Here is a 72,089-nt window from a genome sequence, read left to right on the forward strand (position 1 = left end):
ATGGAAATATTTGCATCTTATCTGTGTCTTGAACCTACTCCTTCTTTTGGCTTACAAATACTGATCAAATACTGACCAAATACTGACTACAGTTGTGTTCAAAATTATTCAACCCCCAATGCTGTAAAGGGTTTTAGGGAATTTAGTGTACATTTGTAATTGTGTTCAGAATGAAATCTTACAAGGACTATTTAAAGAACCAAATGCAACAAAAATGACATCAATTGTTTTTGTAATACAGTATTAAGAACAGAGGTTCATTCAAGTGTTTTCGATCAGGTATTGAAAACACCTGTGGATGTCAAGGAGCAGCAATCAAGCATAATAAGCACCAATTAGGCAGATTTAAAAGGACTGTGATACTCAGCTCCTTCTAGACATTTACTGGAGTGTTTACAAACATGGTGAAGTCAAGAGAAAGGTCCAGGAAGACAAGAGAAGAGGTGATTTCTCTTCACAGGAAGGGCAATGGCTATAAGAAGATTGCAAAGATGTTAAACATACCAAGAGACACCATAGAAAGCATCATTCGCAAATTCAAGGCAAAGGGCACTGTTGAAACGCTACCTGGTCGTGGCAGAAAGTAGATGCTGACTTCGACTGCTGTGCGCTACCTGAAGCGCAAAGTGGAGAAAAGTGCCCGTGTGACTGCTGAGAAACTGAAAAAAAAAGATTTGTCAGATGTGGGTACTGAATTTTCAGCTCAGACAATAAGGCGCAAACTGCGTAATGAAGGCCTCCATGCCAGAACTCCCAGGTGCACCCCCTTGCTGTCTCCAAAGAATAAGAAGAGTCGACTGCAGTATGCCAAAAGTCATGTGGACAAACCACAAAGGTTTTGGGATAGTGTTCTGTGGACTGATGAAACAAAATTAGAACTGTTTGGGCCCATGGATCAACGCTATGTTTGGAGGAGGAAGAACAAGGCCTATGAAGAAAAGAACACCTTGCCTACTGTGAAGCATGGCGGGGGGTCAATCATGCTTTGGGGCTGTTTTGCTTCTACAGGTACAGGGAAGCTTCAGCGTGTGCAAGGTACCATGAATTCTCTTCTGTACCAGGAGATATTGGATGAAAATGTGATGCAGTCCGTCACAAACCTGAGGCTTGGGAGACGTTGGACCTTTCAACAGGACAATGATCCCAAGCATACCTCCAAGTCCACTAGAGCATGGTTGCAGATTAAAGGCTGGAACATTTTGAAGTGGCCATCGCAGTCACCAGACTTAAATCCAATTGAGAACCTCTGGTGGGACTTAAAGAAAGCAGTTGCAGCTTGCAAGCCTAAGAATGTGACTGAACTGGAGGCTTTTGCCCATGAAGAATGGGGGAAGATACCCGTAGATCACTGCAAGACACTTGTGTCAAGCTATGCTTCACGTTTAAAAGCTGTTATAACTGGAAAAGGATGTTGTACTAAGTACTAAGATTGAATGTCACTTGGGGGTTGAATAAAACTGATAATGATGTGAGCACAGAAAAGACATTTGTGGTTATTTCATTATAAATGTTATGTTTGTCTGACTTACAAGTGCCTCTTTGATTTAATTGTAAACAAGATGACTGAAATGATCAAAATCAATGTCAAACTGGCCAAAACACTCAATTTCAGTGGGGGTTGAATAATTTTGAACACAACTGTATGTGAAAGAGGCCCTACAAATGCTCGAAATACAGTTTTTTTTTTTTTTCTGTTGTTCTGACGGATGTGAAGAACAGAAAAATAAACGGTGATGTCAGTACAAACAAAAGGGGACAATAGTGACCCCATAGAGTGGGGATTAGTGACAACAGCAGTGGCAGTAACAAGGACAATAGTGGCCCCATAACAGAGTAGGGATAAGGTCCAATAGCAGTGGCAGTAACACAGGCAATAGTTTCCCCATAACAGAGTGGGGATGAGGGCCAACAGCAGTGGCAGTAACACTGACAATAGTGGCCCCATGTCAGAGTGGAATAGGCAGAGTGGGCAGCAGCAGTGATAGTGACAATAGTTGCCCCATGACAAAGTGGAGAGGGGGGGCAGCAGCAGTGGCATACAGCACAAGATGGTGGTAGATCACAGAAGTAGCAGAAGCCAAAAACAGCAGTGTGATAGCAAGGCCCTGTGGCATGCATATACTTTAAAAAATTTAACATGCCATATCAGTAGGCCAAGAAGCTCCATTGTAGGAATGGCAGTAGAGGCATCACGTGGGTGGCAGCATCAGATTGGTCGCAGCAGGACGGGCCAATTTTTCAGAATGTTCTGGTGTGGCAGCATACTAGAGTATGATCATTAGTGGCAGAATGATCTATTCTGTTGTATCAGGCACCAGCATCTGTAAATCCTGGATGATGCACGCCAGATTCATTTTTATGCAGGTTACTCAACATTTTGAGAGGAAAGGTGAGCCCCCCCCCCCCGCTGCACTGAACACTTGCTATGATGCCACACTACAGGCTGGACAGGAAAGCATGTCCATGGCAAACTCGGTGAGTTGTGGCCACACTTCATGTTTGCATGCCCAGTAGTCTAGGGGATCTTGGATCATGGGTGACAGAGTGCAGTCCAAGTATGCCACCACCTGCTGGTTGAGGTTCTACTGTACGTCCTGCTGCTGGGTGATTTCTTCAGTAAACAGCTGAAGAAAACTGTTCATCATAGAATCCAGATTAAAGTTGCTACATATGGAGCTGGTGCTGCACCTGCCCCTCACCCACCAGTCATGGCAGTAGAGGGTGAGTGCAGAGGGTTACCTGGTCATGATGTGAAAGAAGTTAAGTAGTTAATGAACATAAATTGTGCTAATTGTACTTAATTATCAAGTATTCTCCATTTTTAGAAGTTATGCTTAAATGTCTTGGGCTAATATAACATCTATGAAGAGCATGTATTTAGAGCTGTATTTAGAAATATAATTCCTTGTTGCTTTATAACATTTATTAGGAACTTAGAAACAGCAAATAGGGAACTACTCAGACACTGAGACATTATGAAATAGTGGAGGGGGCACCCGGACGTAAAATTATATATATATATATATATATATATATATATATGTATTTATTTATTTATATATAAATGAGTTTCTGTCTGTCTGTTCTTTATGCGTGATCAAACGACTAGACCGATCTTCACCAAATTTGGCACACAAGTACATCAGGTGTCTGGGAAGGTTTTAGACCATTCCTGAGATATTCCCAAAAAATGACCCACATTAGCCAATACAAGCCTGCAAGTCTTTCTCTTCAAATCCCAACTGCCATAAACACAGTTTTACTCCAGGTTTCCTTAACAACCCAGCCATTTTTCTTTACTGCTTAAAGGGGCGGGCACTGTGGAGGTCACTGTTTTTAAAGGGGCAGGCACAGTGGAGGTCACTGTTATTAAAGGGGCGGACACTGTGGAGATCACTGTTATTAAATGGGTGGGTACTGTGGAGATCACTGTTATTAAAGGGTCGGGCGCTATGAAGGTCCCTGTTAAAGGTGCGGGCACTGTGAAAGTCACAGTTAAAGGGGCGGTCACTGTGAAAGTCATTGTTAAAGGGGCGGTCACTGTGAAAGTCAGTGCTAAAGGGGCGGTCACTGTAAAAGCCACTGTTAAAAGGGCAGTTACTGCTAAAGGGGCAGTCACTGTGAAAGTTACTGTTAAAGGGGCAGTCATTGTGAAAGTCACTGTTAAAGGGGCGGTCACTGTGAAAGTCACTGTTAATCCCAAATCCCGGAGGGAAATCAAAAACATCTATTATCCCTGGGCTAGTTGATGATGTAGTATTGAAGGACAGGGTGGGCAAAGAACTGTCCCTGATATTTCCCTACAGGGGGGTGCTATTTTGGCCCTGATAGCCTAACCACAGAGCACCCGCCCTAATAAGAGCGACCTCGTCCGGAACCTTACCCTATATAAAAATGGCCCTAGTAAGCCCCTAGCCCCTAACTTCCAGGTGATCACTATATAGATCTATCTATGTTTTTTTGACTCATTATAAAAGTATATTATAAGTATATCGCACCCCTCTGTGTATCACACCTATCAATAGCACACCTATACCAGTCCTTAAAAAGACCTTAGTGGCCCTATTAGCTAGCGCTTGGTGTCCCTAACAGTCTGTCCCTGCTCCACACAGCAACCTCTCCCTACACTGGCAAAAGACTGAATGTAAAATAGCAGCCAGATCAGGTTTATTCATAAGGTAGGGAGTTTGTCCATGTGCTGAAATGTCTCAAATGGCTGTCCTGTACCACCTGATGGACGTGTCATGGGTCAAAGTTCTTCACAATGTAAAAGAATATGTCGGGCGCGAATATCGCCATATGTTCGCATGTTCGCCGAATCGCAAACATGCAAAGTTCGCCGCGAAACGACCGCCGGGCGAACCGCAAGGCCATCTCTATTGTGCAGGAACCATTTGAAACATGACAGAATGTCTGTGGATTTACTCCACTTGTATCCCCATTTTGTCTTAGTGCCCTTGAAAATACTCTACGTGGGTTTTTCTTTACAAAGACCAATGGTCTTTCTCTCTGGAGAGTCACAAATTGAGAGCTGCTAAACTAGACAAAAAATTACTGTCCTTTTCACTTTGCATTACATGTTAGGCTTTGTTCACACCTGTGTTGGAAAATCCTTTGCAGATTATGGCAGATTTGTAGCATCTAGCTTTATTCTTCCCATCAAAACAATAGAAACCATGATGGACCCACACAGACCCCACTACAAGTAAGGCTGGGTTCACACGGGCGTCATGTTCTGGCTCAGGATGCATCCTGGGTGCATTGCGAAAACCCGAGCGAGTAGGTACGCAATTTCAGTCAGTTTTGACTGCGATTGCGTTCCGTTGTTCAGTTTTTATCACGCGGGTGCAATGCGTTTTGCACGCGCGTGATAAAAAACTGAATGTGGTACCCAGACCCGAACTTCTTCACTGAAGTTCAGGTTTGGATTCAAAGTTGTGTAGATGTAATTTTTTCCCCTTATAACATGGTTATAAGGGGAAATAATAGCATTCTATAAAATACAGAATGCTTAGTAGAAGATCAATTGAGGGTTAAAAAAATAATTAACTTACCTCCTCCGAATGATCGCATAGCTGCCGGTCTCCTGTTCTTTCTTCAGGACCTGTCAAAGGACCTGTTGTGACGTCACTGAGATCATGGATCATGTGATGTATCATGTGATGAGCACAGTGATGTCACCACAGGTCCTTTGACAGGTCCTGAAGAAAGAACCAGAGACCGGCAGCTATGCGATCAATTGGAGGAGGTGAGTTAATTATTTATTTATTTTTAACCCTCAATTGACCTTCTACTAAGCATTCTGTATTAAAGAATGCTATTATTTTCCCTTATAACCATGCGTGAAAATTGCACCGCATCCGCACTTGTTTGCGGATGCTTGCGATTTTCACGCAGCCCCATTCACTTCTATGGGGCCTGAGTTGCGTGAAAAACGCACAATATAGAGCTTGCTGCGATTTTCACGCAACGCACAAGTGATGCGTGAAAATTACTGCTCATGTACACAGCCCCATAGAAGTGAATGGGTCCGGATTCAGTGCGGGTGCAATGCGTTGACCTCACGCATTGCAACCGCGCTGAAATCTCGCCCGTGTGAACCCAGCCTAAATGTGCATCAGACTTTGATGGTATCTGACATATGATGGATCCAGCGCTGCGTTGTGGTTTACTTATGTTGTTATACTGTGTGTTATGATACAACTATACAACTTGTAATTCATTGCCCAATGCATTTGTGCATGTGTTCCACATTTGACAGTACAGCAATACATTTCTGAGAATTGCTCCACATCTCCACACTTTATATGTGAGCTATGGATGGATGACTAATATTATTTCATCCCCTAAATGTTTATAAATCCTGTTTTCACTGAGGAAATGATCCAAGAAGATTCTCTCTGCTGCTGCCAAAACGTTATCCACTGAAAGACAATTACCAACATACTCAGGACTCTGCAGCTTGTGACAGATGGAGTAAAAAAAGATGTCTTTTTTCTGGAGATCTTTAGGGCCTCAACAATTCAGCTGTACAAGATGGATAGTGTAGTGACTTACCATATGGAAGTGCATATCATCAAGGAGGTGACATCTAATTTTTTACGACGCAACATTAGAGTTCGACATGAGGAAAATGGAGAGCTGTTTGTACTCTTTGGTTTATGTGCTATGTGTACTTGAATGCCGTGGGCTTCTATGACCAGTTTTAAAGACAGGCAGGGACACAACAAAGTCACTTCAATAAAGTTTATTGCTTGTTCCTGCCAACTTACAGTTCAGCCATATCGCAGCCGGCACAAGTAATCAGTTCATGTCATCCACAATGAAGTCATGCAGACTCGGGGCTCCTTTAGAAGCGTCCACAAGGTAGTGTTTGCTTGACACGCGCCTTGCAGGGTGTGATCTGCAGCCTCTCACACAACAGACACACCCTGCCTCATGCTGCTGACTTTTAAACACAATCGTGGTCATGATCAACGTACAAAACCCGGAGTGGGCCGTGGGGGGTAAGCACCCACCCAGCTCTTTGCTTACTCCCAGTAAAAGCCAGGCCTGGATTATCTTAAATCAGCTATCAGCTATGCTAGTTAAAAAAGAGCGTTCACTATCTATTCTAGTGGACGCACAAGCTAACGGCTTTTACTCCAACAAGGCCGAGTACCTTGGTGTCACGTCGTAGGTGCACCACAGCAAACCTCGATATGCATCTCCTTAATAGGTTTCTTGCACCATTCTCTGAGATACATACCGTCCTTCATATATGAGGCCCGTCACTGCCTCACAGTATATAAGGCTGTATTACATTATTTAGTTTTTGTGAAATGTGTAAAACAATTATTCACTAGTTGCGTAAAATGGGATATAATCAGTATTTATTTGGAAAGTTAAATGGATGCTTGTGGTGCACATTCGGCATATAACAAAAATCTATCCATAGGCTATAATGTGCACGTAAACAAAAATGGTGTCCTCTAGGCATATGTTCAGGAGGTATGCTTCAGCTTGTAGGAGGGGCTAATACTTACGAGTGTGGCCCATGACCATTACATGGTACCCCACTTGAGGATGGTGCAGCCAAAAATTTGGCATGGTTAATCTTGAACAACAGTAACACCCCAATAACAAGAACGGTTTGCTGGAATTACAGAGCTGTATAATGGCAATTTGGGTGCCCAGTCAGTGCAGCAAGGTGTAATAGGATTGTTCCTATTACCCAGGCTGTAACCTCCCCTACTGAACCCTGTTCAACATAAATGCTGTGGAATGATTCCTCCCTATCCTTTCCCTACACCTTGAATAATCTTTCCCTGCACTTGTAAATTGTTTTTTTTAGCACAATGAAGTCTTTCCTAGCACTGTCCTTAGCGCCTGTGAACGTCTCTCCCTGGGATAAGTACACTGGAAAAATGGCAGGATCGAAGATGGCTGAGGCTATTTATAGGGCTGTGACATCACAGGGGTGGCTGGTTGCTTATTGGCTGCATGAATGGCATTATGGGTGATCCCGCCTTCCCAGAGTTCCTTGCGCCATGTCCTCACATGTGCAGCAGCCATTTTAGGAAAAAACATGATTCGTTACCACGAAGCGTGAGGAAATTCGGATTCGGTGCGAATCGAATTTATCCTGAAATTCGGATCAAATTCCACTTCATCAGCTTCGATTCACTCATCTCTAGCCCTGGGTGTCTGCTGTTTAAAACTGCACTTGCAAGCGGGCACCATCTTTAACCCTTTCAAGACCAAGCTATTTTTCACCTTCGTGACCAGACTTAATTTTGCTAATCTGACATGTGTCACTTTATGTGGTGATAACTTTGTTATGCTTTTATTTATCCAATCCATTCTGAGATTGTTTTCTCGTGACATCTCGTACTTGAGTGGCATCTGCATTTTCTAACATGGAATTTGCTAAAATAGATTTTAAGGGCCATAACTTTTACAAATTTTTGTTGACTGAGCCATTTAGGGGCCAATTTTTTGCTTTTTATTTAATTTTTTATGAGGTGAAGTGGGCTAATATTGCAATTCTTCCAGTGTTTTTATGGGGTTCTCTATGTGGTGTACTTGATAAGACGATTGTATTCTGTGGGTTGATACGGTTCTTGTGATACCAAATTTATATTGTTTTATTCATTTTCTACTACTTTTATATCAGAAAAAAACTAAGAACTGAAAAAATAATAAGCTTTATTAAATACTCAATCAGTGAATCATAAAATGCCATAAATACAAGGAAAAGTAGGGAGCACAGACGCCATCCCAGCTCTACAGTGTCCACATAAAAAAATCACAATTGAATTAAACATTAATGAAGTTACATGTGAGTCCACAGTATAAGATCTGGCTAAACTGTTCAGATGATATGGGTAGTAACCAGAGGATAATCCGCACACATACAGCCCGTGCACCAGGCGATGGTGTGATCTGACCGGACCTGTATCCTATATGTCTAATATTAAGCCAAATCAAAAAAATGGAAGGTGGAAATAAAGGAGGAGGACTCACCAAAATAGTCGGGGTAATGCCATCCCAGACATCCAGGTCGCATCTATTTTGGCGAGTCCTCCTTTATTTCCACCTTCCATTTTTTTTATTTGGCTTACTATTAGACATATAGGATACAGGTCCGGTCAGATCACACCATCGCCTGGTGCACGGGCTGTATGTGTGTGCGGATTATCCTGTAGAGCTAAGATGGCGTCTGTGCTCCCTACTTTTCCTTGTTTTTATGGCATTTTATGATTCACTGATTGAGTATTTAATAAAGCTTATTATTTTTTCACCATTGGATGTCTAAGAGCTTTCAGTTCTTAGTTTTTTTCTTGTATGTATAAAGCTTGTCCAGTTACATTGGGACACTAGGGAGTCTTTTTCTATGTAGCCGCACCACCGTGTGTATATATATCAGGCTAATTGACACCCTTGGTTGTGTTTCTGTTTTTTATTTTTTACTTTTATATCATAAAATCACTTTTTATTAAACATTTTTCTTTTTTTGCATCACCAAATCGAAGATCCATAACTTTTAGATTTTTCCATCAATATAGCTGTGTGAGAGCTTTGCAAAATGGACTGTAATTTTTATTGGTACAATTTTGGGGTCTATATCGCTTTTCGAGCACTTTTAATTCAATTTTTTAGGAGGTGAAGCGGGCAAAATTGCATTTTCTGTCAGTGTTCTTTATTTTAATTTTTTATGGGGTTCTCCACCTGGTATATTTGATATGGTAATTTTATTCTGTGGGTTGATACGGTTATAGCGACACCAAATTTGTATAGTTTTTTTCATGTTCTACCAGTTTTATATCATAAAAACACTTCACAAAAAATTATTATTTTTTGCATCACCAAAATCTAAGACCCATAACTGTTTTATTTTTCCGTCAACATTGTTGTATGAGGGCTTATTTTTAGCGGGATGGGCTATAGTTTTTATTGGTATCATTTTTGGGATGCATATGACTTTTTGATCACTTTTTATTAAATATTTTGGGAGGTGAGGCAAAAAAATTGCAATTCAGCCATTGTTTTATTTTTTTGAGTGTTCACCATGCAGGATTGGTACCATGATCATTTTATAGATCAGGTCATTACGGACACGGCGATACCAATATTGTGTAGTTTATTTTAAAAAAAAATAATTTTTAATCTTTTATAAATTAGCTGATGTGGGAAAAGGCAATTTATTTTATTTTTAATTTCCTTTTTTATTTTTAACTTTTTTTTTATTTTCACACCTTTTTTTTAAATCAACTCCCACTTAGATCTTGAACATCCAGTGGTGCAGATGGCTGTACTGTACAGGGTGGGCCATTTATATGGATACACCTTAATAAAATGGGAATGGTTGGTGATATTAACTTCCTGTTTGTGGCACATTAGTATATGTGAGGGGGGAAACTTTTCAAGATGGGTGGTGACCATGGCGGCCATTTTGAAGTCGGCTATTTTGAATCCAACTTTTGTTTTTTCAATAGGAAGAGGGTCATGTGACACATCAAATTTATTGAGAATTTCACAAGAAAAACAATGGTGTGCTTGGTTTTAACATAACTTTATTCTTTCAGGAGTTATTTACAAGTTTCTAACCACTTATAAAATGTGTTCAATGTGCTGCCCATTGTGTTGGATTGTCAATGCAACCCTCTTCTCCCACTCTTCACACACTGATAGCAACACCGCAGGAGAAATGCTAGCACAGGCTTCCAGTATCCGTAGTTTCAGGTGCTGCACATCTCGTATCTTCACAGCATAGACAATTGCCTTCAGATGACCCCAAAGATAAGGGGGTCAGATCGGGAGACCTTGGGGGCATTTCAACTGGCCCACGAAGACCAATCCACTTTCCAGGAAACTGTTCATCTAGGAATGCTCGGACCTGAAACCCATAATGTGGTGGTGCACCATCTTGCTGGAAAAACTCAGGGAACGTGCCAGCTTCAGTGCATAAAGAGGGAAACACATCATCATGTAGCAATTTTGCATATCCAGTGGCCTTGAGGTTTCCATTGATGAAGAATGGCCCCACTATCTTTGTACCCCATATACCACACCATACCATTTTTTTTACAACAGTCTTGGAGGGATCTATCCAATGTGGGTAGTTTGTTTGTTGACTTCACCATTCACATAAAAGTTTGCCTCATCACTGAACAAAATCTTCTGCATAAACTGAGGGTCCTGTTCCAATTTTTGTTTTGCCCATTCTGAAAATTCAGTGCGCCGATCTGGGTCATCCTCGTTGAGATGCTGCAGTAGCTGGAGTTTGTAAGGGTGCCATTTGTGAGTAGCTAATATCCGCCGAAGGGATGTTCGACTAATGCAACTCTCCAGTGACATGCGGCGAGTTCTACGCTGTGGGCTCTTGCTAAATGAAGCTAGGACAGCCACTGATGTTTCTTCATTAGAGACAAATTTCATGCGTCCACATTTTGGCAAATCCAACACTGAACCAGTTTCACGGAACTTAGCAAGCAGTTTGCAAACTGTAGCATGGGAGATGGGTGGTCTCGTAGGGTGTCTTGCATTAAAATCTGCTGCAATGACCCGGTTACTACGTTCACCAGACATCAACACAATTTCTATCCGCTCCTCACGTGTTAACCTCGGCGACATGTCAATGGCTGTAAACAAAGAGAAACTTCTAAATAACTCATGAAAGAATAATGTTACGTTAAAACCAAGCACACCATTGTTTTTCGTGTGAAATTCCCAATAAGTTTGATGTGTCACATGACCCTCTTCCTATTTAAAAAACAAAAGTTGGATTCAAAATGACCGACTTCAAAATGGCCGCCATGGTCACCACCCATCTTGAAAAGTTTCCCCCCTCACATTTACTAATGTTCCACAAACAGGAAGTTAATATCACCAACCATTCCCATTTTATTAAGGTGTATCCATATAAATGGCCCACCCTGTACTTTGAAATGCTCTTGCATTGCAAAGTATACTATCAGTTTTAGGTCTCATGCACACAAATGTTGTTTTGGTCCGCATCCGAGCCGCAGTTTTTGCGGCTTGGAAGCGGACCCATTCACTTCAATGGGGCCGCAAAAGATGGTGACAGCAATCCGTGGTAAAAAAAAAAATAACCTGTCCTATTCTTGTCAGTTTTGCGGACAAGAATAGGCAGTTATATTAATGGCTGTCCGTGCCGGTCCGCTAATTGCAATTTGCGGACCGCAAAACACACAACGGTCGTGTGCATGTAGCCTTACTCTGATGGATGGCAACACTGGATACCTTTGCAAAGCCCAATGGTTGAGAGAGGGAACCCCCTTCCTCTATTAACCCCATGGATGCCGCTTACAGCAGCATCTAAGGGGTTGCAGCAGAGTGTTAGCATACAGCTGACACTCACTGCTGATGGTGGCGGCTCAGGAATAGCCACCGCCATCAGATACAGCAGGGGGGACCACACAAGGGGGCAAAGATGAGGGCTGGAGAGGGGACACAGATGGGCAGTGGACATGGATGGGGGCACACAGCAGTCAGTGCCTGATTTCAAATTTGGAGGCAGGGCGCACAGAGGAGGGGTACAGATCGGGACAGGGTGCACAGATGGGGCACACAGCAGTCAGTGCCTGATTATAGGATCTGATCTGCTGAGTACAGATCAAAGCCTGAAACCGGCACTTTTACACTGCGGCGATCCAATTGGTTAGTCTGCAGAGACTACCCAATCGGAGCGATCGCCGGCAAGAGACCACTCTAATTGGTCCCTTGCCAGCATTACCAGACTCTGCCCTGTCCCTGACAGCGGCAGTGCAGGGGCAGAAGCTTTAATCCAAGCGTTTTGCAGTGGATTAAAGAGCTGCCATAACATTTATATACGTGCTATCTGCACGGGGTATGTGCAGATAGGACGTACTGTATATAGCCGTATGGCAGTCATGAAGGGGTCAAACTCCTGCCCAGCACCGTACATGTACAGCGCTAGGTGGGAAGGGGGTTTCAATGGCAAGATGGGACTAAGTGATAAACCCTGGTGGCGGGGCTTACAGAAACAGCCAAGTAGGCCATAGCTCCCATTGTAGTGATTGGGAGCTATGCAAAAACCGTAGCAGAACAACATATGCTGCTTCTGTAACAATGGAACAACGAGAGTTACGGAAACAGTGTAGCGCCATCTCACCCTTTTAATATATAAAGACTGTAAGCTAATCATGTGCCCTCACTGCATATTATTTTGTATTTTTACTATATCTACCTTTGTATTCAGAAGCATTTCCGTGACCACTTTATTTTACATAATCGTGACTCTATATAAAAACATGTGCAGCTTATTGTTCAGCATTAACCTCATACCAACTCTTAGACAGGAGATTTTGTACTTGTACTTTGCAGAGTTTGCTATGAATATTGGTCAATGGTCATTAACACTCACTAGCCAACTTTTACCAGCCATTATTGAAATGTAAAAAATAATGTCAGACATAATTATATATAGTTAGGTGCCTAATATGTCAACCTGATTTCTTGAAAGCCCTCTTGAAAGTGGAGTTCTTTCATAGTGCTATCGACATGCTAACTTCTGCCCTTCAGTAAGACAAGAGACAAATATTAATGTTATTTGAAGCCTTTGAGAAGAACAAGGGCTGAAGAGGAAAATGGAATTCTGAATATACTGAACAGGGTGTATACATATAAAAAAAAATCTATGTATTCACTAATTTTTGCATTTAATTCTGCTACTTAAGAACTTACAATGCTGGGGATATGAGAGGCGGACACTCAGGAAGGGGCAAGGAGAAGGCTGCAGAGGGTCCTAGGTGCTGTGAGAACTACACTGGAATGTCCTGCTTTAAGGGGTTGTCCAACACTTTAGAAGCGATGGCCTATCCTTCGGACTGCCATCACTTATTTGTAGGAATCCAGCACCCTACCCCGCCGATCAGATCACTACACAGCTCCATCTGTAGCGCACTGAATGGAATGGAGCTGATTACTAGTGTTGGGCACGAATATTCGAACCACGAATTTTAATCACTAATATCGCCACTTTGAGAATTCGTGAAGATTTAGAATATAGTGCTATATATATATATATATATATATATATATATATATATTCGTATTAGCGAATACTCTAGATATTTTTTTCATCAGTAACCTCCCTCCTTGCTCGTGGGCCAATGAGAAGGCTGCAATGTCTTTGTCTGAGCTTAGCAACATCCCTAGCAACCAATAGGAAAGTTGCCATTTTCTGCAGTTTTTTGCAGATCTGAGAGAGACAGCAGTGTCATGGCAGTGTTCTGTGCTTTCCTGTGTCATTACATTAGATAGTTAGTTAGGTAATGTATATAATACAGATAGTTAGTGGGAGATAGTCAGTGAAGGCTAGATAATGATAAAGTATAGCTGATAGGTTCTGCTGTCCATAAATACAGTACATACATGCTACAGACATAGTGCTGTGAAGTTCACAATACTTAGTGCACCAATCAGTAATATGTAGTCAGACCTTCTAAAATGTGAAGTTGCACGTATTGCAAAAAAAATATGCGCATCATTAATTGCCGATTTGCGCAATCGCGAATATATTGGAGTGCTCTATCTTTATATAAAGCTATTGTAATGTTCTGCCGTGCCAACCATTTTCTCCAGTCTCTGGAAACTTCTAGCAGCTTGAAAAATGTAGCAACAGTGACCCACGCCTGTATTGCGCGTCCAATACGCGCATATTACATTGCCGATTTCGCAATCAAGAAAATAATCCCAAATTCTCGAATTCACGAATATATGACAAATATTCGCCCAGATATTCACAAAATATTGCAAATTTGAATATTGCCCCTGCCGCTCATCACTACTGATTACTGCAGCATTGCTCTCTTTCACTGCACAATGGACAGCTGTATAGTTCCAGTGTCAGATTCTGGTGCCAGATCTACTTCAGAACAGCTGATTGGTGCAGGGTGTTGGACCCCCACTGATAAAATAGTAATGGCCCATCCAGAAGATAGACCATTACTTGCAAAGGGTTGTTGTATACTAAATTTGCAGTATACATCAAAGGTAAAATTAAGGTGTTTGTTCAATGGATGCTCCGGTTGTATGCCAAAGCTATACCTGTACATTGTTTTGGGGGGGGGATGCCTCGATAGTGAATAATCACCAGACTGTGCTATTCCATGCATGCGACAATAATGTATACCAGCAGAGGTAGACCAAAAGGACACTTTTTGGCCTTCTTTGGTTGAATAGGGACGTATGAATACATTTGATGCATGTGCCGCAGGCTGGGTGGGAGACGTGAGGAGAGAGCATGAGACACTGGTAGTTGTGTGAGGACGATGGCATTACTCACAGTGGTGGCTGTCTTGCTCCAGTGTTCACTTGGGCCATGCACAGTGAGGATGGGGGGGCTGAGGGCAACATTTTCTCCTAGGCACACCCCGGTAGGGTTCTCCTGTCTGTTGAAAGGTAGGGTGCCCACAATATTAGTAGTAGTTAGGTGCAAGGCAGAAAGAATGGAAAGAGGTATTCTGTACTAAAAATTCTGGTAATCTTCCATAAAATGGAGGCACAATGCTTGAGCAGATACAAACATAGCTGAGGCTGAATTAATGGGTTAAACCATGAGCTCCCTGCCGAGATGTACTTTCAAATATTCTGTTCTATACTTCTTAATTCAGCCAAGGGGTGCACTACAAGTACATTAATCCGTCTGCATTTCCTACAATGGTGCAGACTCTTCCTCAAGCAGCAGTGAAGAAAAGTCTGGAAACCTAAACGCTATACCTGAATGAATACTGCAAATCTGGGTATGACCAGGGGCCTTGATCTTTAGACCTGGCCAAGTGGTGTGAAGTCTGTAGCCTTGTGTGTCACCTTCGCAGATTTACATTCAGATACTCTCTTTATAAGGTTGTTCAACCCTCATAAGGATGCTGATTTTCACTCAATCTGTGGGATATTACCTTGTCTCTTCCATGGATCCCCAAAGGCTGACTGCTACTGCTACAGGACTGCATAAGCAATTTAGCTGTTCACACTTCCTTCGGGCTCATTCACACGGCCGTTGTTCGCCCATTACGTGCATTGGGGGATGCACTTTGCGGTCCCCAATGCATGGGCACCATCCGTGCAGCTGCTGCAATGGATCCAGACCCATTCAACTTGAATGGTCCTTGATCCGTCTGCACTGCAAAAAAATAATTGAAACCCCCTTGGAAGCACTCCGTAGTGCTTCCGAGGGGTTCCGTGCCTCTGTTCCGCACGACCTTCCGGATTGCGGACCGAATCAAGTGAATTGGTCCGCATCCATGATGCGGGGTGAAAACGGCCGGGGCCCGTATATATTGCAGACGCGCTGTTTGCATGAGCCCTCAGACCGACTTAACTCCACAGGAAAGAGCCAAGACCCTTGGTTATGGCCTGACCCTTTCTGGATACTATCTACAAGGGAGAAACCCTATCATTCTGCCTTCAGGTTTATAAATAGCAGAAAAAACGGTTTGCAATGAAACAAAGCTACAAAACATCAGACATCTTAAACATTACTCATCTAACACTGTCTTTGGTCAATTAGCTGTAGCCCACTGGGTCACTATACATGTGCTGAGATTTTTCCTGGCAAACACAGTATGAATTTAGCCAAAAGTTAGCAGAGAACATTTTAGCATGGTTGTACCAACATTACAATGGTGACCCCAAAGCTTAATCTGTATAGTAATGTGTTCATCCACCTTCTGAGCTAGATGTACATGGCCACACATGGTCATTTCCATTCTTCAACTGCCACCAGCTGGGTCTACTAGGAGAAACAATGTTAGTTATAGGGAGATACTTGCACGAACAAGGATACGCCCCCTGAACTGCCAGCTTGGAGAAAATCTAGTAGATGACATTCGAACTCTAGATCCATGTGAGGTATATGGGTGAGGTACATTCTTTTCATTTTTTCATTAATCATGGCATAATATATTTTAAAAAGCAAAAACAAACACAATGCAACAGCACTCTGCAAACACAAATACCAAAATATATAAAATAGTGCCATACTCACTATAGAAAATGCACTAATGCTAATGCTATGCTCAGTATATAAATGTGAGATCCTTGGCAAACACATTTTGTACAAAATCATTTGTGATCTCTTTTGGACAGGAACCTGTGGGAGAGACAGGTTAGTTAGGAGTGCATGACCAATGGAGCCACATTTTCAGCCATGGTGACACTCCTCCTGTGCATAGGGATATGCTGACTAACCCCACCTCCATTTTTTTAGAACCATTTAGGTGTGGCCTGTTGGAGTCTAAGGCTACTTTCACACTAGCGTTCGGAGCGGATCCGTCTGATGTTTCATCAGACGGATCCGCTCCGATAATGCAGACGTTCGCATCCGTTCAGAACGGATCCGTCTGCATTAAAACTTAGAAAATTTTCTAAGTGTGAAAGTAGCCTGAGCGGATCCGTTCAGACTTTACATTGAAAGTCAATGGGGAACGGATCCGCTTGAAGATTGAGCCACATTGTGTCATCTTCAAGCGGATCCGTCCCCATTGACTTACATTGTAAGTGTGGACGGATCCGCTCGCCTCCGCACGGCCAGGCGGACACCCGAACGCTGCAAGCAGCGTTCAGCTGTCTGCCTGGCCGTGCGGAGGCGAGCGGAGCGGAGGCTGAACGCCGCCAGACTGATGCAGTCTGAGCGGATCCGCATCCATTCAGACTGCATCAGGGCTGGACGGAAGCGTTCTGCTCCGCTCGTGAGCCCCTTCAAACGGAGCTCACGAGCGGACAGCAGAACGCTAGTGTGAAAGTAGCCTAAGAGGAAGAACAGTCTACAAGCTCCTGATAGAAATATGGTCCTGTGTATAACAATATTCACTATTCCCAGTCCAATTGTTTTAGTTTTTTATTTTAAAATTGTAACAGAATACATAAACTTTTATAATATGACCAAAGTCCCATTATGATCCGTGCCAGCTCTGTATGAATGCACTAGAAGTATACAAATATGAATCAATACACCCTACATAGTAAAATGAATAAACAGGTGCACATAGTCATATTTAAAGGTAAATATAGAGTATATAGAGTTAGGTTTCCATGCCTATTGAGGTCGACTTGCTGTTGGTGGATGGGCTCAGATATTTTTTGATCAAAATATATTTGCTAAGAACCTCTGATTGTACATTAGATGGGGTTTCATTTTGTATATAGATCATCGCAATGTGTATAACTGAGTCTGTTGTCCCTGCTCATAACAATTGTAGCAGTCACAGTGTGTATGTGTTGTTTCCTCTGTCTTTGAATTTAGATGCCCCTGTATGGCATAGCAAATAGTGGCAATAAAGAGAGAAAGGCGCTCATAGGGTGAATATGTCAAGTGAACCTTAGATCCACAGATAGTGAGAAATGGTTTGGTTGAACCAGATTGGGCGCAACCACAATGAAGACCAAATAGAGATGGTTAATGGTTGGTGCAGCCTAAACTTGTCCAATTGCCTTGGGCGGGAGCCACACCACCGATCAGATAGACAGTAGGAGTAGAAAAACGCCAGACCATAGAAGCCAAGCGTGTGGACAACAAGGGGCGCACTTTCACAACCGGTTAAAAGACAAAACTCAATTTATTGTATGGCGACGCATTTCGTGGTACCACTGACCCCCTTTATCAAGTCTGGAATAAAGTCAGCTGAGTAGCTGACACGGCACGTGGAGGACGCTGACTATAACTATAACTCCAGTATGGCATAGAGATAGGTATAGGGTTAGGTTCCCATCTGTATTGAGGACTCCTTGCTGTGTTGGATGCGCACAGAATTACTTTTTTGATCAAAATATATTTCCTAGCACTTCATGTTTAACTGTATTTTAGATGTGGTATTAGTTTATATATAGATCATATCGCCTACAAATTAAATCTCAGTCCTAAGTAATATCAAATAAGTAACCAGTAGTAGCATATACTACCAAAACATCTTTAATAAACAAAGGCTATCACTGGTGTAAAGCGAATCAAATTATCAGAAGTGGACTTTGACCCAAATTCAGGAAAATTTGATTCACCACGAAGCTAAATTTTCTCACGCTGTGTGGTAACTAAACGATTTTTCCTAAAATGGTGGCTGAAAGTAAAAAACATTGTACTCACCTAATCCACTTGATCACAGAGAGGCCGTCAGATCCTGTCTTGATTGAAGAAAACCTGACAAAGGACCTGTGGCGCGCGTGATGACCTCACTGGTATAAAGCGAATCAAAGTATCTGAAGTGGACTTTGATCCGAATTCAGAAAAATTAGATTCGTGGCTTCACCATGAAGCAAAATTTCCTCGCTATTCATGGTAACTAATCTATTTTTCCTAAAATGTTGGCTCAAAGTAAAAAACATTATACTCAGCTAATCCACTCGATCTTGGAGAGGCCGTCAGCTCCTGTCTTGATTGAGGAAAACCCAACAAAGAACCTGTGGCGAGCGTGATGACCTCAACATTTGATCACGCTGGGCGCACGTGGTGATGGCATCAGTGAGGGTTATGTGATCCCCCATGCCATGAGTTACATCCTCTTTCTCTACATTGATACACAGTCTATTTGATTCACCTTCCCACCCTTTGTGCCGTCCTCCCTACTTCATATTTACAGCCTTCGTGATTTACTTTCCATGAAATCCTGGATTATTTTTACTTATGTTATGTATTTGTTTGCAGGGCATGCGCGAGAATTGGCCTGTTTTCTTCAATCAAGATGGCCGCCAAGGCCTCTTAGTGATCAAATGGATGAGGTGAGTATGTATTGTTTTGTTTTTTACCGCCATTTCAGGAAAAATTGATTTGTTACCACAAAGCACCAAGAAATATGGATTCATGGCGAATCAAGTTTATCCTGAAATTCGGATTGAATTCCACTTCATTAACTTTGTTTTGCTCAAAGTTTATTATTATTATTTTATTAATTTGTTTTTTACTATGGAACCCTGTTAGTAATTAACACATATGTCCTAGTGTATACGTTAAATGGAAGCCAAAATGTGAACATAGACTAACATGAGAGGCTGGGGGGGGGGGGGGGGGGTATTCATTTCTTATGTAAGTTTTTTGAAATGTATTGAATTTAATGAGATGGTGCAGCAGGAAACAACAAGATGCCTATCCTGTAGCATCCTGTTACCAGAGACTTACAGTATATGGTACAATAAAACACATCTGTTGGCATCCTGTTTTTCACCTATAAATTATGTCTGTCCATCTACAAATTATGAACAAATTACCAGGAGTTTGCAATAAAGTTCTAGTTGTGTCTTACCAGTAAGTGTGTGTGTCCCTGCACAGTCTGACACTGTCCGATTAGTTCTACCAGTGTCAGACTGTGCAGCGGTGCATCGCCAATGAGGCGAGGTGAGGCGATTGCCTCATGCAGCACCAGGTAGGGACAAGTGGGGGGCAGCAGATTGGCCATGGGCAATCCACAATGGAAGCGATTATCTCTGCATATTCAACGGTATCGCTCTTCTCAGGACAGTGATACAGTTGAATCCTGCAGCGGGGCATGGGAGCGATATATCCCTGCCCTGCCATTCCCTCTAATAGGCTTTAGTCCTAGTGCATGTAGCCTATCAGAGGCTGGTGTTGTCATCATCATCATTATCATGCTGCCTGAGCCGAGCTGCAAACAACTTAAGGCACAGACTGGAAGAGGTCTGTATCCTGCACTCCATTGCTGATAGTAGAATGGAGGTAAGTATTTGAGTTTATTATTTCTATTTGGCAGCATGCTGTTGCACCACAATGCTACTGGGCCATTATTTTGTAACTGTGGGAAGCACTATGGGTCATTGGGGGCTCTAAAAAGGGGTATTTTTGTACTGGCTCACATTATAAGGGGGTCACTATGGTGATATTTGTTCTATTGGAGGCACTAAAAGGGGGTAATTTTTTGTGCTGGCATACGTTAGAAGTGGGCATTTATTGTACTGGCACATATTATAGGGAAGTAGTTCTGTACTGTCACACATTATAGGGGATATTTTTTGTACAGACACACATTATAGGGGGAATTACTAGTGGGGTCATTATAGCGGGATTTATTTCTACTGGGGGACTACAAGGATCATGGTTACTAGTATGGGCACTATGGAGGCATTATTACTTCTGAGGCAAAATGAGGGGCATTATTACTATTAGGGGCACAGTTACCACATAGTGCACTCCGGCAGAGAATTATTACTATTGGTGGGACTTTTGGGAGGACTGCTACAGTTAGGGGCACTCTGGCACAGTATCAGCTTAGCACAATTATTTTTTGGAGGACACTGTTTATGGCATTATAAGTGTCAGTAGCAGTATTTTCTGTGTGCAGCTATTTTTTATGACATTATGTGCCAATAATTATTGAAGGGGGCACTAGCTGCATGGTACTAGTGTTTTCAGGGGACCGTTTCTGCCGTATAGTATTGGGGAGCACAGCGGGCACAGTATTAGAGGTGGCAGGATGGGGTGTTCAGGAGGTGGGGAGGAGGATAGAAAAGTAGGAAACTAAGATGTCTGTTTGCCACAGTCTGCAGACAAAAGGTGGCTGAAAGAAATAATCATGGTGGTCTGCTCTGAATGGAGAAGATAAGGAAAGAGAACATCTACATCAGAGGAGACATCACTGGATGTAAGAGATATGTGGCCCTGTATTACCCTGTATATTTAGTAGCTCTGCATGTAATGTTTTCCAAGTATGCCTTTAACAGTAGGGCTGGAGGGAAGGGGTTAGGTTCAGAATTTGGCGTTTGAGGGGGGGTGCCGGTTTAGTTTTATTCTGTTCTATTCGGTTCTGTCTGTTTTTAGAAGAACAGAAAAATAACAATAAAATGGGTCCTGTTGTCCATCAGGCCTCTATCACACGGTCAGTATTTTGTATCAGGATTTGATTATGATTTGGAAGCCAAAGGCAGGAGTGTGCCCAAAACACAGAAGGCATGCAAATATTTCCATCAAATGTTATCTCTGTTTTGGACCCACTCCTGTTTTTGCCTTACCAATTCTGATAAAATACTGATGCAAAAAACTGGCCGTGTGATAGAGTCCATTAAATTCCTGCTTGCAGGACTTCTTTTCCATCTGAATAAAACCAATTTTAGAGGCAAATGGCCAAAACTCATGAAAATGAGGCCCCAATCACATGGACAGTATTTTGCATCAGGATTTGATCATGATTAGGAAAAGAAAAACAGGATTGCGTCCAAAACAAAGAAGACATGTTATCTCTGTTTTGGACCCACTCCTCTTTTTTGGGCGTTTCCAATACTGATCAATTATTGATCAAATACTGACTGTGTGAAGGCAGATGCTCAAAAGACAGGATCTATTTTTTTGGGGTTGTTCTTCTGACGGATCAGAGGAGGGGAAAAATGAACATTGACGTCAACACAACTTTACTGCGGACAACATCTCCACTCTGTTATGCTGCCACTGTTTGTATCAGCACGTAACAGAACAGGTTCTCTAGCAATCTATGTGGAATCAGCAGATGGTGTAAAAGGAGACCGCTCTTTCACTCTATAGTAGAATATTGGGCTACTGCACAGTTAAGTACATTATACCTGACGTAAAATTGACCTGTAAGGCTGAGATCACACTACAGTTATTGACCCGTAACTGACCAAGTAAGTGAAGTGTGAACTGTGCCTAAGAGTGACACCTTTCATCTGTCTGTCATACTGATGCACAGTAAGTGTTTCACCACCACAATGGACTAGCTATGCATATTTCTGCGATGCACAGTGAGGTACACCGAGATACACTCTCCCTGTAGGCCAGGAAACAGCTGAATTATAAAGCGCTTTGTGACAAAATAATTCGGGTCAAATAAAATTTGGGGGAAAAATTTGATGAAGCATCCAAATTGAATTTTTTAAAACTTCGTTCATCTCTACTCTACTATAATACATCTCCCCCAAAGACTGTAACCAAGTAATTTGTCTTCATTGTAGATATAAAACCTATTTATATTTTTCCATTGTATTCATAGAATTTTCCACAATGTTTCTTCTTATTCTACCTTGAGTTATTGTAAATCTTAACAGTCAGTGAATTAAAAAGTGGAAATTCTTCATAGTGACAGATTTTAAAAATATCTGTGACTATATATAACTGCATACGACCTTTTCTTCAACATTGATGTTAACCTCAAATGAACTTGTATTTCCTAGCACAAGACATAAGTATAGAGAAAACGTTGTACAAGATGTACTTGCAACCTTGCTATGAATATTAGCCATTAACACTCACTAACCATTATTGAAGTGCAAATAATAATGTCAGGCATCATTATATATAGTTATGCGTCTAATGTGTCAACTTCTTTTTCTTTCTTGATGGTGATGTTCTTTTTTGCATAGTGCTGTCAACACATTAACTTTTGGCCTTCGGTAAGACAGGAGGCAAAGATGTTCAATGTCGGAGTACTCAATAGATTGTTATGGAATATAATGGACACTTGTTTGTCACTTACAATATGGTGTCTGTCCGAGAGACAACCCCCAGTATGCATTCGATGATTGAAACTATTTGCTGCAAAAACTTGAAACTGTCATATGCCTTAAACTTATTTCCTGGTTACATTCCTTCTTGCAAAAAGACCAATCATGTGAGCTCACTCCTCCCACTTATATGGAGGGTATATAATGTGAAGCCCCCACCTAATAAATTAGAGTTATGCTTTGACTTTATCTAGAGTGTCAGTGTTATTTCTCTCGCCATGCATGCACGTATCTATCTATCCATCCATCCATCCATCTAATTTGGAGCAGCGTACCAACCTACCTGACCATTGATCAGAACCAGAAAATTTTGGCACCCAACGTGGGGCTTTAAGGTTGGACCCCCCTGTTCCCGTACCCCCGGAGATCAGACGTAGAGGGGCGCACCAATGGACATCGGGATCGCTACCCGTGATTAGAGTTGAGCGAACACCTGGATGTTCGGGTTCGAGAAGTTCGGCCGAACTTCCCGGAAATGTTCGGGTTCGGGATCCGAACCCGAACCGAACTTCGCCCCGAACCCGAACCCCATTGAAGTCAATGGGGACCCGAACTTTTGGGCACTAAAAAGGCTGTAAAACAGCCCAGGAAAGAGCTAGAGGGCTGCAAAAGGCAGCAACATGTAGGTAAATCCCCTGCAAACAAATGTGGATAGGGAAATGAATTAAAATTAAAATTAAAAAAAATAAAAATGACCCAATATCAATTGGACAGAGGTCCCATAGCAGAGAATCTGGCTTCACGTCAGCAGAGAATCAGTCTCTTCATGCCATAGCAGAGAATCTGGCTTCATATCACCCACCACTGGTAGAGGCCACTGTCACATATTTAGGCCCCGGCACCCAGACAGAGGAGAGCGGTCCCGTAACAGAGAATCTGGCCTTATGTCAGCGCAGAATCTGTCTTCATGTCATAGCAGAGAATCAGGCTTCACGTCACCCACCACTGGAACAGGCCACTGTCACACATTTAGGCCCAGGCACCCAGGCAGAGGAGAGAGGTCCCGTAACAGAGAATCTGGCCTTATGTCAGCGCAGAATCTGTCTTCATGTCATAGCAGAGAATCAGGCTTCACGTCACCCACCACTGGAACAGGCCACTGTCACACATTTAGGCCCAGGCACCCAGGCAGAGGAGAGAGGTCCCGTAACAGAGAATCTGGCCTTATGTCAGCGCAGAATCTGTCTTCATGTCATAGCAGAGAATCAGGCTTCACGTCACCCACCACTGGAACAGGCCACTGTCACATATTTAGGCCCAGGCACCCAGGCAGAGGAGAGAGGTCCCGTAACAGAGATTCTGGCCTTATGTCAGCGCAGAATCTGTCTTCATGTCATAGCAGAGAATCAGGCTTCACGTCACCCACCACTAGAACAGGCCACTGTCACATATTTAGGCCCAGGCACCCAGGCAGAGGAGAGAGGTCGCGTAACAGAGAATCTGGCTTCATGTCAGCACAGAATAAGTCTTCATGTCATAGCAGAGAATCAGGCTTCACGTCACCCACCACTGGAACAGGCCACTGTCACACATTTAGGCCCAGGCACCCAGGCAGAGGAGAGAGGTCCCGTAACAGAGAATCTGGCCTTATGTCAGCGCAGAATCTGTCTTCATGTCATAGCAGAGAATCAGGCTTCACGTCACCCACCACTGGAACAGGCCACTGTCACATATTTAGGCCCAGGCACCCAGGCAGAGGAGAGAGGTAGCGTAACAGAGAATCTGGCTTCATGTCAGCACAGAATAAGTCTTCATGTCATAGCAGAGAATCAGGCTTCACGTCACCCACCACTGGAACAGGCAACTGTCACACATTTAGGCCCCGGCACCCAGACAGAGGAGAGGTTCATTCAACTTTGGGTTGCCCCGCAATATAATGGTAAAATGAAATTAAAAATAGTATTGAATGAGGAAGTGCCCTGGAGTAGAATAATATATTGTTAAGGGGAGGTAGTTAATATCTAATCTGCACAAGGGATGGACAGGTCCTGTGGGATCCATGCCTGGTTCATTTTTATGAACGTCAGCTTGTCCACATTGGCTGTAGACAGGCGGCTGCGTTTGTCTGTAATGACGCCCCCTGCCGTGCTAAATACACGTTCAGACAAAACGCTGGCCGCCGGGCAGGCCAGCACCTCCAAGGCATAAAAGGCTAGCTCTGGCCACGTGGACAATTTGGAGCCCCAGAAGTTGAATGGGGCCGAAACATCAGTCAGTACGTGGAGGGGTGTGCACAGGTACTGTTCCACCATGTTAGTGAAATGTTGCCTCCTGCTAACACGTTCCGTATCAGGTGGTGGTGCAGTTAGCTGTGGCGTGTTGACAAAACTTTTCCACATCTCTGCCATGCTAACCCTGCCCTCAGAGGAGCTGGCCGTGACACAGCTGCGTTGGCGACCTCTTGCTCCTCCTCTGCCTTCGCCTTGGGCTTCCACTGGTTCCCCTGTGACATTTGGGAATGCTCTCAGTAGCGCGTCTACCAACGTGCGCTTGTACTCGCGCATCTTCCTATCACGCTCCAGTGTAGGAAGTAAGGTGGGCACATTGTCTTTGTACCGGGGATCCAGCAGGGTGGCAACCCAGTAGTCCGCACACGTTAAAATGTGGGCAACTCTGCTGTCTTTGCGCAGGCACTGCAGCATGTAGTCGCTCATGTGTGCCAGGCTGCCCAGAGGTAAGGACAAGCTGTTCTCTGTGGGAGGCGTATCGTCATCGTCCTGAGTTTCCCCCCAGCTACGCACCAGTGATGGGCCCGAGCTGCTTTGTTTGCCACCCCGCTGTGAACATGCTTCATCCTCATCCTCCTCCACCTCCTCCTCATCCTCGTCCTCCTCGTCCTCCAGTAGTGGGCCCTGTCTGGCCACATTTGTACCTGGCCTCTGGTGTTGCAAAAAACCTCCCTCTGAGTCACTTCGTAGAGACTGGCCTGAAAGTGCTAAAAATGACCCCTCTTCCTCCTCTTCCTCCTGGGCCACCTCCTCTTCCATCATCGCCCTAAGTGTTTTCTCAAGGAGACATAGAAGTGGTATTGTAACGCTGATAACGGCGTCATCGCCACTGGCCATGTTGGTGGAGTACTCGAAACAACGCAACAGGGCACACAGGTCTCGCATGGAGGCCCAGTCATTGGTGGTGAAGTGGGTCTGATCCGCAGTGCGACTGACCCGTGCGTGCTGCAGCTGAAACTCCACTATGGCCTGCTGCTGCTCGTACAGTCTGTCCAGCATATGCAAGGTGGAGTTCCACCTGGTGGGTACGTCGCATATGAGGCGGTGAGCGGGAAGGCCGAAGTTACGCTGTAGCGCAGAGAGGCGAGCAGCGGCAGAGTGTGAACGCCGGAAGCGCGAACAGACGGCCCGCACTTTATGCAGCAGCTCTGACATGTCGGGGTAGTTGCAAATGAACTTCTGCACCACCAAATTCAGCACATGCGCCAGGCAAGGGATGTGCGTCAAACCGGCTAGTCCCAGAGCTGCAACGAGATTTCGCCCATTATCGCACACCACCAGGCCGGGCTTGAGGCTCACCGTCGGTCTGTTGTTCTATACCCCGCCACAACTCCTGTGCGGTGTGGGGCCTGTCCCCCAAACATATGAGTTTCAGAATGGCCTGCTGAGCTGAAGTTGGTGGTGAAGGTGTGTGGCTGACTGGATGAGCAGGTGGAAGAAGAGGAGGAGGAAGCTGAGTAGGAGGAGGAGGAGACAGGAGGCAAAGAATGTTGCCCTGCGATCCTTGGCGGCGGAAGGACGTGCGCCAAACAGCTCTCCGCCTGGGGCCCAGCCGCCACTACATTTACCCAGTGTGCAGTTAGGGAGATATAGCGTCCCTGGCCGTGCTTACTGGTCCACGTATCTGTGGTTAGGTGGACCTTGCCACAGATGGCGTTGCGCAGTGCACACTTGATTTTATCGGACACTTGTTTGTGCAGGGAAGGCACGGCTCTCTTGGAGAAGTAGTGGCGGCTGGGAACAACATACTGTGGGACAGCAAGTGACATGAGCTGTTTGAAGCTGTGTGTGTCCACCAGCCTAAATGACAGCATTTCATAGGCCAGTAGTTTAGAAATGCTGGCATTCAGGGCCAGGGATCGAGGGTGGCTAGGTGGGAATTTACGCTTTCTCTCAAATGTTTGTGGAGATGGAGAGCTGAACGCTGCCGTGTGACATGGTTGAGATGCTTGGTGACGCAGGTGGTGGTGTTGGTGGTACATCCCATGTTTGCTGGGCGGCAGGTGCCAACGTTCCTCCAGAGGCAGAGGAAGAGGCCGAGGCGGCGGCAGCAGCAGCAGAAGAGACCGAGGCGGCGGCAGCAGCAGAAGAGGCCGAGGCGGCAGCAGCAGAAGAGGTAGCAGGGGGAGCCTGAGTGACTTCCTTGTTTTTAAGGTGTTTACTCCACTGCAGTTCATGCTTTGCATGCAGGTGCCTGGTCATGCAGGTTGTGCTAAGGTTCAGAACATTAATGCCTCGCTTCAGGCTCTGATGGCACAGCGTGCAAACCACTCGGGTCTTGTCGTCAGCACATTGTTTGAAGAAGTGCCATGCCAGGGAACTCCTTGAAGCTGCCTTTGGGGTGCTCGGTCACAGATGGCGGCGGTCAGTAGCAGGCGGAGTCTCTTGGCGGCGGGTGTTCTGATTTTGCCCACTGCTCCCTCTTTTGCTATGCTGTTGGCTCGGTCTCACCACTGCCTCTTCCTCCGAACTGTGAAAGTCAGTGGCACGACCTTCATTCCATGTGGGGTCTAGGACCTCATCGTCCCCTGCATCGTCTTCCACCCAGTCTTGATCCCTGACCTCCTGTTCAGTCTGCACACTGCAGAAAGACGCAGCAGTTGGCACCTGTGTTTCGTCATCATCAGAGATGTGCTGAGGTGGTATTCCCATGTCCTCATCATCAGGAAAAATAAGTGGTTGTGCGTTAGTGCATTCTATCTCTTCCACCCCTGGGGAAGGGCTAGGTGGATGCCCTTGGGAAACCCTGGCAGCAGAGTCTTCAAACAGCATAAGAGACTGCTGCATAACTTGAGGCTCAGACAGTTTCCCTGATATGCATGGGGGTGATGTGTCAGACCGATGGGCTTGGTTTTTATGCGCCATCTGTGCGCTTTCTGCAGAAGACTGGGTGGGAGATAATGTGAACGTGCTGGATCCACTGTCGGCCACCCAATTGACTAATGCCTGTACCTGCTCAGGCCTTACCATCCTTAGAACGGCATTGGGCCCCACCAAATATCGCTGTAAATTCTGCTGGCTACTGGGACCTGAGGTAGTTGGTTCACTAGGACGTGTGGCTGTGGCAGAACGGCCACGTCCTCTCCCAGCACCAGAGGGTCCACTAACACCACCACGACCATGTCCACGTCTGCGTCCGCGTCCCTTATTAGATGTTTTCCTCATTGTTCCCGTTCACCACAATTTTGAGAATGGCAAATTTGGGAATAGTTTTTCAACCCAGAACAAAAAATGTGCTTTTACGGTCACTACAAATAACTTGACCAGATAAAACAGTACAGATTTGGTTGAATAGAAATGTCAGGCCTGTTTTTTTTTTGCGCCATGTGACAGGTATAGGTTTAATCACAGAATCAGACTTCTATCTGCACGGTAGCGTGTGTCTTAGGTTTTTCTGAATGACACTATCAGCACCTTCAATGTAAGATATCCTTTTTGGGATAGATTTCAAGTAGGCCTCATATACCAGAAACTAGTTATTTTGATAATGGCAAATTTGGGAATAGTTTTTCAACCCAGAACAAAAAGTCTGCTTTTACGGTCACTACAAATAACTTGACCAGCTAAAACAGTACAGATTTTGTTGAATAGAAATGTCAGGTCTATTTTTTAGGCGCTGGGTGACAGGCTCAACTTGCCCCTGATGTAGTATATGGCCAAAAAATAACCAGACTGTTGATGGTTACATGCACTTCGTTGACACAGGCTCAGCCTGCAGCTGATGTAGTATATGGCCAAAAAATAACCAGACTGTTGATGGTTAAATGCACTTCGGTGACACAGGCTCAGCCTGCAGCTGATGTAGGATATAGCACAAAATAACCACAATATTGATGGTTCAATACACTTGGTGATAGCTTGTGCTGGCGCACCACAAGTCACAAAATGGCCGCCGATCACCCCAGAAAAAAAGTGATCTAAAAACGCTCTGGGCAGCCTCAAAAAAGTGATCAAGTCAATATTAGCACTTCAATGATCCACAGCTGCAGATCGATCACAGAATGAAGTCTTTTGGAGGAGTTAATCTGCCTAATCTCGCCCTAATGTCGCAGCTGCAACCTCTCCCTATGCTTGAATCAGCAGAGTGACGTGCAGCGCAACGTGACCCAAGCTTATATAGAGGCTGGGTCACATGCTGCACTGGCCAATCACAGCCATGCCAATAGTAGGCAAGGCTGTGATGGCCTCTTGGGGCAAGTAGTATGACGCTTGTTGATTGGCTGCTTTGCAGCCTTTCAAAAAGCGCCAAGAAAGCGCCGAACACCAAACCCGAACCCGGACTTTTACGAAAATGTTCGGGTTCGGGTCCGTGTCACGGACACCCCAAAATTCGGTACGAACCCGAACTATACAATTCGGGTTCGCTCATCCCTACCCGTGATATGAGGTAAGAAAACAGAGTAATCTTGCCTATACTGTGTCCCCTGGTGTAGCCTCTTGTCATCTATCTGAGGGAGGGGTGCGTAAACATTTGGGGCGCCTTTGAGGGCACGCAAGTAAGAAACCCACAGTAATTGATGAGATTTTGATACACTGTGTTTTATGTGTTGTTCTGACGTCGTTATGACCTTGAGCACCTGTGTATAAACCACCGAGTTACAAAATAAGGAAGCCTACCTCATTTGCCTAAATCGCCGTACAGCCAGAGGCATCTGTCCGGATAATAGAATGGAAGGAGGCGGTCAGAACCGGTCCAAAGGTGTACTACGTATCTGACTCAAAGAAGAACTTAGGTAGTTCAGGAACACACGGTGCAAGCACAGGTTACAGACTAGACGGCTCCAGGAGATATTATATTATGGGAAATGTTGAAAGTGTACCGAAGGGATGCTGCTCATTGGAGCAGTATGTGGCGGACAAGAGAGGGAAACGCTTCCTTAAGTGTTTACCCAGGTTGGAGAAACATTATGAGATGTGTAAAGGTGGCACTCTTTGTGTTGATACATGGAGAGCATTGTTAAATTAGAAAAGAAAAGCAAACTTACTGATGAAAATATAGTAAGTGCAGTGGAGGTGTGGCTTGACTGCAGCAAAGAATTTGAACGGACGGCGGAGAACAGACATATATTGAAAAGACAGGAAGATATTACTGTATGCCCGGGCAGCAGCCTCCTTATAATTATGGTGTCATCAAGAAGAAGGGGGGGTGGACCTGTGCCGTATGTGGGCAACAGAATCCTCCCTCCAGTGTTACGTGCCTCGCATGTGGTGCTTTATGCCCACATAAGCACATTCCTGTAGCTCCCCGGCACCTCCCACCCACAGCTCTGCATGGGACACCGTCATATTCCCAGCCGATGCCCACGGCTGTACTGTTAACCCCCGGTAACCCAGATCCCTCCGTCCTGCCTGTAAGCCCACAAGTTCAAGCACTCTATCCCATGATAAATCCTGATGGCACATTCAGTCTGCCACCGCAGGTTGTTCAAGAAGGAGGAGGATATGTGTCATTCACACCAAATCAGCTGTATTCAATTGTCAGTCAGTTGCCGGACCCCGAGACCCACCCCATGCTGTTTTACCATAAATCAAATATACAAGACATATGGGTGTACGTGGTCAGATCTACAAAGTATAGTAAAGAACAAAACGAGAATACTCAGCTCTGTTTCTGGAGAAACTCAAAATGTATTGTGTGCCTGTGTGCCCCGCACCGTGTGTGTCTCTGTTGATCAGTGAATATAGAGTGAGAGACAGGGGGCCATAGCTGGAAGGGGGGAGTGACGTCATTACATTGGCATGTGTGATAAGCGAGAACACTGCAAGGCCAAAAGAGAGAATTAAAAGAAGATTGTCGCATTCACACATGCAGTCAAGCAATACACTTGGACTGTGGTGCCTCAGGGAGCACAGAATAGCCCCTCATGCTTTAGCATAGTCATGTCTTCCGTGTTCCAACCATGGCAGGCAGACAACCCAGAAGTTGAACTCCTACAATACGTGGATGACCTCCTCCTTTGTGCTTCAAGCTATCAGGAATGTCTGTCCAGCTCAATCAATCTCCTACAGTTCCTGGCCGAATCGGGCTGCAAAGTATCTCAAACCAAACTCCAATTAGGTTTACCCAAGGTAGTCTTTCTTGGCCACTGTATTGCCCAAGGTAGTAAAAACTTGAAGGATTCCCGGAAAAAGGCTGTTTCAAACATACGGATACCACACACTCCACACCAATTGCAGACCTTCTTAGGCCTCATTTCCTACTGCCGACCCTGGATCCCTGATGCCTCAGTGCTGATGCAGCCCCTATATGACTGTATTCCCCGGAATGAAACCTCTCTGTTACAGTTAACAAGGGGAGGCTAATGAGTCCTTTGACAAGTTGAAGACAGCAATTGCAACAGCTCCGGCCCTTGGGATTCCTAACTACAGCCTTCCATTCAGGCTGTATGTCATGGAACGTCAAGGTCACGCTACTGGAGTTCTTACCAAAATTCATGGTGGACGCAACAGACCGCTGGGCTACTACTCTAAGCGCCTTGACCCTGTAGCCAGAGCTGCCCCTTCCTGTGTCAGAGTTGTCCATGCTGCCAGCTCTCTTCTGGACGTCACATCTGACGTTGTGCTTGGGCTACCCCCTCACTTTTTTGGCTCCGCATGACATCTCTGCCATCCTCCAGCAGACACAACCCATACACCTTACTGCACAATGCCACCTCTGGCTGCAGTGTAGTCTGCTCCTGCCAGATAATGTCACCATTCAGAAATGTCACATCCTTCACCCTACTGCACTCCTTCCTCTTCCAAGGGGGAAGTATACTAGAGATTCAGGAGAAGCTTCTGAAGATTTTATTGATCTGCATGCTGAAGATCTTCAGGAAGAAGAACTATGGACCTCAACTGACTCTCTTTACGAAGAACAGGATCATGATTGCATCACAATGATGTAAGCTGTAAGTAGGGACACCACCATCAGTCCAAGACACTCCTCTGACAAACCCTTATTGGATTATCTTTGTGGACGGCTCAAGGTAGGCCGATGACAAAGGGGAATTCCATACAGGCATGACAGTCACGCTCCGGAAATGTCTCCCAAAGGCCTTATATCCCTTTCAGAGGATACAAAATCGACCACATCCAGATGCCAATGTGCCAAGGGTTTCAATATGTGCTGGTAGTGATAGACTTGTTCTCTGGGTGGCCAGAAGCCTACCCCGTCCAAAATCAGACAGCAACTACTACTGCTAAAAAACTGATGCAGGAGCTTGTCAGTAGGTTCGGAGTACCTAAGGTCATTGAGAGTGATCAGGGCCCAGCATTCACTGCCAGATTAACCCAAGAAGTCTGGGAAATGGTAGGGTCTCACCTGGCATATCACACCCCCTACAGGCCCCAAAGCAGCGGCAAAGTTGAAAGATTGAACGGGGAAGATGACCAGGGAGACGAGGCTCAATTGGGTTCAGTGCTTACCTAAAATAGTAACATAGTAACATAGTACATAAGGCCGAAAAAAGACATTTGTCCATCCAGTTCGGCCTGTTATCCTGCAAGTTGATCCAGAGGAAGGCAAAAAAAAAAAACCCTGTGAGGTAGAAGCCAATTTTCCCCACTTTAGGGGAATAAAAAAATTCCTTCCCGACTCCAATCAGGCAATCAGAATAACTCCCTGGATCAACGACCCCTTTCTAGTAGCCATAGCCTGTAATATTATTACGCTCCAGAAATACATCCAGGCCCCTCTTGAATTCCTTTATTGTACTCACCATCACCACCTCCTCAGGCAGAGAGTTCCATAGTCTCACTGCTCTTACCGCAAAGAATCCTTTTCTATGTTTGTGTACCTATAGCACTCTTTTCAGTTAGGCACACACCAAGGCCTCCACACAAACTGACACCATACTAGATCTTGGGACAGGGCCAAGAATGGGATAGTATTTCCTGCAACGGTTGCAAATGCATTATGAATCTGTTGCCAAATATGTGATAGCTCTGAGTAAACAATTGTCTAACATACATGCACAAGTTTTCTCTTCCATTCCAGATCCTAACTCCCTAGAAGGAAGTCACACTCTGAAACCTGGAAAGTGTGTGGTGGTCAAGAAGCATATCAGAAGCACCCTCGAACCATGATACGATGGACCTTACCAGGTGCTGCTGACCACCCCAACTTCTGTAAAACTCGAGGGGAGACCTAACTGGATCCATGCATCACACTGCAAAAGAATACGAGTGCCAGCTCCAGATATCGAGGGAACCACCGCTAAATCTGCATTATGCCTTTTGCAACAGTTATCGCTCTGCTACTTTTTGTCTACACCTACACGGTCACATACAGTCAGGTCCATAAATATTGGGACATAAACACAATTCTAACATTTTTGGCTCTATACACCACCACAATGGATTTTAAATTAAACGAACAAGATGTGATTTAACTGCAGACTGACAGCTTTAATTTGAGGGTATTTACATTCAAATCAGGTGAACGGTGTAGGAATTACAACAGTTTGCATATGTGCCTCCCACTTGTTAAGGGACCAAAAGTAATGGGACAATTGGCTTCTCAGCTGTTCCATGGCCAGGTGTGTGTTATTCCCTCATTATCCCAATTACAATAAGCAGATAAAGGACCCAAAGTTCATTTCAAGTGTGCTATTTGCATTTAAAAAATGTGGCTGTCAACTCTCAAGATGAGATCCAAAAAGCTGTCACTATCAGTGAAGCAAGTCATCATTAAGCTGAAAAAAACAAAACAAACCCATCAGAGATAGCAAAAACATTAGGCGTGGCCAAAACAACTGTTTGGAACATTCTTAAAAAGAAGGAACGCACCGGTGAGCTCAGCAACACCAAAAGACCCGGAAGACCACGGAAAACAACTGTGGTGGATGACCGAAGAATTCTTTCCCTGGTGAAGAAAACACCCTTCACAACAGTTGGCCAGATCAAGAACACTCTCCAGGAGGTAGGTGTATGTGTGTCAAAGTCAACAATCAAGAGAAGACTTCACCAGAGTGAATAAAGAGGGTTCACCACAAGATGTAAACCATTGGTGAGCCTAAAAAACAGGAAGACCAGATTAGAGTTTGCCAAACGACATCTAAAAAAGCCTTCACAGTTCTGGAACAACATCCTATGGACAGATGAGACCAAGATCAACTTGTACCAGAGTGATGAGAAGAGAAGTGTATGGAGAAGGAAACGAACTGCTCATGATCCTAAGCATACCACCTCATCAGTGAAGCATGGTGGTGGTAGTGTCATGGCGTGCCCATGTATGGCTGCCAATGGAACTGGTTCTCTTGTATTTATTGATGATGTGACTGCTGACAAAAGCAGCAGGATGAATTCTGAAGTGTTTCGGGCAATATTATCTGCTCATATTCAGCCGAATGCTTCAGAACTCATTGGACGGCACTTCACAGTGCAGATGGACAATGACCCAAAGCATACTGCAGAAGCAACCAAAGAGTTTTTTAAGGAAAAGAAGTGGAATGTTATGCAATGGCCAAGTCAATCACATGACCTGTATCCGGTTGGGCATGCATTTCACTTGCTGAAGACAAAACTGAAGGGAAAATGCCCCAAGAACAAGCAGGAACTGAAGACAGTTGCAGTAGAGGCCTGGTAGAGCATCACCAGGGATGAAACCCAGCGTCTGGTGATGTCTATGTGTTCCAGACTTCAGGCTGTAATTGACTGCAAAGGATTTGCAACCAAGTATTAAAAAGTGAAAGTTTGATTTATGATTATTATTCTGTCCTATTACTTTTGGTCCCTTAACAAGTGGGAGGCACATATGCAAACTGTTGTAATTCCTACACTATTCACATGATTGGGATGTAAATACCCTCAAATTCAAGCTGACAGTCTGCAGTTAAAGCACATCTTGTTCGTTTCATTTCAAATCTATTGTGGTGGTGTATAGAGCCAAAAATGTTAGAATTGTGTCGATGTCCCAATATTTATGGACCTGACTGTATACACAGAATCTTCCAAAGACAGGAGGACAAGTGTCCATCACCCAACAAAAAGAGAAGGATGGCTACATATTGACCACTTTTTGGTTTAATTCCTCCAACACTCACGTGGCTACCTTCAAATTCGATTACTGCAGTCTAGTATTGTGCCCAATGCCAGCATGGCAATGTAGCATGTACCAAACGGGCAGCCATAGATCCACATACATCTGTCACTGATAACCAGTATGGGGAACAGTGTAACTTGTGGGGAGCAGTTGGGTGGAACACAGGTGACCCATGGGGATACAGACCTCAGAGTGCCAGAGACAAAAAAGACAAAATGGGTAAATCCTTGCTTACCTGCATGACACTGTTTAAGAGTGGAAGATGCCACCCAAGTGGACAGACAGGCTCCAACATGCCACTTACCCTCACGATAGAAAACCCCAGCCCCAATGACGCAGAGACATACCTTATAGGCACCTGGATGGGGGTAACTGCTGGGGACATGGGCATGTTCCACCTGAAAGACCTTCATAATCTCACAAAGATAGAGAATGGTCCGTCCAAACCCTACACTACCTCCCTTAGGCAGATGACAGCCATAGCAGACCCCACCTTTGAAGATACTATGGCCGCCGAAACAAGATTTTCTGAAACCAACCTGTGGTTAGAATGGATGAAATACAATGCTGACACACACAATAAGATGAACTGTTACATATGTGGGTGGCACGCCCACACCTAGGCACAGTGCCCTTGCATCTGCTTCCTGAGACTGAAAGCCGCTTCCTCAGCCTATATACCAACACTAGCGTGAATGACTCTGCCTGTGAAAAGTGGAAGAGAAAATACCCCCTGGTAGTAAAACCCCCCAAACCAGGTGAAGGCATAATCATATACCCTGGTAACTACACCTGTTACTTCAACCCTGGCAGTCAGAGATTCTTGGGCAACTTCACAGAGGGGTACTGCTCATCCTACAGCAACCTGTCCACTGAAACACAGAATCAGAGGGTATCTTTGGGGGACATCTATTGGATCTGTGGAGACGGAAAAATAAGAACTAGGTTAGAAGGCAATTAGTCCGGTGAATGCGCCCTAGCGAAAGCCATAATGCCCCTTCACATACTAGAAGATGACCCCACAGTTAGAGGGTATACTCAAAAAAACTATTTAGGGAGGTCAAAAAGGGAGGCCTCCCCACAGGGGAGCTTTGACCCACATGTGTATATACAGTCGTGGCCAAAAGTTTTGAGAATTACACAAATATTAGTTTTCACAAAGTTTGCTGCTAAACTGCTTTTAGATCTTTGTTTCAGTTGTTTCTGTGATGTAGTAAAAAATAATTACACGCACTTCATACGTTTCAAAGGCTTTTATCGACAATTACATGACATTTATGCAAAGAGTCAGTATTTGCAGTGTTGGCCCTTCTTTTTCAGGACCTCTGCAATTCGACTGGGCATGCTCTCAATCAACTTCTGGGCCAATTCCTGACTGGTAGCAACCCATTCTTTCATAATCACTTCTTGGAGTTTGTCAGAATTAGTGGGTTTTTGTTTGTCCACCCGCCTCTTGAGGATTGACCACAAGTTCTCAATGGGATTAAGATCTGGGGAATTTCCAGGCCATGGACCCAAAATGTCAACGTTTTGGTCCCCGAGCCACTTAGTTATCACTTTTGCCTTATGGCTCGGTGCTCCATTGTGCTGGAAAATGCATTGTTCTTCACCAAACTGTTGTTGGATTGTTGGAAGAAGTTGCTGTTGCAGGGTGTTTTGGTACCATTCTTTATTCATGGCTGTGTTTTTGGGCAAAATTGTGAGTGAGCCCACTCCCTTGGATGAGAATCAACCCCACACATGAATGGTTTCAGGATGCTTTACTGTTGGCATGACACAGGACTGATGGTAGCGCTCACCTTTTCTTCTCCGGACAAGCCTTTTTCCAGATGCCCCAAACAATCGGAAAGAGGCTTCATCGGAGAATATGTCCTCAGCAGTCCATTCACCATACTTTCTGCAGAAGATCAATCTGTCCCTGATGGGTTTTTTTTTGAGAGAAGTGGCTTCTTTGCTGCCCTTCTTGACACCAGGCCATCTTCCAAAAGTCTTCGCCTCACTGTGCGTGCAGATGCGCTCACACCTGCCTGCTGCCATTCCTGAGCAAGCTCTGCACTGGTGGCACTCCGATCCCGCAGCTGAATCCTCTTTAGGAGACGATCCTGGCGCTTGCTGGACTTTCTTGGACGCCCTGAAGCCTTCTTAAGAATTAAACCTCTTTCCTTGAAGTTCTTGATGATCCTATAAATTGTTGATTGAGGTGCAATCTTAGTAGCCACAATATCCTTGCCTGTGAAGGCATTTTTATGCAATGCAATGATGGCTGCACATGTTTCTTTGCAGGTCACCATGGTTAACAATGGAAGAACAATGATTTCAAGCATTACCCTCCTTTCAACATGTCAAGTCTGCCATTTTAACCCAATCAGCCTGACATAATGATCTCCAGCCTTGTGCTCGTCAACAGTCTCACCTGAGTTAACAAGACGATTACTGAAATGATCTCAGCAGGTCCTTTAATGACAGCAATGAAATGCAGTGGAAAGTTTTTTTGGGGATTAAGTTAATTTTCATGGCAAAGAAGGACTATGCAATTCATCTGATCACTCTTCATAACATTCTGGAGTATATGCAAATTGCTATTATAAAAACTTAAGCAGCAACTTTTCCAATTTCCAATATTTATGTAATTCTCAAAACTTTTGGCCACGACTGTAGATGCAATATTAGTCCCAAGGGGGGTCCCCAACGAGTTTAAGACCAGAGATCAGATGGCAGCTGGATTTGAATCCCTACTCCCAATGGTGACAATCAACAAGAACGTCTACTGGATAAACTACATATATTATAATCAGATTTGTGAACTACACCCGTGATGCCCTAAAAGGAATTGCAGAACAGTTAGAGGCTACTTCTGCTGTGGCCTTTCAGAACAGGATGGCCCTAGATATGATCCTAGCTGAGACTGGGTGAGTTTGTAAAATGATTGGGGAAACATGCTGCACCTACATCCCAGATAACACTGGCCCCAAAGGGAAGGTAACTGAAGCAATAAACAAGATTACTAAAACTCTCAGAGGAATTAAAATGCAACTCAGGGATAACCGACCCATGGGATGAGTACTGGGATGGTTAAAAAATTGGAAATCCTTCCTCACCCAGATAGGTATGGTGATAGTCTTGATGCTAGTATTAATGTCAGTAGTGTTATGTTGCATTGTACCCTGTGTCCAAAAAATATGTGAAAAAATTGTGACTTCAACTACTGAACAGCCCATCATGCTGCTATATGGTGAAGAAGAAATAGAAACCAAAGAATTCAACACAAGTTCCCCCACCAATTATGATGTTGTACAGAGATAGGTAAAGATGAATCCCAGGGTACTATCATAAGTCCGATTAACCGGGAGTCTACCCAAATGGGGTAGGTTGTCTCCACTGTGGGTGAAGAGGATTGCAAATGGTATTCCCAGGGGTTCACTAGGCAGGGAAAGTTCTACAATCAAGAATCCAAGGGGGGACTGTTATGGAATATAATGGACACTTGTTTGTCACTTACAAAATGGTGTCTGTCCAACAGAAAAACCCCAGTATGCATTCTATGATTGAAACTATTTGCTGCAAAAACTTGAAACTGTCAGGAATTCCTATGAGTCTATCATACATATGCATTAAACTTATTTCCTATTTACATTCCTTCTTGCAAAAAGACCAATCATGTGAGCCCACTCCTCCCACTTATATGGAGGGTATATAATGTGAAGCCCCCACCTAATAAATTAGAGTTATGCTTTGACCTAATCTAGAGTGTCAGTGTTATTTCTCTTGCCGTGCTTGCACGTATCTATCTATCTAATTGGGAGCAGTGTATCAACCTACCTGACCATGGATCAGAACCAGAACAGATCAGAAGTAGAGATGAGTGAAGCAATTCTAAGTTCATCTGATAATTATGAATTTCACAAAAATTAGTCCTCCAAATGAATCTGAAGCTTTTGAGATTTGCTTTAGACTAGTGTTGAGCGAACAGTTCGAGCATAGTTCGGGTCCGTACCGAATTTTGGGGTGTTCGTGACACGGACCCGAACCCGAACTTTTTCGTAAAAGTTCGGGTTCGGGTTCGTCGTTCGGCATGTATTTTGGCGCATTTTGAAAGGCTGCAAAGCAGCCAATCAACATGCATCATACTACTTGCCCTAAGATGCCATCGCAGCCATGCCTACTATTGGCAAGGCTGTGATTGGCCAAGTGCAGCATGTGACTCAGCCTCTTTATAAGCTTGTGCGCACGTCGGGACGTGCTCACTCCCGATGTGAATAGAACAGGGATAGACGCAGCTGATGCTAGGGCGAGAATAGGCAGGGATAATTGAATAACTGGAAGCAAATTTCTCTCCTCCACCTGTGATTCATCTGAACAACTGCAGCTGAGCTGCTTTTTTGATAGGGATTGGCTATTTTTAGAGTGGCCAGAGTGATTTTTCCATCCACATGTACCTGGGCTGACCGCCGGCCGCCATTTTGCGACTTGTAGTGCTGCAGCAGAAGCTGCCACAGTGTGCATTCCAAAGCTCCAAACAAGTCAGACATCTACACCTGGGATTCAGACCAATAGCGATTTAGCAGCACAGTCCAAGGCTATTTTTTTTAAAGGTTGTGCAGACCATTTTGTGGCACATGTTACTGGGCTGATAGGCGGCGGCCATCTTGGGACTAGTGCTGCAGCACAATCTCTCCCAACGTCCATTAATCACTTGTAATAGTGGTCTGTGCCATAGAAATCCTACATCAGGGACTTGGGTGTGCTTGTGTCACCCCTACTAATACCAGTCCACCTGTAATCCATACAGTGAAAAGCCATAAAGTATTCCAGTGAGGGAATTTTTTTTTTATTTAAAAAAGGCCAAGTTAGTTTATCTGGCGTTCAATATACTAGATACAGTTAGGCCTGCGTTTCATACATCTGGAATTAGCAAACTAATGTGCTGGGGTTGGGAAAACATATATGTACCCATACTAGAATCTGTCAAAGAAAGCGGTACTCACATATAACAGTCATTCCATCTGTAATCCATACAGTCAAAAGACTGAAAGTATTCCAGTGAGGGAATTTTTTTTATTTAAAAAAGGCCAAGTTAGTTTATCTGGCGTTCAATATACTAGATACAGTTAGGCCTGCGTTTCATACATCTGGAATTAGCAAACTAATGTGCTGGGGTTGGGAAAACATATATGTACCCATACTAGAATCTGTCAAAGAAAGCGGTACTCACATATAACAGTCATTCCATCTGTAATCCATACAGTCAAAAGACTGAAAGTATTCCAGTGAGGGGATTTTTTTCAGGGTTTCCCAGGGGCATCCACCTAGCCCTTCCCCAGTGGAGGAAGACATACCATGCACTGACGCACAACCACTTATGTCTCCAGATGAAGAGGACATGGGAATACCACCACAGCAGAGTCACCGACTCTCTGATGATGACGAAACACAGGTGCCCACTGCCGCGTCTTTTTGCAGTGTGCAGACTGAACAGGAGGAGGTCAGGGAGGGAGACTGGGTGGAAGACGATGCAGAGGACGATGAGGTCTTAGACCCCACATGGACTGAAGGTCGTGGCGATGACTTTCACAGTTCAGAGGAAGAGGTAGTGGTGAGACCGAGACAACAGCGAAGCCAAAGAGGGAGCAGGGGGCCAAAGCAGACGAGCCGCCGCCCCCAGAGTTCGCCTGCTACTGGACATCGCCAACAGGGACCCAGCCCCACAAAGGCAGCTTCAAAGAGTTCCCTGGCATGGCACTTCTTTAAACAATGTCCTACCGACAAGACCCGAGTGACTTGCACGCTCTGCCATCAGAGCCTGAGGCGAGGCATTAACGTTCTGAACCTCAGCACAACCTGCATGACCAGGCATCTACATGCAAAGCATGAACTGCAGTGGGGTACACACCTTAAAAACCAGGCACTCGCTGAGGCTCCCCCTGCTCCCTCTACCGCTGCTGCCTCGGCTTCCGCCTCGAGAGGAATGTTGCCACCTGCCGAGCAGCAAACAGAGGATGTGCCACCGACACCACCACCACCGCCACCGTCAACTAGCGTCTCCACTATATCACACAGCAGCGTTCAGCTCTCAATATCTCAAACCTTAGAGAGGAAGCGCAAATTCCCCCCGAGTCACCCTCGAGCCCTTGGCCTGAACGCCAGCATTTCTAAACTGCTGGCCTTTGAAATGCTGTCATTCCGGCTGGTGGACACAGACAGCTTCAAACAGCTGATGGCCATGGCTGTCCCGCAGTATGTGGTTCCCAGCCGCCACTACTTCTCCAAGACAGCCGTGCCTTCCCTGCACATGCAAGTGTCCGATAAAATCAAGTGTGCACTGCGCAACGCCATTTGTGGCAAGGTCCACCTAACCACAGATACGTGGACCAGTAAGCACGGCCAGGGACGCTATATCTCACTAACTGCACACTGGATGAATGTAGTGGCGGCTGGGCCCCCGGCGGACAGTTCCTTGGCGCACGTCCTTCCGCCCCCTAGGATCGCAGGGCATCATTCTCTGCCTCCTGTAGCCTGCTCCTCCTACTCGGCTTCCTCCTCCACTGCTTCCACCAGCTCATCCGGTCAGCCACACACCTTCACCACCAACTTCAGCACAGCCCGGGGTAAACGTCAGCAGGCCATTCTGAAACTCATATGTTTGGGGGACAGGCCCCACAGCGCAAAGGAGTTGTGGCGGGGTATTGAACAACAGACCGACGAGTGGTTTCTGCCGGTGGGCCTCAAGCCAGGCCTGGTGGTATGCGATAATGGGCGAAATCTCGTGGCAGCTCTGGGACTAGCCGGTTTGACGCACATCCCTTGCCTGGCGCATGTGCTGAACTTGGTGGTGCAGAGGTTCATTCACCACTACCCCAACATGTCAGAGCTGCTGCATAAAGTGCGGGCCGTCTGTGCGCGCTTCCGCCGTTCACATCCTGCCGCTGCTCGCCTGTCTGCGCTACAGCGGAACTTCGGCCTTCCCGCTCACCGCCTCATATGCGACGTGCCCACCCGGTGGAACTCCACCTTGCACATGCTGGAGAGACTGTGCGAGCAGCAGCAGGCCATAGTGGTGTTTCAGCTGCAGCACGCTCGCGTCAGTCGTACTGCCGAACAGCACCACTTCACCACCAATGATTGGGCCTCCATGCGAGACCTGTGTGCCCTGCTGCGCTGTTTCGAGTACTCCACCAACATGGCCAGTGGCGATGACACTGTTATCAGCGTTACAATACCACTTCTATGTCTCCTTGAGAAAACACTTAGGGCAATGATGTTAGAGGAGGTGGCCCAGGTGGAGGAGGAGGAGGAGGATGAGGGCTCGTTTCTAACACTTTCGGGCCAGTCTGTTCGAAGTGGCTCAGAGGGAGGTTTGTTTAAGCAGCAGAGGACAGGTTCACAAGTCGCCAGCCAAGGCACTGTACTGGAGGACGAGGAGGATGAGGAGGAGGAGGTGGAGGGGGACGAGGATGACGCAAGTTCACAGCGGGGTGGCAGCCCAGGCCCATCACTGGTGCGTGGCTGGGGGGATACGGTGGACGATGACGATACGCCTCCCACAGAGGACAGCTTGTCCTTACCCATGGGTAGCCTGGCCCACATGAGCGAATATATGCTCCAATGCCTGCGCAACGACAGCAGAGTTGCCCACGTTTTAACGTGTGCAGACTACTGGGTGGCCACCCTGCTGGATCCCCGGTATAAAGACAATGTGCCCACTTTAATTCCTGAACTGGAGCGCGACCGTAAGATGCGCGAGTACAAGCGCACGCTGATAGAGGCGCTCTTGAGAGCATTCCCACATGTCACAGGGGAACAGGTGGAAGGTGAAGGCAGAGGAGTGGCAAGAGGTCGCCAACGCAGCTGTGTCACGGCCAGCTCATCTGAGGGCAGGGTTAGCATGGCAGAAATGTGGAAAAGTTTTGTCTCCACGCCACAGCTATCTGCACCGACACCTGATACGGAACGTGTTAGCAGGAGGCAGCATTTCACTAACATGGTTGAACAGTATGTCTGCACACCCCTCCACATCCTGACGGATGGTTCGGCCCCATTCAACTACTGGGTTTCGAAATTGTCCACGTGGCCAGAGTTAGCATGTTATGCCTTGGAGGTGCTTTCCTGCCCGGCGGCCAGCGTTTTATCTGAACGCGTATTCAGCACGGCAGGGGGCGTCATTACTGACAAGCGCAGCCGCCTGTCCACAGCCAACGTGGACAAGCTGACCTTCATAAAGATGAACCAGGCATGGATCCCACAGGACCTGTCCCTCCCTTGTGCAGAGTAGTCCTTATTAACTGCCTAAAACATGTCTTGTTGTGCTACGGGCCACTTCTTTATTTGATACAAATTTTATGAAACCCACAGTTGAATGAAACTCTTCTCTGTCTGGGCGCCGGGGCCTAACCAGATGAAAGTGGCCGGTTAAACTAACGGGTGACATGAAGCCATAACCTCTGCCATGCTACCTTTGTCTTCTGTCTGGGTGCTGAGGCCTAAGTCAAATAAAGCGGTCTTCTGCTGTGCTGGGGGATATGAAGCTAATCTCTGACCTCTCTCCTCTGTCTGGGTCCAAAGGCCTAAATCACTGAAAGAGGCCTTCTCCTGTGGTGTGTGATATGATGCCAGAATATGTGCTGTGGGGCCTCTCTCCTCTTCCTGGGTGCAGGGGTCAAATAAACTAAATTGTGGCCTACTCCTGTGGTGGTTGATATGATGCCTGATTCTCTGATGTGGAACCTCTCTCCTCTGTTTGGGTGAAGGGGTCAAAGTAACTAAATGGTGGCTTCTCCTGTGGTGGCTGATATGATGCCAGAATATGTGCTGTGGTGCCTCTCTCCTCTTCCTGGGTGCAGGGGTCAAAGTAACTAAATGGTGGCTTCTCCTGTGGTGGCTGATATGATGCCAGAATATGTGCTGTGGGGCCTCTCTCCTCTTCCTGGGTGCAGGGGTCAAAGTAACTAAATGGTGGCTTCTCCTGTGGTGGCTGATATGATGCCAGAATATGTGCTGTGGTGCCTCTCTCCTCTGTCTGGGTCCAAAGGCCTAAATCACTGAAAGAGGCCTTCTCCTGTGGTGTGTGATATGATGCCTGAATATGTGCTGTGGTGCCTCTCTCCTCTTCCTGGGTGCGGGGGGTCAAAGTAACTCAATGGTGGCTTCTCCTGTGGTGGTTAGTATGATGCCAGAATATGTGCTGTGGGGCCTCTCTCCTCTTCCTGGGTGCAGGGGTCAAAGTAACTCAATGGTGGCTTCTCCTGTGGTGGCTGATATGATGCCAGAATATGTGCTGTGGGGCCTCTCTCCTCTTCCTGGGTGCAGGGGTCAAAGTAACTCAATGGTGGCTTCTCCTGTGGTGGCTGATATGATGCCAGAATATGTGCTGTGGGGCCTCTCTCCTCTTCCTGGGTGCAGGGGTCAAAGTAACTCAATGGTGGCTTCTCCTGTGGTGGCTGATATGATGCCAGAATATGTGCTGTGGTGCCTCTCTCCTCTGTCTGGGTCCAAAGGCCTAAATCACTGAAAGAGGCCTTCTCCTGTGGTGTGTGATATGATGCCTGAATATGTGCTGTGGTGCCTCTCTCCTCTTCCTGGGTGCGGGGGTCAAAGTAACTCAATGGTGGCTTCTCCTGTGGTGGCTGATATGATGCCAGAATATGTGCTGTGGGGCCTCTCTCCTCTTCCTGGGTGCAGGGGTCAAAGTAACTCAATGGTGGCTTCTCCTGTGGTGGCTGATATGATGCCAGAATATGTGCTGTGGTGCCTCTCTCCTCTTCCTGGGTGCGGGGGTCAAAGTAACTCAATGGTGGCTTCTCCTGTGGTGGCTGATATGATGCCAGAATATGTGCTGTGGGGCCTCTCTCCTCTTCCTGGGTGCAGGGGTCAAAGTAACTCAATGGTGGCTTCTCCTGTGGTGGTTAGTATGATGCCAGAATATGTGCTGTGGGGCCTCTCTCCTCTTCCTGGGTGCAGGGGTCAAAGTGTCAAAGTAACTCAATGGTGGCTTCTCCTGTGGTGGCTGATATGATGCCAGAATATGTGCTGTGGGGCCTCTCTCCTCTTCCTGGGTGCAGGGGTCAAAGTAACTCAATGGTGGCTTCTCCTGTGGTGGCTGATATGATGCCAGAATATGTGCTGTGGTGCCTCTCTCCTCTGTCTGGGTCCAAAGGCCTAAATCACTGAAAGAGGCCTTCTCCTGTGGTGTGTAGAGATGGCCCGAACTATCCGACGGCGAACAGTTCCCGGCGAACATAGCTTGTTCGCGTTCGCCTCTGCCGGGCGAACACATGCGATGTTCGGTCCGCCCCCTATACATCATCATTGAGCAAACTTTGACCCTGTACCTCACAGTCAGCAGACACATTCCAGCCAATCAGCAGCATACCCTCCCTCCCAGACCCTCCCACCTCCTGCACAGCATCCATTTTAGATTCATTCTGAAGCTGCAGTCTTAGTGAGAGGAGGGAGACTGTAACTGCTGCTGATTTAATTGGGAAATCGATAGCTAGGCTAGTGAATTCAGTGTCCACTCCAGTCCTGAAAGACTCATCTGATCTCTGCTGTAAGGACAGCGTCCTGACAGCACCCCAAAAAGCCCTTTTTAGGGCTGCAACATTAGTCTGCTTTTTTTTTTTCCTTTATATACATATTGCAGTTGCCTGGCCTGCCTGTGTGTGAGGAGCTGCAGGCCCACAGACTGTAGTGTGCCCACTGCCAGTGCTCACCCCTGTCATTCCGTGTGGCACAGGACTTTGCTTAAAAAAAGGCACTTAATTTTTACACTTTAATCTAAGGTTAGTTGCCTGCCAGTGTGTGTCAGGCTGACTTCCACTGACTGTAGTGTGCCCACTGCCAGTGCCCACCACTCATACCGGCTGGCACAGGACTTTGCATAAAAAAGGCATTTAATTTTTACACTTTAGTGTAATTTCAGCTGCTTGCCTGCTGCTAGTGTGTGTCAGGCCGACTTCAACTGACTGTAGTGTGCCCACTGCCAGTGCCCACCCCTGTCATCCCGTGTGGCACAGGACTTTGCTTAAAAAAAAGGCACTTCATTTTTACACTTTAATCTAAGGTTAGTTGCCTGCCAGTGTGTGTCAGGCCGACTTCAACTGACTGTAGTGTGCCCACTGCCAGTGCCCACCCCTGTCATCCCGAGTGGCACAGGACTTTGCTTAAAAAATAGGCACTTAATTTTTACACTTTAATCTAAGGTTAGTTGCCTGCCAGTGTGTGTCAGGCTGACTTCCACTGACTGTAGTGTGCCCACTGCCAGTGCCCACCACTCATACCGGCTGGCACAGGACTTTGCTTAAAAAAGGCATTTAATTTTTACACTTTAATGTAATTTCAGCTGCTTGCCTGCTGCTAGTGTGTGTCAGGCCGACTTCAACTGACTGTAGTGTGCCCACTGCCAGTGCCCACCCCTGTCATACCGAGTGGCACAGGACTTTGCTTAAAAAATAGGCACTTAATTTTTACACTTTAATCTAAGGTTAGTTGCCTGCCAGTGTGTGTCAGGCTGACTTCCACTGACTGTAGTGTGCCCACTGCCAGTGCCCACCACTCATACCGGCTGGCACAGGACTTTGCATAAAAAAGGCATTTAATTTTTACACTTTAGTGTAATTTCAGCTGCTTGCCTGCTGCCAGTGTGTGTCAGGCCCGCTTCCACTGACTGTAGTGTGCCCACTGCCAGTGCCAACCACTGATACCGGGTGGCACAGTAGCTTGCCGATAAATAAGGCATTTAATTTTTAGACAGTAGTCTAAATTCAGTTGCTTGCCTGCTGCCAGTGTGTGTCAGGCCCTCTTCCACTGACTGTAGTGTGCCCACTGCCAGTGCCAACCACTCATACCGGGTGGCACAGTAGCTTGCCGATAAATAAGGCATTTAATTTTTACACTTTAGTGTAATTTCAGTTGCTTGCCTGCTGCCAGTGTGTGTCAGGCCCGCTTCTACTGACTGTAGTGTGCCCACTGCCAGTGCCAACCACTGATACCATCTCCCCGTTCGAAAAATCTATTCAATAAATGGCACCCAGATTGGGGACGTTAGAGGGATTAAACTGATGAGAATAGTACTACAGAAAATACCACTCATATCGGGTGTGACAGTAAATTGCACGGCGCAGACGCAGTCACCGTGGATAAAAACAAAGGGGAGGGAGCCAGCGTTTTTTTAACCATCTCCCCGTTCGAAAAATCAATTCAATTGACCTTTCGGGGACCCTTGGTGTTGTACGTGGCTGGGTGGAGGAAGAAACCTTCAATGACATCACCGGGACGTGGCTAGCTTGGTATCCAACCTTGTGCAAATGGGGAGTTTGCGGTTGTGCAAATGAACTGTTTGCGGTGCATTAAAAGGGGAGTTTGGTCTGTCAATGTCTGTGATGCGGGCGTAACCCTTACACTACCTGATCGATACAACATCATACCTGATCGTATACACACACTGGATGTTTTAAAGCACGTTATTCCAAACAATTTAGGAATGTTAGTTGATTTATGCCCTTTATGGATTAAAACCCGACTCTGCGTCCACTACGTAATTTTCCATGGGAGTTTTGCCATAGATCCCCCTCCGGCATGCCACAGTCCAGGTGTTAGACCCCTTGAAACAACTTTCTCATCACTATTGTGGCCAGAAAGAGTCCCTGTGGGTTTTAAAATTCGCCTGTCTATTGAAGTCTATGGCGGTTCGCCCGGTTCGCCAGTTCGCGAACATTTGCGGAAGTTCTCGTTCGCTGTTCGCGAACTGAAAATTTTATGTTCGCGACATCACTAGTGGTGTGTGATATGATGCCTGAATATGTGCTGTGGTGCCTCTCTCCTCTTCCTGGGTGCGGGGGTCAAAGTAACTCAATGGTGGCTTCTCCTGTGGTGGCTGATATGATGCCAGAATATGTGCTGTGGTGCCTCTCTCCTCTTCCTGGGTGCGGGGGTCAAAGTAACTCAATGGTGGCTGATATGATGCCAGAATATGTGCTGTGGTGCCTCTCTCCTCTTCCTGGGTGCAGGGGTCAAAGTAACTAAATGGTGGCTTCTCCTGTGGTGGTTGATATGATGCCTGATTCTCTGCTGTGAAACCTCTCTCCTCCATCTGGGTGTAGGGGTCAAAGTCTTTCAAAGTCGCCTTCTCCTGTGCTGATTGATATAAAGCTGATGGTTGTGCCATCTGACATGGTTGCCAGGGTCTGATTCAATGGGGGCCTACTCCTGTGGTGGGTGATCTAAATGCCTGATTCTCTGCTGTGAAACCTCTCTCCTCCGTCCGGGTGTAGGGGTCAAAGTCTTTCAAAGTCGCTTTCTCCTGTGCTGATTGATATGAAGCTGATGGTTGTGCCATCTGACATGGTTGCCGGGGTCCCATTAAATTGTGGCCTACTCCTGTGGTGGTTGATATGATGCCTGATTCTCTGATGTGGAACCTCTCTCCTCTGTTTGGGTGAAGGGGTCAAAGTAACTAAATGGTGGCTTCTCCTGTGGTGGCTGATATGATGCCAGAATATGTGCTGTGGTGCCTCTCTCCTCTTCCTTGGTGCGGGGGTCAAAGTAACTCAATGGTGGCTTCTCCTGTGGTGGCTGATATGATGCCAGAATATGTGCTGTGGTGCCTCTCTCCTCTTCCTGGGTGCGGGGGTCAAAGTAACTCAATGGTGGCTTCTCCTGTGGTGGCTGATATGATGCAAGAATATGTGCTGTGGTGCCTCTCTCCTCTTCCTGGGTGCAGGGGTCAAAGTAACTAAATGGTGGCTTCTCCTGTGGTGGTTGATATGATGCCTGATTCTCTGCTGTGAAACCTCTCTCCTCCATCTGGGTGTAGGGGTCAAAGTCTTTCAAAGTCGCCTTTTCCTGTGCTGATTGATATAAAGCTGATGGTTGTGCCATCTGACATGGTTGCCAGGGTCTGATTCAATGGGGGCCTACTCCTGTGGTGGGTGATCTAAATGCCTGATTCTCTGCTGTGAAACCTCTCTCCTCCATCTGGGTGTAGGGGTCAAAGTCTTTCAAAGTCGCCTTCTCCTGTGCTGATTGATATGAAGCTGATGGTTGTGCCATCTGACATGGTTGCCGGGGTCCCATTAAATTGGGGCCTACTCCTGTGGTGGGTGATCTAAATGCCTGATTCTCTGCTTTGAAACCTCTCTCCTCCGTCCGGGTGTAGGGGTCAAAGTCTGTCAAAGTCGCCTTCTCCTGTGCTGATTGATATAAAGCTTATGCTTGTGCCATCTGACATGGTTGCCGGGGTCTGATTCAATGGTGGCCTACTCCTGTGGTGGGTGATCTAAATGCCTGATTCTCTGCTGTGTAACCTCTCTCCTCCGTCTGGGTGTAGGGGTCAAAGTAACTAAATGGTGGCCTACTCCTGTGGTGGGTGATATGATGCCTGGTTCTCTGCTGTGGGACCTCTCTCCTTTGTCTGGGTGCTGTGGTCAAAATAATAGTAAGTGACCTTCTCCATTGGTGGGTGACTTGAAGCCTGATTCTGTGCTATGGGACCTCACTCCAATTAATATTGTTTAATTTTTATTTATTTTATGTTAACTCATCATTTCCCTATCTACATTTGTTTGCAGGGGATTTAACTACATTTTGCTGCCTTTTGCAGCCCTCTAGCCCTTTCCGGGTGTGTTTTACAGCCTTTTTAGTGCCCAAAAGTTCGGGTCCCCATTGACTTCTATGGGGTTCGGGTTCGGGATGAAGTTCGGGTCGAGTTCGGATCCCGAACCCGAACATTTTTCGAAAGTTCGGCCGAACTCGTCGAACCCGAACATCCAGGTGTTCGCTCAACTCTACTTTAGACAAATCATGTAAAAACAGCACCCAGGGCCATGTTACTGTTAATCATGGTGGGGAAAACCATAAGGGAGGAAGAAGACAGAGGATCACATGACTGGAAGTAGGGGGGGAGCGCTTGCCCTGATTGCCTCAGAGGCTGAAAGACAGTTTGATCAACCAATCAGGGAGCAGTAGGCAGGGAGATCCCTATGTTGACTAGGAGTATGTCTGACAAAAAAAAAAAGTTTGTAGACAAAAGCCACTGATGTAGTTTGTTGAACATTATACGCAGAGATAGAAGGATATTTTTGTGTAGGTTGTAGGGAAATCTTTGAGAGAGTGAAGGGCTGGTTAGACTTTGCTTAACCCCTTTAGCCGTATGTACGTCATAATGGCTGAAGGAATGTATGGTGCAGACTGCTGCGGTGAGTCGGCTCCATACATGGCAGGTGCCGGCTGTATAATACAGTAGGCACCCGGCCGCAATGAATGGAATCAGCGATGACACAGGACCTAGTCATTCAACCTATCAGATGCTGTATTGAATAACAATCATGGCATCTACTGTAAGTCCCATATGGCGTTCTGGAAGGAGGCTCGCCATGCTCTGTAGCAGGGGCGTTGCTAGGTTCTCAAAAGATCCGGGGCCCAAGCCCCAATGCATATGGCCGAACTCTCCACCAATCGCAAACACCCCCCCACCCTGCGCAAACACTAGCGCTGAAGACATTTTACTGTACTTGCTATACAGCAGCACATAACTCTCACATCCAGGGTCTACCAGGTGTAGATCTTCTCTGTCATCATCTTGTCCATTTGGTCCATACAACTTCTCTCAGCTGCCTTGTCTCTGCAGAGTGTGACACACAGACATCTTAGCTTCCTTATTTTTTTGTACCCCAAATACTATCCTGAAGAAAAATGAAAAATTAGATAATCTTTCCTATAGTAATAATGCTCCTCATAGTTCCACCAATAGTAATTCCCTTCTAGAATGCCCTCATTAGTAATACTGCCCCCTACAGTGCCCCCAGCAGTGATAATGCCCCCCAAGAGTGTCCCATTAGTAGAAGAGCCCTCCAGTATTAATAATGCCTTCACAGAGCCCCCAGTAGAAATAAGACCCCCCTATTGCTCCTCCAGTGGTAATAAAGCTCTCTACAGACCCCTCAGTAGTAATAAGCCCCTCCATAGTGCTCTTAGTAGAAATAATGTGGATCTATAAGTCCCTCCTATAGAGCCCACAGTAGTAATAAGAATTCCTATAATGTCCCCTGGATTTAAAATGCCCCTACAGTCCCCCAGTATTTATAATGTCCCCTACTGTTATAATGCTCACCCTGAAGTGCCCCAGTATTTACAGTCAGGTCCATAAATATTGGGACATCGACACAATTCTAACATTTTTGGCTCTATACACCACCACAATAGATTTGAAATGAAACGAACAAGATGTGCTTTAACTGCAGACTGTCAGCTTGAATTTGAGGGTATTTACATCCCAATCATGTGAATGGTGTAGGAATTACAACAGTTTGCATATGTGCCTCCCACTTGTTAAGGGACCAAAAGTAATAGGACAGAATAATAATCATAAATCAAACTTTCACTTTTTAATACTTGGTTGCAAATCCTTTGCAGTCAATTACAGCCTGAAGTCTGGAACACATAGACATCACCAGACGCTGGGTTTCATCCCTGGTGATGCTCTACCAGGCCTCTACTGCAACTGTCTTCAGTTCCTGCTTGTTCTTGGGGCATTTTCCCTTCAGTTTTGTCTTCAGCAAGTGAAATGCATGCCCAACCGGATACAGGTCAGGTGATTGACTTGGCCATTGCATAACATTCCACTTCTTTCCCTTAAAAAACTCTTTGGTTGCTTTTGCAGTATGCTTTGGGTCATTGTCCATCTGCACTGTGAAGTGCCGTCCAATGAGTTCTGAAGCATTCGGCTGAATATGAGCAGATAATATTGCCCGAAACACTTCAGAATTCATCCTGCTGCTTTTGTCAGCAGTCACATCATCAATAAATACAAGAGAACCAGTTCCATTGGCAGCCATACATGGGCACGCCATGACACTACCACCACCATGCTTCACTGATGAGGTGGTATGCTTAGGATCATGAGCAGTTCGTTTCCTTCTCCATACACTTCTCTTCTCATCACTCTGGTACAAGTTGATCTTGGTCTCATCTGTCCATAGGATGTTGTTCCAGAACTGTGAAGGCTTTTTTAGATGTCGTTTGGCAAACTCTAATCTGGTCTTCCTGTTTTTTAGGCTCACCAATGGTTTACATCTTGTGGTGAACCCTCTTTATTCACTCTGGTGAAGTCTTCTCTTGATTGTTGACTTTGACACACATACACCTACCTCCTGGAGAGTGTTCTTGATCTGGCCAACTGTTGTGAAGGGTGTTTTCTTCACCAGGGAAAGAATTCTTCGGTCATCCACCACAGTTGTTTTCCGTGGTCTTCCGGGTCTTTTGGTGTTGCTGAGCTCACCGGTGCGTTCCTTCTTTTTAAGAATGTTCCAAACAGTTGTTTTGGCCACGCCTAATGTTTTTGCTATCTCTGATGGGTTTGTTTTGTTTTTTTCAGCTTAATGATGACTTGCTTCACTGATAGTGACAGCTTTTTGGATCTCATCTTGAGAGTTGACAGCCACATTTTTTAAATGCAAATAGCACACTTGAAATGAACTTTGGGTCCTTTATCTGCTTATTGTAATTGGGATAATGAGGGAATAACACACACCTGGCCATGGAACAGCTGAGAAGCCAATTGTCCTATTACTTTTGGTCCCTTAACAAGTGGGAGGCACATATGCAAACTGTTGTAATTTCTACACCGTTCACCTGATTTGGATGTAAATACCCTCAAATTAAAGCTGTCAGTCTGCAGTTAAATCACATCTTGTTCGTTTAATTTAAAATCCATTGTGGTGGTGTATAGAGCCAAAAATGTTAGAATTGTGTTTATGTCCCAATATTTATGGACCTGACTGTATATTGCCCCCTACTGTTATAATGCCTCTACAGTGCCCCCAGTATTTATATAGCTCCCTACCATTATAATGCTCACCCTGAAGTGCCCCCAGTATTTATAATGCCCCCTGCAGTGCCCCCTGTAGTTATATTCCTCAGTTTAGGGTCCTCAGAAATTATAATTCCTCAGCCCCTCCACCATACAGTCCTATGTAAATAACATTATTTCCTCCCTCCGTCATAGAGTCCCATGTATATACCATCACACTATCTCTCCAGCCCCCTCCAATATACAGTCCCATGTAAATAACATCACACCATCTCTCCAGCCCCCTCCAATATACAGTCCCACATAAATAACATCACCCCCTCACCAGCCGCCTTAAACATACAGTCCCATGTAAAGAACATCACCCCCTTCCCAGTTGCCTTCAACATAGTCCCATGTAAATAACATCACCCCCTCAATATTCAGTCCCATGTAAATAACATCACTCCCTCCCCCAGACACCTTCAACATACAGTCCCATATAAATAAAATCACCTCTTCCTAGCCACCTCCAACATGCAGTCCCATGTAAATAACATTACCCCTCAACATTCAGTCCCACGTAAATTATATCACTCCCTCCCACAGCCGCCTTCAACATATAGTCCCATGTAAATAACATCAGCCTGCCCCAGCCACCTCCAACATGCATTCCCAAGTAAATAACATCACCCCCTCAACTTTCAGTCCCATGTAAATAACATCACTCCACCCTACTGTCCCATGTAAATAACTTCTCTCCCTTTAGCCCTAATATACAGTCCCAGTTAAATAACTACAACTCCCAGCATTGCTCTGACTCTCCCTTTACTAACCTCTCCTCATGTAGCAGACCTCACCAAAGCTTCTTCCTAGGACTTCTCTTCACTGCTGAGCCATCCTCTCCTGCACTGGTCACATGATGGTAACATCATCACAGGTCCTTTTCAGCTACTGCATTTAGAACTGATCACATGACCTGTGATGTTACCACAGGTCCTTCAGCTCTTGCAGGGCATTAGATTCAACTGTATTGTCGTCCTGAGGATGGTAATACAGTTGTATCTAATTGGCAGGCAGGACATCGGGGCCTGGGACAAAATATTAGGGGCCCAGGCCCCGAATATTTTAACCTAGCAATGCTCCTGCCCTGTCGTTCTCGGGGCGATCGGTGAACTTTATAAGTCCTTTGGTAACCAGCTCCCGTTTAGCAAAGAACTTAGCGAAGTCCATGTCGGCCTGGTTAGCGCCAATACTATCCGGTGTTTTGTTGTCATGCTGCATGTGTGGTGTATGACCATACCTTTTAGGGGTTTATGGCTTAGGGAAATCTGTATAATAGACTAAACTCAGGGACAGGACTCATCTCAGGTTAATTTGCATATGTATCAAATAGTTTTTTTTACACAAAAAAAGCACACAGAGCTATGGGGACTGGATATTGCGGATGGGCATGCGGCGATCTGTAGAAACCCATGTCCTCAGCTCTATACCCAAAATCCAGGGGACAGGTTCCCTTTAAGTCGAAGTGAAGGTTGTAGCTTCTGTTCTGTGGGGTGGTAGTTGTGGCTGGCATCGATTTGACGCATACCGTCCTGCTCGAGGTACTGTGGTTTAAAGTAGGATCTTTGACACTCTGTATAGGCTGGCTGATATACTGGATCATAGTTGTCATCTGTCTTGGAATGCTGATGAACATATTCTGAGACGCGCTGTCCTGCATCTTGTTGATCCAGTTTTGGCCCAAGTACTTGGCTGTGTTTCTCAGATTTGGGAAACTCCAAGGCTTCTGGGAACACTGCTTTAGCCACTGTGGCTGCCGCTTCTTTCTCTGCAACGAGTTTTTTCAGTGACGTTTGCAGGCATGCTGTCTTTTCTTCCAGTAACGCTTTCTTTTTTTCCTTTGACACTTGCAGGCATTCTTTCTCTTTTTCATTTGACACTTGCAGGAATGCTTTCTCTTCCAGTAACGCTCTCTCTTTTTCCTTTGATGCTCTCTCTTTCTTTAGTTGCATCTCTTCTGCAGCAAAGGAAGACCTTACTTTTGCAGCTTCAGCTTCTGCATGGGCGAGAGCAGTCTTTTCTTTTATTGAGGACTTGCTAGAGCAGCTTGCTCGTGACATGGTCCTGTATGATGATGCCTGACTAGCGGACATTGTGTGCCTTTTGCTGGCTACTTATTGTCTCTTTGAGGACTCAGTCTATGTAGAAACTGACTTCAGCGTGGTCTGGATCATGCTACACTTGCTGGGGGTTGCACTCTCACTTCTTGTGACTGTATGGCAGCCGCTGCAATCTTGTATGCAGGACCGTGTGGCTGATGGCGGCTCCATATAGTCAGATCCACTATCGCTGGTGACTAGCATCCGTTTTACTGTTCTGTTTTCATACACGTTCACACAGTGTGCATTCTGACATTCAGCATAAATCATTCCTGTCTTCCAAATAAGAGGACTGTTCTTTGTAGTCTAACTTGTTTATTGGTAAAACAGTATAAGTATAGATAGCATGTACTATAACATTTGCATTAACACTGAAAGCACATGGTAAAATGACTGCCTATACATAAGATTACATGTCTAGCTAACAGTAGTAACAACTTCCTGATTAACAATTACAACTAGCTGAACAGCTCTGCATAACACAATATCCCTGAAACAAAGGTAGATCTCACACCAGATATGATTATACAAGGATGCTGGGGTTTAAGAAGGAGATATGCAGAAGGACAGCTCTGCTGATGTGTCCTGGAGACTGGATACTTCTCTTTCCCATGATGCTTTTCACTCTCACAATGCAGTGCACCACCCACAATGCAGTAGTCTTTGTAACAGAAAAACTAAGTGTAATACAACTTAACACAGCTAGATGGTGCTATACCCACACTAACCACTTGAGAAATACCAAGACTCTGAAGAATGAACTAGAATCATTTTCTAACCCAGCTGGGCAGAACAGGGTAACTTGCATTATTCTTTCCCTTGTGCATAACCTTACATTTGTCAGTGTTAAACATCATCTGCCACTTCTCTGCCCAAGCCTCCAATCTATTCAGATCCATCTGTAACAGTCTACGGTCCTCTTCCGTGTTAATTACTTTACACAGTTTAGTGTCATCTGCCAAAATTGATATTTTACTGTGCAAGCCTTCTACAAGATCATGAATAAATATATTGAAGAGAATAGGGCCCAATACTGACCTCTGAGGTACCCCACTAGTGACAATTATCCGATCTTATTAATATGATTTTTTTTTATTTTATGTCTCAAAGAATATAAATACCAAGAGCCTCACTATGAAAAGTGTAAAACTTTCCATGTTGCAACCAGCCGAAGCTCAATTTTAATTTCTTAACCTTTTCCTAAGAGCAAAGACCAGTTATTTTCTCAGAAATATTTGAAAGATAGCATGTAAAGTACTTCAATGCGGACAATTTATCAAAATTGGTGGAACTGATAACTGCCTTAGTTGCCCATAACAACCCATCAGATTCCACCCTTTATTTTCTCAAGGAACTCTGAAAAATGAAAAACTGTTTTCCTTTGCACCAGTTATGATAAATCTCCCCAATGTCTTCTAGAAATTATTGGTAACTTTGCAGCAAGTAATTCTGGCAAAGTTTTCCATAAATGGGGTTGTCCAGGATTTTTACAAAATTTGCCCTCCCACCCAGCCGCACCTGTGGAGAAATCCATACTCACCTGGTCTCCACCACTTTGTTCTGGCTCCATGCCTCCTGGACTCTCTTCATTAGACTTCCAGTACCCATCTGTCAAATTCGGCACAGACAGGGTCACATGTACCTTGCCTCAGCAGTAATGTTTCTGCAGGGACCCATGAGGAGCTAGAGCAGAGGATAAGAATGGCTGTCACAGTCAATCACGGTCGTTTGCCTCACACCATTTCTATCTAGGGCCATGCAGTGAAAGCATAGTGCACCCTTTTTTCCCTTGGGGCACATCTTGGTTCTGGGAATCTTGCCTGATCTTAGTCGGAGTGACCATGATGTTCAGTGTCTGTATGGGTGCCAAGCAGGGCGTGTAGATTTCAATAGACAGCAAATGGTGTAGAAGTCAGAAAACCAGGCCAGAGACAGAAGAATAAAGATTTACTGTAGTGCAAAATGGAAGTTGTAGTACATCCAACTATATCAGTCACAGTTCCAACTGTACACAGTGCAATTCTCTTCGCGATAGCAATGAATGGTTTAGGCACAGATGGAAGTTATGGCCCTCTTTCCTTTCTATCTTGTTAAACTCTCTCTCAGTAGAATCTATGGCTGGCAACAGTATCTTGGCAATAATGGCTGTAGTGTGCACTGGTGAATGCAGGGTTGTGAAGACATGTCTGGCCACAACATGTGCAACTGTGAAGGGTTTCTTAATGGTGTCCCTCGCAGCAGCAGATTTTGAATGGCTGTAGTAGCAGGTTACCTTGCTGATTCCAATGCTTGTCCATGCAGATTCTAAGTTCTTCAGTTCTCTTTCTCTTCTCCTTCTGTTGAACGCTGTTTATTTCAGAAATCTCTCTAAACACTGCATAACTCAGCTGGGGGAAGATCTTGGATCCCTACCTGACTTCCTGTAAAGGGCTGATCCAGGATTGTTAACCATGGCTGTGTCATTCAAACATGGCTATACTGGGCATTAGGCCACGGGAGTACAGGCCCCAAAAATTAGGCATTCACCTGACAGAAAAGAACTTGTGATTATGTGGCTGGAGGTACATTAGGCAGTCACTGGCTAAAAATTTTACTGTAGGCCAGTGCAGGCCCCAAAAATTAGGCAATCTTCTGACAGAAAAGGCCTTTTATGCTGCTGTATATACATAAGATAAGGACCATTCTTTGTTCTGTGTGGTGGCTGATATGTGTGGGCTGGCCTGAGAAAATTCAATTACATGTGGTCATCATCAAAGGTGTTGAATTCCTCCGAGATCCATGCCTCATTCATTTTAAAAAATGTGAGGTAGTCCACACTGTCGTGAGCTAGGCAAGTGCGCTTATCGGTCACGATCCCCCCTGCTGCGCTGAACGTCCTTTTGGACAGGACACTCGGTGAGGGGAAAGTGTCACGGAACCATGAACCAGACGTACAACAAGAGATAAGTGAAAATAAGAAGGCTTTATTGAAAATAAAGCTGTAAAGCAAAAGTCCAAACGGATGGTGAAACCGAGCAGAGTCTTTGCGAAGCCAGAGGTCAGGAACCAGAAGGGTAGTCAGACGAAGCCAGGATCAGGAACCAGCAGGGTAGTCAGACGAAGCCAGGATCAGGAACCAGCAGGGTAGTCAGACGAAGCCAGGATCAGGAACCAGCAGGGTAGTCAGACGAAGCCAGGATCAGGAACCAGAAGCAGCAGCAGTCTTAGAAGCATGTGAACACAAGAGGACCAAGCAAGGAACTGAAGCCACAGACCTCCTATATATATGAGCTAGGCATCCAGCTCCTCCCAGGGGAAGGAGGAGCCGCAGGGTGGAAGGCTACAAGAAACCCAGAAACCAAGATGGCCGCCAGCACATGTCAAACGAAGGAGAGCAGCAAGCAGGTAAGACCATGACAGTACCTCCCCCTCAAGGGCCCCTCCTCCGCGGAGCACAAAACGGTTTCTGAGGGAAGTGTGCGTGGAAGGCTCGGAGCAAGGCAGGAGCATGGACATCTGCGGAGGGAACCCAGGAACGCTCCTCTGGACCATAACCACGCCAATGGACCAAAAACTGCAACCGACCGCGGACCAGGCGTGAGTCCAGGATATTGCTCACCTCATATTCCTCACGATTGCCCACTTGGACCGGACGAGGCCGAGGAACCGAGGAAGTGAAACGATTACACACCAGTGGCTTCAACAGGGAGACATGAAACACGTTGGAGATCCGCATGCCAGGAGGAAGCGCAAGGGCATAGGCTACCGGGTTTACCCTGCGAAGCACTCGGAAGGGACCAACAAAGCGAGGCGCCAGCTTGGGAGTGGGCACTCGAAGGTTGAGGTTGCGGGTGGACAACCATACACGGTCTCCGACCTGGTAGGAAGGAGCAGGCGCTCGTCTGCGATCAGCCTGGAGTCTCTGGCGCTGCGCAGAGACCTCAAGGGACTTCTGGATCTGTACCCAAGAAGCACGTAGGACGGAAAGGTGATCCTCCACAGCCGGAATATCCTGGGGAGAGAATACCTCCGGTAACACGGCAGGTTGGAACCCATAATTGGCCATGAAGGGAGACGTCCCAGAGGAAGAGTTCACCGCCGTGTTCCTGGCAAACTCAGCCCAAGGCAGGAGGTCAACCCAATTGTCTTGGTGATCGGAGACATAGCAACGAAGGAATTGCTCCAAGGCCTGATTGGATCGTTCTGCGGCCCCATTGGACTGAGGGTGGTAGGCCGAGGAGAAGGAGAGATGAATCCCCAACTGGGAGCAAAAGGCGCGCCAGAACCTGGACACAAACTGACTCCCCCGATCTGACACAATCTCCTTAGGCAAACCGTGCAACCGGAAGACCTCCCTGGCAAAAATCGTGGCCAACTCTTGTGCAGAGGGTAACTTCTTGAGAGGAACACAGTGGCACATTTTGGAAAACCGATCCACAATCATGAGAATGACCGTATGGCCTCGGGATGCAGGGAGGTCCACAATGAAATCCATCCCCAGGTGTGACCATGGGCGCTCCCCGGTGGCTATGGGTTGCAGAAGGCCCAACGGAAGGTGCCGAGGGGACTTACTCTGGGCACAAACGGAGCATGCCGCTACATATGCGGCGATGTCGGAACGTAGGGAAGGCCACCAGAACAGACGTGAAACAGCCCAGGACAGCTGATTCTTTCCAGGATGCCCCGCGGTCTTGGAGTTATGGTAGGTTCGCAACAACCGAGTGCGCAACTCCTCAGGCACAAAACATCTGCCGTTGGGTCTCCCAGAGGGAGCACCAGATTGAGCCGCCAAAATCTGCTCACCCAGGGGAGAGGTCAGGCTGGTGCGAATGGCGGCCAGGATCTGATTCGGAGGTATGACCGAAGTCGGAATCGACTCCTCCCTGGACAGCTCGGAGTACTGCCGTGATAAGGCATCCGCCCTGATGTTCTTGGAACCGGGTAGGTAGGAGACCACGTAATTAAAACGTGACAAGAACAGAGCCCATCTGGCCTGACGTGGTGTCAATCTCTTGGCCTCAGAAAGGTAGGTCAGATTCTTGTGGTCCGTCAGGATGAGAACCGGAACCACCGAACCCTCGAGCAAGTGCCTCCATTCTTTAAGGGCCTGCACGATGGCCAATAACTCCCTGTCACCAATCTGATAGTTGCACTCCGCGGAAGACAGTTTCCGGGAGTAAAACCCACAAGGAAGCAGAGGACCCTCTGGTGTTCTACGCTGAGACAGAAGGGCGCCTACTCCCGTCTCAGACGCGTCCACCTCGAGGACAAAGAGCAACCCAGGGTTGGGATGCGACAGAATCGGAGCCGACACAAAGGCGGACTTTAGGGCCTCAAAAGCTTGGATGGCCTCGAGCGGCCAGACCTGGGAATTACTGCCCTTCCTGGTCAGATCCGTGAGAGGCTTGGCCAGCATGGAAAAGTCCCTGATGAACTTCCGATAATAATTGGCGAAGCCCAAAAAGCGCTGCAGGGAACGAAGACCACTGGGCTGGGGCCACTGTAAGACAGCCGAAACCTTCTCAGGATCCATGGAGAACCCCTCAGCGGAAATGATGTAACCTAAGAAGGTTACCTGGGATCGGTGAAATTCGCATTTCTCAAGCTTACCGAACAGCTTGTTCTCTCGTAACCGTTGCAACACTCGTCTGACATCCAGAATGTGGGCCTCCATGGATTCAGAATATACCAAGATGTCATCCAAATAGACTACCACACACTGCTGCAACAGGTCACGGAAAACATCGTTGATGAATTCCTGAAAGACTGCGGGCGCATTGCACAACCCAAAGGGCATAACCAAGGATTCGTAATGACCGGTCCTGGTGTTAAACGCGGTCTTCCACTCATCGCCCGCCTTGATCCTTACCAGGTTATATGCCGCCCTCAGGTCGAGTTTGGTAAAGACCGTGGCCCCTTTAAGGCGATCGAACAGCTCGGAAATCAAGGGTATCGGGTAAGCGTTCTTGATCGTGATGCGATTGAGACCCCTGTAATCGATGCAAGGCCTCAACTCACCGCCCTTCTTTTTCACAAAGAAAAATCCAGCCCCTGCCGGGGACGAAGATTTGCGAATGTGTCCGCGTGAAAGCGCCTCCCTCACGTACTCCTCCATGGCCTCATTCTCCGCTACCGACAGTGGATAGACTTTGCCACGAGGAGGAACGGCACCAGATTGTAACTCTATGGCACAATCGTATGGGCGGTGCGGAGGTAGGGCAACCGCGCGCACCTTATCGAATACATCCCGGTACTCCTCGTATTCAGGAGGCAACAGAGAGTCCGAGGAAGTACACAGCAACTTGACAGACCCATGGATGCAACTAGCCCCACACTGCGGTGACCACGAGAGGATCTCGACCGATCTCCAATCGAAAGTCGGATTATGCTTCTGGAGCCAGGGGTACCCCAAGACCACCGAGTAGTGTGGAGACGAAATAACCTGGAGGCAGACCGACTCTCTGTGAACGGCACCAATGGCTATCCCCACTGGAAGGGTCTCATGAGTCACGTGTGGCGGCAGAAGGGGTCTGCCGTCTATCGCCTCAAGAGCCAGTGGGGAACCTCGAGCCTGCAGAGGAATGGAATTGGCGGCAGCGAACACACTATCAATGAACAAACCACCAGCACCAGAGTCCACCAACGCCTGGGTCGTCACCGAGCCCCCGACCCAGGAGAGGACAACAGTGATCAGTGGTTTGTCAACACGGGAAACCGGGGACGAGGAGACTCCACCCAAGATCTGCCCCCGACAGGATCTCAGGGTACGAGCGTTTCCCGGACGGTTCGGACATGCCAACCGAAAATGCCCACCGAGACCACAGTACATGCATCGGCCCTCGCGTCTCCGGAGTGCCCTCTCCCCCTCGGACAGGCGAGCAAACCCCAGCTGCATGGGTTCACCCCCAGACAAGTCATCCCCAGGAGGCGTGGGAGGAGAGGGAGGCACGGGTGGGACAGCAAACGTAGGCACCAATCTGTTAGAAGACCTCCGCAGGTTCTCCTTAAAGGAAGGTCTCTCCCTGAGTCTGGTGTCAATCAAAATCAGGAAAGAAATAAGAGACTCGAGCTCAACTGGTAGGTCCTTAGCTGCAACCTCATCCTTCAAGGCATCCGAGAGACCATGAGAGAAAGCAGCGACCAGAGCCTCATTATTCCAGCCCACCTCTGCTGCCAGGGTACGAAACTCAATGGCGTATTCAGCTACGGATCGTGAACCCTGTCTGATGGACATAAGGAGCTTCGCAGCAGAGGCAGCACGAGCCGGCACATCGAATACCTTCCGAAGAGAAGCAACAAAACCGGAAAACTCGGCAACCACCGGATTGTTGTTCTCCCATAAAGGGCTGGCCCAGGCCAAGGCCTTGTCCGAGAGCAGCGAGATCAAGAAGCCCACCTTTGATCTCTCAGTAGGAAAGGCATGTGGCAGCAACTCGAAATAAATGCCCACCTGGTTAAGGAAACCTCGGCACTGAGTTGGCTCTCCCCCAAAGCGCTGTGGAAGAGGGGCAGAACCGGTCATACCCCGAAACACCGCAGGCGCAACAACAGGTGTCGGGGTAGACTCTGGCGCAACAACCGGAGCGGCAGTAGGAGCGAGCCCAGGAGCGACAACCGACCCATCGGCAACGGGAGCGAAATGAGCCGTGCGTTCAAGCAGGGTTTGCAACGCCACAGCGAACCGACCCAACAGGTGATCCTGCTGATCAAGTCTGGCAACCAGCGTGGGTAGCGAGGATGGCCCTGTACCGTCAGAATTCATGGCTTGGTCCTAATGTCACGGAACCATGAACCAGACGTACAACAAGAGATAAGTGAAAATAAGAAGGCTTTATTGAAAATAAAGCTGTAAAGCAAAAGTCCAAACGGATGGTGAAACCGAGCAGAGTCTTTGCGAAGCCAGAGGTCAGGAACCAGAAGGGTAGTCAGACGAAGCCAGGATCAGGAACCAGCAGGGTAGTCAGACGAAGCCAGGATCAGGAACCAGCAGGGTAGTCAGACGAAGCCAGGATCAGGAACCAGCAGGGTAGTCAGACGAAGCCAGGATCAGGAACCAGAAGCAGCAGCAGTCTTAGAAGCATGTGAACACAAGAGGACCAAGCAAGGAACTGAAGCCACAGACCTCCTATATATATGAGCTAGGCATCCAGCTCCTCCCAGGGGAAGGAGGAGCCGCAGGGTGGAAGGCTACAAGAAACCCAGAAACCAATATGGCCGCCAGCACATGTCAAACGAAGGAGAGCAGCAAGCAGGTAAGACCATGACAGAAAGCCAAGAGTTCCATGGCAAATTGTGCCAGCTCTGGTCACAGGTCAAGCCTGCACACCTAGTAATCAAGGGGTTCCTCGCTTCTCAAAGCATCCAGATCGGCCATTAACCCGATGTAGTCGGACACCGGTTGGTCTAGGCATTCCCTGAGGCTGGATCCGGAGGGAGGCGGTCGATGGGTTGGTTGGAAGAATGATCTCATATCTGAAGTGACCAACACATCTTCAACCCGCCCTCTTCTTGCAGGTTCGGTAGTATTGGTACCCGCACCTGTTTCGCTGTGGGTGGAAATTCCTCTGCCAGCTACCGCAACAGAAAAATGCAGCATCTCTCGCAGCAAGGCCTGGAAATGCTGCATTCTGCCAGTCCTATGTAATGCTGGTAACATGTCCACCATTTTGTGTTTGTACCGGGGGTCCAAGTACGTTGCCAACCATTACTGGTCCTTGCCCTTTATGCTTTTTATATGGGGGTCCCTCTTCAAACACTGGAGCATGAAGGCCCCCATTTGCACTAAATTGGAAGCGGTGGAGCGCAACTGGCTCCTGCTCATCACCCAGGAGAATGTCATTCTCGGTCTCATCCATCCAGCCATGGACAACACCAGGAATCCCCGAACAGTTTAAAGTCCACCTCAAAGCCTGCTCTTCTTGCTCCTCCTCCTCCTCCCCCCCAGCCATCATCCTCCTCTGACTCCTCTTCAGACTCCTGCTAATTTGTCTCAGATGGAGTAGCCCCTCCTGGGAATTCATTCAGCATTGCGACTTCCTCATCTTCAAGCTCCTGCTTATGGCTTGATCAATGACACGACACAATGCACGCTCCTGAAAGAAGGCCTAAGGTACGATGTCACTGATGGCGCCCTGGCTGCGACTGACCAGTTTGGTGATCTCATCAAATGGCCGCAGAAGTCTGCATGCATCCTGCATGAGCAGCCAAAAGAAACCAAGCTCCCCAGAACCTTTCCTGCCTCAGAGTTCGTACAGGTAGTCGTTAACGGCACGTTGCTGCTGAAGCACCCTATCAAGCATATACAAGGTGGAGTTCCATCACGTCGTGCAGTCACAAATCAGATGTCTGACAGGCAAGTGGTGACGCCGCTGAACGTCAGCAAGGCGAGCAAGGGCCGTGTAAGATCTTCTAAAGTGGCCAGAGATTTTCCTGGTCTGCCGCAAGACATCCTGGACCCCAGAGTATTTAGCAACGAATCGCTGCACGACAAAGTTCAGGACGTGTCCCATGCACAGTACGTGTATCATTTTGCCCTGTTTCAGTGCTCTCAGCAGATTGGCACAGTTGTCGCACACGTCTCGGCCTTTGACCGCAGAGCTGAAAGAAGTGCTTCCAGGCACAACAGTCGCAGCACAGCATGGCAGCGTCTCACCTGGGAAGTCGAATAGGTTCTGGGGAGCTGGGGGGGCGCAGCGGAAGAGGTGGTAGCAGTGGAAAAGGAGGAGTCAGCCGAGGAGGAGACGGAGGATATAGTAGGAAGAGGAGAAGATAAGGCCGGCCTGCATAAAATCCATGGCGGTAACACCAAATCCACACGGAAGCCACGGGTTACATGCTTGACGGCTTTCAGAAGGTTCACCCAGGGGGCAGTAAAAGTTATGTACCTTCCCTGCCCGTGTTTGCTATATCATGTGTCTGTGGTCAAATGTATCTTGGCACCGTCACTGTGTGCCATAGATATATTCACTTGCTGCTGAACATGGCCATATAGCTCTGGAAAGCCCTTCTGGGAGAAATATTTCCTTCCGGGGACCTTCCATTGCGGTGTGCCAATAGCCACAAATTTTCTTAAGGCCTCCAAGTCCACCAGTTTATATGGCAGTAGTTGGCGGGCTTGCAGTTCCTACAAGCCAGCGGTCAGCCATTGGGCAAGAGGGTTATCCGGCGTCATCAACTTTTTACGCTCGAACATTTGGTCCACGAAAAGCTGCCTTATGCCAGATGAGTGCGACGACGGCATAGTGGATGGTGGAGTGGAGGACAAAAGGGAGGAGAGAGGAGAAGAGGCAGGACATGGCACGTCGGGAGTGTGGCTTTGTGGGCCAGGTGCCTTCTTAAGGCGGTCGTCCCTAGGTGAGTGTTGGGCTTACCACGACTTAATCGTTGACAGCACAGGGTGCAGATGGCAACACTATTGTCAGAAGCTGACATGTTAAAAAAAAGCCTACACGGAGGAGCCATGTGCCAGCATCCTGGAAGCGCCGGAAGTGACCGTGCATGGTGGATGGCTCGCTCCAGATACATTTGCAGTCTGCTTTTTGCCTCGTGTGCCCTGCGAGCTCTGCCTGCTTCTCATCCTTCTCCTCCCTATCTGCTGCTCCATCTCTCCCTCTGAAATCCCCTCCTCTTCCTCTTTTGAGGGCACCCACATGACGTCCATTGACAAGTCATCATCGTCACCTTCACCACCACTGACATTTGAGATCTTGGAGTAGGCAGCAACAGTGGGGACCTCCCTCGTTGGACTGATCTGGGTACTGTCGTCAGACCACTGGGTGGCGGTCGTTGCTACCTCCTACTCCTCATCTGATGTCAAGAAGGGCTGCGCATTGGTAAGGTCTGGGAATGGATGGGAAAATAATTCCTCTGACTCGAGTGGAGGAGCTATGGTGGTGGTGGTAGTGGTGGTGGTGGAGTCTTTAGCAGCGCACAAAGTAGAGTGTGAGGAGGGTGCAGATACAGAGGATGAGGAGGATGCAGAAGCGGAAGGCTGAATGAGCCACTCAACCAACTCTGGTGCGTCCTTTAAAGTAATCGCACACGTCTTCTCCAACTTCCCACTTAGGCTCCAGCCTGGTGCACCTGCCCAACCCCTACCGCCCCTGCAGAACGGCATGCCTATTCATATGCCTGTTATTTTCAAAATGACCCCGTGCCTAAGTCCCAAGAGAAGAGCAAAATTTGTGGAAGCAGGTATATCGCAGGCCTCAATCAATATTTTGGGGAAACTGTTATATCAAACCCCTTAATCAGTATTTTGTGGAAGCAGGTATATCAAAGCCCTTAATCAGTATTTTCTGAAAGCAGGTATCTCGCAGGCCTCAATCAATATTTGGTGAAAACAGGTATATCAAAGCCCTTAATCAGTAATTTGCAGAAGCAGGTATATCGCAGGCCTCAATCAATATTTGGTGGAAACAGGTATATCGAACCCCTTAATCAGTATTTTGTGGAAGCAGGTATATTAATCCCCTTAATCAGTATTTTGTGGAAGCAGGCATCTTGCAGGCCTCAATCAATATTTGATGGAAACAGGTATATCGAACCCCTTAATCAGTATTTTGTGGAAGCCTTTATATCACAGCCCTCAATCAGTATTTTGTGGAAGCAGGTATATCGCAGCCCTCAATCAGTATTTTGTGGAAGCAGGTATCTCACAGGCCTCAATCAATATTTGGTGGAAGAAGGAATATCAATCCCCTTAATCAGTATTTGTGGAAGCAGGTATATCGCTGCCCTCAATCGGTATTTTGTTGTAGCAGTCATATCAAACCCCTTAATCAGTATTTTGTGGAAGCAGGAATATCACACTCTCCAATTTTTTTTTTTGCCACAACAGTTATATCAGACCACCCTGTTGATTTGTGGCAACAGGTATATCACAGCCCTCAATCAGTATTTTGTGACAGAAGGTATATCACACCCCTCAATAAGTTTTTTTTGGGGCAACAGGTATATCACACCCGTTGCAAATAGCTGTTAAAATAGCGCTTGTCCCTCTATATAGCTTTGGTATCGCGCAGAACCGCACACAACTGCTGCACAATACAAATGCACTATAATATACTTTCTATGATAGAAAGTATATTATATCACACCCCTCAGTATATCATACCTATCGATAGCACACCTATACCAGTCCTTAAAAGGACTTTGACTTTTGTGGCCTTATTAGCAAGCGTTTGATGTCCCTAACAGCCTGTCCCTTCTCCACAAAGCAACTTTTCCCTACACTGGCAAAACTCAGAATGTAAAATGGCTGCCAGATCGGGTTCTGTGATAGGGTGGGGGTGTGTCCATGTGCTGAAACGTCTCAATTGGCTGTCCTGTCCCACCTAATGGAAGTTCAGCGCAATGCAAAATAATATGGCGCAGGCGGACATTGACATATGTTCACATGTAGGGTTGAGCGAACCCGAACATCTGGATTAGTCAGTGTGCAATTTAAGCTAGAAATACAGCCATCATTTTCTGGGGTTTTAAAAACGCACTTTTGCCAAAAAACACTATTTTCCTGATCTGCAAGTGTTAAATTCAAGTTTAATATACACGGCTTTCATATTCTGTTACCCCAAAAAAACACTTTTTTGGCAATATACAACATCTGGATTAGTCAGTGTGCTGTTTAACCGCCTCCGGACCGCCTATATGCGTCATCTCACGAGACGCGAGATTTCCTGTGAACGCGCGCACAGGCTGTAGATGCGATTTTTTCAACCCCTAACAGGTATATTAGACGCTGTTTTGATAATATACCTGCTACCTGGTCCTCTGGTGGTCCCTTTTGCTTGGATCGACCACCAGAGGACACAGGCAGCTCTGTAATAAGTAGCACCAAACACCACTACACTACACCCCCCCTGTCACTTATTAACCCCTTATTAACCCCTGATCACCCCATATAGACTCCCTGATCACCCCCCTGTCATTGATCACCCCCCTGTAAGGCTCCATTCAGACATCCGTATGTTTTTTACGGATCCACGGATACATGGATCGGAACCGCAAAACACATACGGACGTCTGAATGGAGCCTTACAGGGGGGTGATCAATGACAGGGGGGTGATCACCCCATATAGACTCCCTGATCACCCCCCTGTCATTGATCACCCCCCTGTAAGGCTCCATTCAGACATTTTTTTGGCCCAAGTTTGCGGAAATATATATATATTTTTTTTTTCTTACAAAGTCTCATATTCCACTAACTTGTGACAAAAAATAAAATCTCACATGAACTCACCATACCCCTCACGGAATCCAAATGCGTAAATTTTTTTTTAGACATTTAGATTCCAGACTTCTTCTCACGCTTTAGGGCCGCTAAAATGCCAGGGCAGTATAAATACCCCACATGTGACCCCATTTCGGAAAGAAGACACCCCAAGGTATTCCGTGAGGGGCATATTGAGTCCATGAAAGATTGAAATTTTTGTCCCAAGTTATCGGAAAGGGAGACTGTGAGAAAAAACAAAAAAAAAATCAATTTCCGCTAACTTGTGCCAAAAAAAAAAAAATTCTATGAACTCGCCATGCCCCTCATTGAATACCTTGGGGTGTCTTCTTTCCAAAATGGGGTCAAATGTGGGGAATTTATACTGCCCTGGCATTTTAGGGGCCCTAAAGCGTGAGAAGAAGTCTGGGATCCAAATGTCTACAAATGCCCTCATAAAAGGAATTTGGGCCCCTTTGCGCATCTAGGCTGCAAAAAAGTGTCACACATTTGGTATCTCCGTACTCAGGAGAAGTTAGGCAATGTGTTTTGGGGTGTCATTTTATATATACCCATGCTGGGTGAGATAAATATCTTGGTCAATTGCCAACTTTGTATAAAAAAAAAAATGGGAAAAGTTGTCTTTTGCCGAGATATTTCTCTCACCCAGCATGGGTATATGTAAAATGACACCCCAAAACACATTGCCCAACTTCTCCTGAGTATGTCGATACCAGATGTGTGACACTTTTTTGCAGCCTAGGTGGGCAAAGGGGCCCACATTCCAAAGAGCACCTTTAGGAATTCACAGGTAATTTTTTGCACATTTTGATTTCAAACTACTTAAAACACATTAGGGCCCCTAGAATGCCAGGGCAGTATAACTACCCAACAAGTGACCCCATTTTGGAAAGAAGATACCCCAAGGTATTTCGTGATGGGCATAGTGAGTTCATGGAAGTTTTTATTTCTTGTCACAAGTTAGTGGAATATGAGACTTTGTAAGAAAAATAAAAAATCATCATCATTTTCCGCTAACTTGTGACAAAAAATAAAAAGTTCTATGAACTCACTATGCCCATCAGCGAATACCTTAGGGTGTCTACTTTCTGAAATGTGGTCATTTGTGGGGTGTTTGTACTGTCTGGCCATTGTAGAACCTCAGGAAACATGACAGGTGCTCAGAAAGTCAGAGCTGCTTCAAAAAGCGGAAATTCACATTTTTGTACCATAGTTTGTAAACGCTATAACTTTTACCCAAACATTTTTTTTTTATCAAAGACATGTAGAACAATAAATTTAGAGAAAAATATATATGGATGTCGTTTTTTTTGCAAAATTTTACAACTGAAACTGTCATGGCTCATAAACAGGTAGGAACTAGTGTTAGGGACCACTCAAATGAGGCAACCTTGACGTGGTGAGTGGCTTATTACGCTTTGGCCAAAATGTACACCAATGTCTCATCCAGCATGGAGGCAGGGCAGAGTGCTGGATGTAGAGTGCGATCACATTTGCATTTTCCGTTTGAAAGTGAAAAATGTCATTTTTTTGCAAAAATTTTGTTAAATTTCGAATAATAACAAAAAAAGTAAAAATGTCAGCAGCAATGAAATACCACCAAATGAAATCTCTATTAGTGAGAAGAAAAGGAGGTAAAATTCATTTGGGTGGTAAGTTGCATGACCGAGCAATAAACGGTGAAAGTAGTGTAGTGCAGCAGTGTAAAAAGTGGCCTGGTCATTAAGGGTGTTTAAGCTAGGGGGGCTGAGGTGGTTAAGCTAGAAATACAGCCATCATTTTCTGGGGTTTTAAAAACACACTTTTTTGCCAAAAAACACAATTTTCAGGCCTTGCAGCATCAGCACGTGTGAAATAACAGGCTTATGTACTGCTGTCAAATTCAGTTATTAAACAAACACTCGTTTGGGCAAAGAAAATTTAGTTGGCAGCCTTTGCTGCATATGTCATTGTTGTGAGATACACCCTTAATACATTTGGGTTAGATTCAGAGATTTGGTGCACAAATCTTTAATTCAGGCCTACTGTGGGTCAGGTCGTGTGAGATACACCCTGTATATACAGGGCTTATATTCTTTCATTAATAAAACACCCTTTTTGGGGCAAAATACACAATATTTCATGCCTTGCAGCATAAGCACATTTGAAATTCCTGGGTTATATACTGCTGCCATATTTAGTTATTAAAAAAACACCCATTTGGGCAAAAAACGTTTATTTGGCAGCCTTTGCTGCATATGTCATTGTGAGATACACCCTTAATACATTTGGGTTAGATTCAGGTATTTGAAATACAGCCATTTTGGGCAAAGAAATCTTTAATTGAGGCCTACTGTGGGTCAGGCCGTGTGAGATACACCCTTTACATACTGTTGTTCTATTCTACTATTAAACACCCATTTTGAGCAAGATCCAAAATTCGAGAAATATGAGGAGAGCGTCAAATAAGGGACGTGGCCCAGGTCGTGGTGCTGCTGGTGGAGCTCCTGTTGCAGGGAAAGGATGTGGTCGATCTGTACCAGCTACACGCACAAGTGAAACCCCTTCCTCAGGTGCGAGTAGGCGACAGAACCTGCAGCGGTATTTGGTCGGGCCTAATGCGGCTCCTCGAATGGTGAGGCCTGAACAAGTACAGGCGATAGTAGATTGGGTTGCTGACAGTGGATCCATTACCTTCATATTGTCTCCGACCCAGTCTCCTGCTGAAAGACCACAGTTGGCACCTGCAGCCGATGTCCATCAGTCTTTCACCTCACCCCCTTGCAAATCAGCCAAGCAGTCATGCAGCCCCAAGTCATGCAGCAGTCTCTTCTGTTTTTTGATGACTCTGTTAGCAGGGTTTCCTAGGGCCATCCACCCAGCCCTGCCCCAGAAGTGGAAGAGAGTGAGTGCACCGATGCCCAATCACTTATCTTTCAAGATGAGTACATGGGAGGACCATCGCAGCACGTCTTGGATGATGACGAAACACAGGTGCCAACTGCTGAGGCTTTCGAAAGTGTGCAGACCGACAAGGAAGGCAGGGGTGAACACTGGGTGGAAGATGATGTGGAGGACGATGAGGTCCTCCACCCCACAAGGAATCAAGGTCATGCGAGTGACCTATGTAGTTCGGAGGAAGAGGCGGTGGTCGCACAGAGCCACCAGCACAGCAGAATAGGGAGCAGGGTGCAAAAGCGGAGCGGCCGTCCTCTAGACAGTACGCCTGCTACTGCCCACCGCAGCAAGGGACCGAGCACACCAAAGCCAGCTCCAAGGAGTTCCCTGGCGTGGCAGTTCTTCAGACAATGTGCTGACGACAAGACACGAGTGGTTTGCACGCTGAGCAATCAGAGCCTGAAGCGAGGCATAAACGTTCTCAACCTGAGCACAACCTGCATGACCAAGCATTTAAGTGCAAAGCACGAGCTGCAGTGGAGTAGACACCTCAAAAACCAAGAAAAGTCTCTGGCTCCTCCTGCTTCCTCTTCTGCTGCAGTCTCGGCATCTTCATCCACCTCTGGAGTGACAGTGCCACCTGCCACCCCGCAAACAGAGGATCTTCCAGCAACACCACCACCTGGGTCACCAAGCATCTCCACAATGTCCCACAGAAGCGTTCAGCTCTCCATCTCCCAAACGCTGGAGAGGAAGAGGAAGTACCCCCCTACCCACCCACGATCACTAGCCTTGAATGCCAGCATTTCAAAATTACTGGCCTTC

The sequence above is a fragment of the Bufo bufo genome, chromosome 3 (genome assembly GCF_905171765.1).
Source record: "Bufo bufo chromosome 3, aBufBuf1.1, whole genome shotgun sequence".
NCBI lineage: Eukaryota > Metazoa > Chordata > Amphibia > Anura > Bufonidae > Bufo > Bufo bufo.